At 36.1% G+C, this 72,089-nt stretch overlaps 1 protein-coding gene across 14 annotated transcripts; it reads left to right on the top strand.

Annotated features, from left to right (window-relative positions):
* Positions 1-17,014: 17,014 nt before the first annotated feature.
* LOC128913000 (sodium channel protein type 2 subunit alpha-like) lies at positions 17,015-67,702 on the top strand. Of its 14 annotated transcripts, none has more exons than XM_054209889.1 (26): positions 17,015-17,293; positions 22,965-23,083; positions 23,466-23,555; positions 24,159-24,287; positions 24,921-25,012; positions 25,890-26,126; positions 27,621-27,684; positions 29,748-29,889; positions 30,739-30,945; positions 31,813-32,103; positions 32,758-33,105; positions 34,720-34,852; positions 35,669-35,907; positions 37,703-37,876; positions 39,037-39,393; positions 41,314-41,766; positions 50,039-50,156; positions 52,096-52,250; positions 53,508-53,681; positions 58,860-58,982; positions 59,255-59,536; positions 61,794-61,851; positions 62,655-62,788; positions 65,371-65,475; positions 65,899-66,169; positions 66,519-67,702. In XM_054209889.1, the coding sequence occupies exons 1-26, from the start codon at positions 17,021-17,023 to the stop codon at positions 67,700-67,702; spliced, it is 5,952 nt and encodes a 1,983-aa protein (XP_054065864.1). In that variant the 5' UTR covers positions 17,015-17,020. The 14 variants fall into 14 exon arrangements, with proteins under 14 accessions (XP_054065864.1, XP_054065863.1, XP_054065859.1 ...); XM_054209888.1 differs by having other exon boundaries at positions 17,021-17,293; positions 32,758-32,967; XM_054209884.1 differs by having other exon boundaries at positions 17,021-17,293; positions 32,758-33,054.
* The last annotated feature ends 4,387 nt before the right edge of the window (positions 67,703-72,089 follow it).

Genomic DNA, 72,089 nt, shown 5'->3' with positions numbered 1-72,089 from the left:
TCATTAATTACTATCAATATTTCAATATTTTTCAGCAATCCAATGTGGTATAGTGTTTTACTGCTGCCTCTGATTCATATATCAGCTGGCAATCGATACCAGCCAGTGCAACCTTGATTTTGAAACTAAATTTAAACGTGGAGGGCAAAACATAGTGGAAAGAAAATAATTATGAAATTAAATTACTACTTCAAATTTGCATTTCCTTTTTCATTCAGCATATTTTGTTTTCTTTTAGAGGATACTGTCATATCTGTTTATTTGTTCATCATTTCCCCTGCAGGTGCAAGGGTAGCACTAATTTCAGGGGTTTGTTTTAGAATAATTTACCCTAATCCAGTTAGTTTTTTGCTGTCCATAATTGTTGTTTACACAGTCTAGAACAGGAGTAATTTTTCAAAAGCAAGTAAATAAGAAAAGTAAATGAAAACATGAGACGTGTTTCCAGATGTCCTTTAGAGTCTTCAGTAGTGTGGGTTTTGTACGGTTTTGTGCAAGTGGAGAAAGGTTTCCTGTTGTATTCTTGCCAACTGGTTGGACTGTGAGATAAATTTTAATGCAGACCTGTCTCATAATATAGAGCCAAATAAAATAGAAAGCCAAGAAGAAAAAGGGATGAGGGAGGACAAATACTCCAGAAAATATAAGGACTTTGGGATTCAAGCTCCACAGAAAACGACTGCCAAAGCTGCCTTGAAGTTCCATTGTTCTGGCTTATGATCACATGAATGTCTGAAAATGACTGATAAAGCCTAAATGCATTAACATTGTTTACAGAAAAGACTTAGTGGTCATAGGGAAAAATTTTCTTTTAAGAAGAATTACATCCCTGAACAAAACTGAGCAAAACAGACAGAGTGTAACAAATGCTTATTTGATTGTGAAAGAGACCTGTGGTTATCATCCTGGTCTCACGATAGTGTTTTCTAAAGATTAAAATTCAAGCAATACGTTTTCCAAGTTTCTTTCACAATCTTTTTTCCCTTTGTCTTTTAATTGTGCCATAAAGCAATTCTGTAGTGAAATAAGTCTGACATGTAGAAAGCGTAAGAAAAGCAAAGGAAATGCTTCCTATATCGTTACTTCAGCCACTGGCGTAATACTGGAAATAGTTTAGTTAACATTGGGGTTAAAACAATGATGACGGGGGTGCCTATTTTTCTTTTTTTTGTGATAAATTTGGCTTGAGGAAGAGGGCCATCAATGCTTCCTCTCATTCCATTATGTCCCCTCTAACTGCTGTGCTGTTTGTAATGTGTTACCACGTGCAGGTTCCTACATTGCTCTTTAGCTGACATGTATGTATTTTCTGCTTCAGCTGAAGGAGTTTTTTGAATATCTTAACACATTTTGAATTGTCTATACCCTCCTGGCACCTTTGTCTGATGGGCATTCCTGTGGATATTCCATAGCTACAGTGTCACAGAGAAGGCGCAATCTTACATTAGTATTCATATTTATAAAAAGTAGTGCATTTTGTAAACTCATGGAAATGTATGTAAATGTAAGTGAATCTTTGCTATTACTGTGCTGTATTAATTGAATTGGTTGGGACAGAATATGCAGATGACAGGATTGATTCCCTTATATTTACATATTTTTGTTTGTAGATCATACTGCTTTTTGATGGTAAAGCTGGAGTTGAATGTAACCCTGATTTATTTTTTTTAATATGTATATCATCAATAATAGTAAAATACTGTAGAAAGAGGAGGAAATAATCTAGATCTGCGTTTGATCAACAGTTCCAGCTTGATAGAAAATTTTAGTAGAGTCAAAGGCTGTGTTCAATAGGTTTTGATTCAAAATACCGATTTAAATTCAAACTAAAAAAAAAAAAAGTGTTACAATGTATACAAATAGCTATTGCATTTATTCCATTGTGTCTTATATTTTGGACTTTTAAAAAAGTTAGTTGGGTTGTAGATCTGCTAATTCAGAGTTGGTGATTGGTTTCCAGGCTTGGTTTGCTGCAAATTTCTGCCTCTTGTATGTCAATTGGTGTTCCTATACATCTGTGAATATCTGTTTTCTTGTTCAACTATGTAAACGCTTTTATTTTCTGTTTCAAAAATTATATAATTGATTAATTACTAAATTATAAGTGAGGCGAGGTTGCAGTTTCTAGAGAAAAAGCTAGCTAACCTTTTTATCTTGGAATGAACTATCTAAAAGGATCACCCAGGACTAAATGTCAAATAACGTTCTTTTCTGATGTTACCAAAAATCTCAGAAACTTCAAAGCCTAGGCCATGTTAAGGCTTAAATGTGAACTCAAATATTTTATCTGCCAAAACAAGATCTTTTTACTAACAGATTAGCAAGCACTTCTGTGTTTGTCTAGTATTTGTACTATTTGGAGGAAAACCAGCATTATTGATAGAGTTCCGTCCGGCTCCTGTGTTCTGGCATTACTTAGGGGGGACAGCTATTCTTAGGGCACTCCTCTGTGAAGAACTGAATGTGAAACTCTTGAAGTATGCTAGTATTTTCTTGGTGCTGATTTATTAAAAAAGGGCATTAAAAACTGCATTTGTTCTGGAGTGTGTTGTTCGGGTTTTTTTTTTTAGTGCAGATTCAAATATTTAGAAAGTAAAGGTTTCTATGTACAGAGTGGCATTAGCATCATTCCAAAATGTCTCATTATTGTGGGCAGAACTTTTAGCTGGAAGTAGGTTAGCAAGGCTTTGTCATGAGAATGAAGTTTCTCTTACATGTCTGCTTTGGACTTTACCTCCTGTGATTTCCCATCATGGTGTCAAGATTTTTCTCTTTCCTTCTCCTCCTCCCATGTTCCTTGGGAAGCAGATAGTGAACTTTGCCAACGTGGTTGACAGCCTCAGAATCTCTTGTAGCAACACAGCACTGCATTTTATGCTGTTGAACTGAAAAGAATAATTGGTATTGAACTCTCATCTCAATTTTACAATCTTACTCTGTTTCTATGGCTTTTTAATGGATGTAATGAGTAAACAGTTTTTTTCTGATACTTATAAAAATTCAATAATGTACTGGAGGTGCTAAATTCTTTTCGTACCTAACAGCTGAACTTTTTCAAGAAGAATATCCTGCCTTACATCTCTGTGATGATGTATGCTGATGCAATTTTCCATTTTCAGTGTTTTGCACAAAGACATAGAATGTATTTGGGAATTTTGCTTCCGTACCACTAGAACCCGAGCCAGGTTTTACTGATCACCCCCAGTGTGTTTCCATTTGCAGAACAGCAGCTGAGCCTCACTAGGAAATTAGACAGGCACAAAAAGTAGACTCAGATTACACTAATGAGCCCATTAAGGGAGGTATAGGGAGCCTGTCTGGCCAGAATGAGAAACTGAAAGAGGTCTGGCTGTACTCCTTGCTTTATGTCTCTTACATTCTGTAGCCAGTTTTTACCTTCTGGGAGGGGGAGGTAATTGCTTTTTTCTCCCCTTCCTTCTCTCCTGTAGTCTCATATTTGCAAAAAGAAAATACTGTCTTACTCTTTTCCAACATTTGAGGGAGAAAATCTGACCCCATTGGTGTTTGCAGGCTATAAAGCTTTTGACAAAGCAATAACAAAGCACATCTACTGCCTGTAATCTTTCAAATTATATGTTCAGTTTTGCTCTCTGACCATTTTACAGAACTCCTCATTTACTACATAGAAAATCAAAGCACAAAAAAATTAGTAATTTTTAAAATAGTCATTAGAAACACCTAATAAAATCCCATCACATTTACTATGTGGTGACAATGTTATCCATAACAGCAAATAAACCTAAAGATTGCTTCAGAATTTTAGCAGTTTTCAGTTAATGGAAAAATGTATTTTGTATTATAGGTAGACATGTGCTTTTCCTAAAGGAAACAATAATGTTTTGAGCTTTGTGGTAGATAAAAACCAGGATCCCATTTTAAGAATTTGAGAATGTTATTTTTTACTGGTTTAAATCCAGTGAAATACAGGTTTGGGTTCTGCAGTATGTATCTTGTTAGTTTTTGTTACGTTTTCTCTATTTGTTTGTTTTTTTTTCATTATTATTATTATTCAAGAGGACTTTCCTAATATAAAACAGTCCTCTGTTTTTTAAACCTACACTTGGGGTAGCTTAACGAGTTCATTCTCTTTCAGTTCCTAATTTGTTTTCGTTGTTCATGAGGGGAGTTTTTTGGGAGCTGTTCTGGTTTGACATCATTTATTGCTGTTACTTTGCAGTGGTGACTTGTGTTACTGATGGCCCAATATTTAAGCAGAAAAACAGAAAGGAGAATTTGGTAACAGACCAGCAGAAACCTGCAGCAAATATTCCAGGGTTCCACCTGGTAGAACACAAGCTGGAAAGCTGGAGGGGCATTAGGTGATGAGCGCTTCTAGAGAGCTGGTGAAAGGAGCTGGGGCTTGCAGGAGGAGCAACTGGGAATATGGTGGGTGGAGGATTTACTGAGGCGCCTTGGGAGATCCTGGAGAGAGGCAGTGGAGGGGCATGGGGAAGCAACCTGGAACAGATCCCTTGAACCTACTGAGTCCTTAGTGTAAGCGATATAATGTAGGTAACCTTAGCCTCGTTTTCAGTTGAGTTTGGACTATCTGACTTCCAAAGGTGCCTCCCAAACTATTTTTTTTTTCTCTGATTTCTGTAATCTTATTTTACACAAGTGATTATAAATACAGTACCAAGAATTTTATCAGAAATTGACATATTCTTTTCTTCTCTAGCTGCAGTTGAAATAAACTAAATCTTCTACTTCAGACATGGCATACATGTTCCCTGTGTGGAAAAACCAAATCCAATGTTTTCTTCTAACATTCATGAAATCGGTCATAATTCACAATATTTCTTTCTGCATTGGTGAAAGTTTCATTGGTGTAAAGACATTGGTATAGTCAGTCAGAGCGATTCCAATACATTGACTTTAATCTGATAGAGGTAAGGCATTCCAGAGAATTTTATTTTTAAATCAATTTTGCAGTAAAGTTATCAGAATGATAATAAAACCTTGAACCATGTGACAGTCTAAAGTCTAGAAAATTTATAGCCGGTGCTGCACCTGCATGAGTGCATCACTTGGAGATGTTTCTGCAATGTCTGAATATCACGTACAAACTTTAAGTAATTTACATGGAGCATTCTGATGTACCTTGCTTAACAGATGACTTTTTGATTCCATGCTTATAAGAGCCAATCTAATGACAAATCCCATGTACGTGGATGTGTGCAGTTTCTTTGTTGTGCACAGTGCTTATGTACTTTGTAATATAGTGCGCATATCATTTATTTATTACTGTATTAATAATTCATTAGTACTAAATTATGAGGTTTGAATAAATTGTGGAGCAGTTCTGATTTGTTGCTGAGGCAGTCTCTCTGGATAGTAAATGAACTTTGAGATGATACATTTAAATGGATCAGCAATGGATTCACTGAAAATTCCAGCACGTAGCTATAAAAAGACAAAAGAAACTCAACTTCTTTCTTTCTTCCCACACCTAAATCCTTTAACTTGTAGTGAAATATCTTTAAAGGGAGGATTATCTGTTTATTCTTATGAGAGAGAGAACTGAATCTGAAATTGTTGTTGGGTTATCTAATTTTTTTCTATCATCAAAAGCTCAGCACAGCTTATTTCTCTAGTAAACGTTTTGTGTCCCTTGTAGCTATGACTGATTCTAAGAATTTTCTTCCTTCCTAAAAACTGATAAGTTTCACAAAATCCAGTGAGTTGCCCTCAAAAAACCCAGAGGTTCATCTTGTGTACCTTAGTCACTACTGACAGCGTTTCTGTTGGATGTGGGGGTTCCCACAGGCGCCAGTGCAGAGGCTCAGCCATATGCCTCCAAGAATTCTTTCTCAAATAGCACCCTTAATGGAATAACTAATTTATCTGAGGCATTTTCCTTCTATTTGTTATGTCCAGCTCCTCCTGTGTAATGTCTTTTTATCTAATGATTGATAAGAAGGACCAATAAGTAAATTTAGATTGTCTTTCAGGGTCACAGGCAGAGCTCTGTAGATATTAGTATGATGATAATACATTGCTAACAACGTGAGGAATATATGTCTTTTATAAACAAAACCAAGAAAAGCCATATTTTTGTTTTAGTCAGCTCTGTGGACCCCATTAAATTTTTGATGATTAATGGAAAAATATATTTGTTCATAAAAGGACATAGCCATTAGCAGTACCACTATATAACAAGGAAAAAAAATAGCTAATCAACAAAATAAGTTACTGAAAACTCATACTATGTTTGATGGTCTTGCCAGGCTTTAATTAGACTAGCGTATCATGTGTAGTAATATGAAATAATACCCTTTTGTTTAAGGAGTGAACGCAGATAGTTGAGATAGGCTCACGTCCTTTCAGTCACTGCAACGTGTTTGCTGGCATGGTGTGCGGTATGACCTAACTCCACCTCCTAAACTTACTTAATGTTGCGTTCTTCTCTCATGGGGGACACTCATTTAGAAGTTCAAGTCATTTAAAAATTTGGGTAGATCATATATTGTTTAGAAAGATAATTAATTGCTTGCTTGCTTGTGTTGTATAGATACGAAGTTCCAACTGCAGGAGGTAAGAAATTCTGTGTTTGTCTCTCTGAGGAAAAGCAGAATATGGGTAATTTAAGGCAGTGGCCTGTTTCAGGGGAAACAATATCCTGAAGTGGGAAGTCATAAACCTCTTCTGTAATAATAATTGTTTGGATGCAGGGATCATTAGATTTGTTATTTCAGATACGGCTGCTTTTTGCTCTGAGACCAGAAAATTCTTACCTGTCGAAAAGTAGAGAAACTTCTATATGCAAGAAGAAATGCATGTTCCTTATGTCTAAGCTGTTTAAAATAATCCAATTGCCATGGTTTGTAGATAGACTTGCCCAGAATTAAAGCTCTCAACAAAGTGGAGATGTTTCAGCACTTCTTTGGTTTGATCGGCTGATTGCCTTTGGTTGCAGTGTATCACCGACCTTCTCTGTGTGACTTTGTTAAAGGTGGTAATTTACTGTAAGGCTGACTGATGCCTCGAGATTTCTGATGCTCAGCTTTTTTTTCAGATAGTTTTTGGGAAGAGCATCTGACTTACTCAGTCATGTTCCATTCTTAAACAGGGTGTTTTCAGTCCATCACTTTTATTCACAGCCTTGATTTTTGGGAGATTTAACTGAAACTTTCTCCAATAATGTAGTGCTGGACATAGGACTGGTAGAGTAGCTGTGGTTTTGATTTCTTTTCTTTGGTTTTCATTTTACAAAACAAAAGTGACAAGGATTTCTGACAACACTACAGTTTACACACAAGCTTAAAACTGATTTTGAATGCAACATTAATATATTTAACATTCAGAAGTATCATGGCTGTGGTTTTGCTTTGAGGCCTTTCACAACAGAATGTAGATGTTAGGCCAAGTGTTATGCATCTTCTCTCTCTGTCCACTTTATTTTGCAGGAAGTTTGCATTTTATGCATGGAAAAATGCCTCTGCTTTTCATTTAACACGTCCTCCTCAAAGCACATCACTTAATACGTTAAAATATATTATTCTGGTTTTATATGCAACTGTAATACAAAGCAAATTCACCACTTCTGAAAGTTACCATTCTGCCATTAATTCAGAAGAGAAATGTTGCTTATTGTCTCTAAGTTTATAATTTCCAAATGTAGTTTCTTTGTAAATTTTCACTCTCGATAACAAAGACTATTTGAGAGACCTTAACCACTTTAAACATAATGGAGGGTTTTTTAAATCTTCATATGTTAATAGAAGTTGCAAGTGGCTTTGGATAAAACTAATTTAACATTAGTCATGTAACATAACTCTGTATGCAATTATGCTTACTCTTCTGCTGTGCAAGAAAGCACAGTAGCTGAGTGCCTTACAATAAATGGTCCATTACACAAGGAGGATCTGCATAATCAGTTTTAGACATTATGTTAAAAGCTTCGGTTCTCATATATGTGATAAATCAAATAAGAATTTTTGACTTAAGAACTTGGACCAAATTCTGAGTCTTAAGTTTGTTGTAATGTAGCATTTGACAGATAATAAATGAACTTGTGAACTTGAAAGAAACGTTTTTCCAATTTCTAATAGTGCAATTTCTGGATATCTTTGTACATGTATGTGAATATTAAGCTCTTATTCTGTGGATCAGAGTCCTGCTAAGGATCCCATTTGGAAAAAAAAAAACAAACCAAACCAAAACAAAAAACCCAAAAAAACCCACAACAAACTCACTTTTATTTACTTCTTTCTACTTCACAAAAAAGAAAGATTATTCCTGGAAAAGTATTCCTTTCAAGCAAAAAGATTATTTTTTTTTCTTTTACTCGTTTTAAAAATTGCATCATCCAAGAAAATGTGAACTGAGCAAATGTGTTGGTGAGGATGCCGTGACTGCAATCCATGAGAATTTCATAAATGTCTGGATTTTATGTAGGCAGAACATTTTAAAGAAATACTTCTGCCTATTGTGGCAGTTCTTCTCTTCAGTTTCATTTCAAGGAAACGTGCCTTTCTTTTTCAGCTGGCATACATTCAGTGAAGGTGAAATCTGAGCCAGAGAGCTTCTGAAAATTTAATCTAGAAGTACTGTAGTACTTTCATCTTTTCTGAAAGTGTCACTTATTGACTTCTTGGAATCACTGCAGCAAATCTGTAATGTAAGAGAAATCTAACTCTGAAAAGTAACTTGCAATGTTGTCATTGCCATTCTTGGTTTTCTTGTACCTTTGAGATCTTATGCTGTAAGTGAGGCCAGAGTTAAAAAATCTGAAAGATCTTTTTTCTTAATTGGAGTTTCATCTTTTTTCAAACGTTTTTATTCCTTCCTTTAAATTTGAATGCTTAAGGAAACAGATACCCTCCTGGAGAACTGTTTCCAATTTCCTTTTAAACATCCTGCTAAACCTCCCTTTTCTAAATGTCATTTTCTGTCTTGTACAAGAATACAAGTTCTTTTTCACTGTATTTTCACTCGCTTCTCTTGGTGCAAAAACTTACAGGATTTAAATGACACAAGATCAAGTCCATATGATTTCTGATGCCTTTTGGATTGTCGTTTGGGGAATCTCGCAGTTACATCCTAAAGAGTTCATATAGCTAAAGCAAGTTTAAGTGGTGTATTCAGTATTGCAACTGAACACAATTATTATGTAATAAGTACTCTGTGTGAAGAAAATAAATTTATTCTGTATGATGGTTGCCCTTCATTCATACTGTCTTTCAGCTAATGAATACAAGCAAACTAAACACTGTGCAAGTACCGTGATTATTTGAAAATACATATAGAATTGTTTCAGTATTGTTTCATAGCTTACTAATCTCTAAGCAGCTGTATTTTATTATGTAGTATCCATGGAGATATTTAATTTTTCTATTTGTCTTTTGAGCACCAAAACAAGGAGTTAGATGCATGCTCATTTAAATCCACAGATTGAAATATTATTTAAAAGCTTTGATGGTTGTCTTTGCTGTGAATTTATACAGAAAAATTATCCAAACTTGTAAGGGTAAAGTTCATAATGTAATTCACTTGATGTCATCATCTTTGGTGTCATAAAAGAGCAGTATGTTGGAGCAAAGGTCATGCAGCACACATTATCAGTGCTATTTGTTGGAAACTGCATAGAGTCTTATTTTGACATAAACTGGTTTAATGACATGTAAATACAGCACCAAATTGAAGGAGGAATCTGGAGAACTGAGGAGAAAAACAACCCCAACACATTGATAATGAAAGCCTGCAAGACCGAACACCAGGATGTACAAAAGCAAATCTATCCCACAAAGTAACATAAACACAAAAAATGTAAAAACAAGTTTCAGTGACTGGTATAATTTATTTGACTCAAAGAAAAGGTTCACTGAACTAATAACACCAGATGAAAATTTAAGAGATGGGAATTTTTACTGTAAATACTGACAGGATATTGAAGAATAGCCTTAGTGTTTGAGAAAATCTGATATAAATTTGTCTTTAGATTGTAAAAAGAATTAACAATTTGAGGAAGCTTTAAATTAGGAGTATTATCCAGAGACTTGGCTACATGGCTCATTCAGACCTAACTAGAAGCCGTGTCTTGAAATTTGAGAATTATTTCTATGGTCTGGAAAAATGTCACAGTAGTCACTCATAATCGATAAAATAAAAATATGTGCGTGTCACATTTCTGACAATGTAAATCATGTTTTTCATTGGTTTTAATTGCATTGCCAGCAATAAAACCTTCACAGTTTTGTATTTGCTCTGTGTTGGCTCTATTCCAGATTTTCTATTTGATACATCAGTGATTGGATTGCTTGTTTGTGAGGACTGAATTTCCTGGATGTGCACTTGATGAATACATTTTATGACATGAAGGAAAGAGGCAGATCAGTTTGCCTAAGTGGTTGCAGATTCTAAAAATGGACTTATATTAGAGAAATTTTTTTTTTAAACATTTTTCTTTCTTGCAATATTAATATTTTTCAGATATCTTCCGAGTATTACTATGAATTCATACATTGAAATCAGTGGTTATTGAATTGAAAATAGCTAGTTTGGAATAACTTTGGTTGTATAAGGTGAGATGGATATGAAAAATTCAATCCCTAGATCTGAACAGATATTCGGTCTGTATTCCGTTGGTGTTTGTTTTAGTCTTTTACAAGCTATAGAGAAAGAAACAACTTATTAATGAAGGATATGGCAAGTTTTCCCAGTGACTAACTGTTGTATTGCCACAGTTTCCTGCTGAGAAGTATCAGGGGTGAAACGTACCATAGGTCTAATTTATTCAGTCTCAGAGCTATTAATAATTCAGAAATGTTTCAGTTCTTATTGATGTTTAACATTGTAAATGGACAAATAGTGTATGTACTGTTAGTGTCTACACAGGAAATTACTTGAGAGGAGAAGGAATACTAGATTTTTAATTGTTGACTGGAGCAGATGCTTTCTAGATTAACCCATTTTCCTAAGAACTTTCTAGATTTGTATTATAGCCTGCTTCTTGTTTTGCAAACAATCAGAGAATAGTAATGTTGAAGTAGCAGGGATAAAACCTGCTTATTTTCTGTAGAAACTGTAACAGTATGAAGGCTGCATCATTGAATAATGACAATATTGTAGTTAATAATGTCAGTCTTAATTTATATAGTAAAATTCAATATTCCTAAAAAAAGACATATTCTTTTATATACACATGTGCACAAAAAAAGAACATAGCAAAGAAAATATTTGTAGATTTGCTTATGAGTCATCCAATTTGATCATTTGCCTAATTGAATTCACTGTACATCTTAAGCCAACTGTCATGGTAGTAACTTCTTATTTTTAATTTATTTTCATACATGTGAGACTTATATGGCTAGTCAGACTTCTTAGTAATTTCATCTGGCTTCTTTAGTATGCTGAAAACTTTTTATTTAAGTTATTCATATAGCATTATGAAATGTGCCATAGTACGGAGATCGTTGAAAACAATATTGTAAAAATTCATTTTTATGTTATGGAATATAGAGTAGTGAGAGCAGATGTGTTGTTTCTAACTCTAAAAAATATGAAGATAAATATGCTATGTCTGTGTGGGAGACATTTCCTCAGTATTGAGGGTTTGTTACTGTATGGCTTGCGTCTAAGCTTGACATCATTTTTTTAAAAGTTAAAATAAACATTTTATAGATTCCTATAGAAAATATAAATGTGTTCATGCTTTTCTTTTTAAGCCCAGTGGACTTAAGCTGAAATACTCAAACACGTACATGTAAAATAATGTAGGATTAGATTTACTACAACTTGGTGGAGAATGTATTGGAGCAGCAATCTGTTTACATGTCAAATGTAGAAAATGGAGTAATAAAAGAGATGTAGTGTTTCTAAAATGACGTAAATATGACCCTGAGGCTTTTCTTTGTATACATATTAAAAATATATTTTAAAAGATCATTTACAAAGTATTTTTGCTCATTCAACCATATTCCATAAGAATATGTTAACATTTACATTAGTATCATGTTGTTATTGGCTCATTCCTGGACCCAGGAGTTTCCTTCTAGTGCTGTGCTACTAGATAGTCAGTGGTATGCAGCAGTTGTCTGTCATCTTTCATTTATAACTTGCTTTTTCTGTCCTGCTTGATCGAAAGAGTCTCTATTCAGGCTTACATGCACAATATAGCCATGTTGGATTAGGAGCCTATTTCTTAATAGCAAGCTGAGAAACAGGGTTTTTTTTATGCGTTGTTTTTTACTGTTGGTTGTTTTTTTTGAGGGAAGCGCATGGGAGCATATAAAGACCTTTGTGGGGTGTTTTTTTGGGGGGAGGGGTGTCAGGTTTAGTTTCTTCAGGATTTATGTTCTTTCTTGTTTTCTGATTTTGATTTGTTATTACCTCTTAGTTCGTAATACAGAAGCCAACAAGATTGCAGAAAAGAGAGGGTGAACATTTAAGTCATTAAACCAAACCATCTGTCTTCGTAATTTTTTTTCACTCCACTTCTTTCTTGGATAAACTGATTTCCATGAGGTAATGATATAAGTGGTATCAGTTTGCTCCACAATACTACAGAGTTTATATATTTGCAGTACTTCTTAAAAGTCATGACAAGAAAATATAGTCACTGAACTGCAACTCAAGATTTGTTTAATAGGTGTGGGGTTTTTTCCAAGCATGTGTCGTGATTAGGCTGCTAGGGTAAATCATTAATAGGAGAGATTCCTGTTTTGATTGGAAGAGAACTTTTTTCTGTTTTATGTTAACACTGAAAGATGTGCTGCAGTCATTGGCTATGGTGTTTCTAGAGAGAAATACTGGAGTTCATCTTAGCCCTAAGGATGCCACTTAAGCCTTGCTGAATAAACCAGTGGAATATGAACATGCAAGCAGAAAGTTTGGTGTTCATTCTGATAGCATCGGTAACAACTCAGAAAAACTGCCATAAGGCCATAGTGGTATTTTGTAAAATGAACAGTCATGAACTTTTACATATTATAGACTTCTGAAGAGTAAATTTAGCCTAAATGCATAGACAGACACAACAGTTAGTGACATTTGTCAAGTACATGTTTGATAACAAGTAGTTTCTGCAGGCATTGTATTCATCACCTTCTGAGTCTACATTCATAAAGTTGACTAGAAAACTATTTTTCAAGTTTTCTAAAGTCTTTCTCTAAGTAATGAGAGCATCCTCCAAAAGACTAGCTGCCTTGTCTTATTCTCTGGGAGTGGCTCCTCTTTCTTTTTGTTGACATGTTTGTTTCTGCCTATTTTGTTTCTGAAGATAGTCATCAAACCATGAAGTTGCATGAGTATTTCTTAAACTGCCAGGTATGGCCCTACTTGTTCATAGGCGTGATGGACTGGTCAGTGTTGTGGAAATGTGCTTAAAAACCTGTATTGTATTTAGCCAATAAAAGGCAGCATGACTGTAACAGGGCAGCATCATGTGTACAGCTCCTGTTATATTTAATTTTAAGATAGATGTTGTTCTAATGGCTGTAGATCTTGCTCTCATCTCTTCAGACTCTAGAAGAGTTTGTGCAACTGTCTAACCATTTTAGATGATAACCGAGTGTGTGTAGCCTGACTACATATAGCTGCATATGTATTAACTGTTTGCATAACACAATACAGAAAAGGCAGATTTTATAGAAGTGCAGTCCTTAGACTCTGTTACAACACAGACAGTATTGGTTAATATACCATACAGAAATGGGTTCTTTGGGGGAAACCTACTGTGTAATTTAATACTGCTATCACCTTGGTGTAGGAAAAAGCCCCTGATAGTAAGAACTTTCCTTGACTTGGAAAAAAAACAGACATGACTGCTCACACTAAGGAAATCCTTGTGAATTTTCAACTTACAAATATAAAGAAGCAGATAATAATTTTTATTTCTGAAATAAAGAATTTATTTCAGAAAAAATTTCTCCCTCTGCCCCCCGCCTTTAATTTCTGAAAAACAGATGTGTAAGGTAAATAAATGACCTAAGGGTACCAAATAATACCTGCATTACTTTAGCTCTTAGGTAAAAATGTACCTTATGGAAAAGGATCCTGGTGTCCTTCCTTGTAAGACTGACCTCTCTCCCTTTTTGCTGGTGCATCTTCCCTGGGTATTTAGAGCCACAGATGCTGTCCAGCTTCTGAAGGAAAAGTACCTGTTGAGACACAGCGGGTTCTCAGTCCAAGCATGGCTGGGCAGATCCTCAGGGTCACTGGTGCTATGGATTTGAGAAGGATTTGCTGGAGAAGTCTAAACAACAATCATACCTTTCATTTGAGAATGGTGAATCGTTTTAAGGTGGCATGGGTGAAGTTATTCATTTTTTAATAAATAAAGGAAGACTTGGCATTCTCAGGCTTTCTATTCCAGAGAAACAAATTTTATGTTTTCCTAAAGTGCTTTGTGGCTGACAGGAAAAATGCCTGATTGCTATAGCTATTTATTAGGAAATTTCTCATCTGTTCACTAGCCTTTGCAAAGACCCCTTTTTTGTATCTTTTATCATAGTAAAGAGTATTTGTTAAGGACTCGGAAGCTGTTGAAGCTCAGCTGAAAAAGCAGGGATTTGAAGTCAGTGCATACCCTTGAGTAGCTAATTTTGAGGAAGAGATGGCTTGTGTAATGTTAGGTTGGATGTCCATGAGCATTTAGTTTCTGTTGGAAAATTGTTAAAAAATAGAAAATTTTCTCAACTAACATTAAGTTGATGTAAAAATTACCTAGAAGTTAACATAGAAGAGGTAGATTTCTGTGATTCATGGTGTCATGTGTTAATTCAAACTGACTTTGGAGCTGTTACACTTCATGAAAAAGTATGTCACCAATTTTTTTTCCCTCCCAGACAACCCCTGCTATTGAGCTCATACTGTCATCAGAAAAAAAGTTGTGTCTTTAGCCAGCTCTCACCTCCTGTGTAGAACAGGTGCAGTCTGTGACATTTTTGGTGACAGAAGCCTACAGCCAAATGGAGCACCTTATCTACATCTGCTTCAGTGTTTTTTCTCTTGGGAACTGGGACTCATGGCACCCTGACCAGTATTCACAATATTTCTGTACTGGCTGTCTGTGGCACCACCTGTTTTGGTCAGGGGGCTGCAGGGGTGACCTCTGTGAGGAGAGGCCGGGGCTGCCCCGTGCCGGACACAGCCGGTTCCGGCCGGCTCTGACGGACCCACCCCAGGGCACAGCTGGGCCCCGCAGCCAAAATGGCGGCACCTGTGGGAAAACATATGCACAAAAGAACAAAACACCACATGTCAGTGTGAGGAAAAAAGTGTGAGAAAAAGCCCTGTGAACATCAAGGTCAGTGAAGGAGGAGGGGCTCCAGGTGCTGGAGCAGGGATTCCCGTGAAGCCTGTGGGACAGGCCATGGTGAAGCAGGTGTTTCCCTGCAGCCCATGGAGGAACGTGCCAGAGCAGATGTGCACACTGCAGCCTGTGAAGGACACAGCGCTGGGTGGGTGGGTATTTCGTGAAGGAAATGTGGCATGTTGAGAGCCCATGTTGGAGCGGTCATCCTGAAGCCCTGCAGCCTGTGGGAAGGACCCATGCTGGAGCAGGGGAAAAATGTGAAGTGGAAGAAGCGGCAGAGAGGAACTTCAGTGGTCTGACCTCAGCCCCTCATTCCACATCTCCCTCATGCTCGGGGAGGGAAGAGGTATAGGAGTTGAGAAAGAATGAGTGAAGTTGAGCCTGGAAAAAAGGGGCAAGGGAGGGGGGAAGTTCTTTTAGATTTTGTCTTTGTTTCTCACCATCCAAATCTATTGTAATTGGCAATAAATAATTTTTCACTAAGCCGAGTCTTTTTTGCCCGTGACAGTAATTGGTAAGTGATCTCCCTGTATTTATCTTGACGCATGCGCTTTTTCACTTTATTCTCCCCTACCACATTTCCTTTGGAGGAGCAGGAGTGAGAGAGCAGCTGGCCAGACGTCTGCAGCTGGCCAAGGTCGACAACGACTCCAACACTTACCAGTGTCAGCAAGCAGGACTGGGTTCCATTTTGTCTCTGTTCATAAAATTGGTCTGTTTTGAAGATAACTGCGCCCATGGGTGTTAACTACACTCTCACTGTAGAAAATAGAAGCCTAAAAAGAAGTGATCTGTTGGAAACTTATTATTTGTTGTAATTTAGTCCGTTTATTATTTTTAGGTCTTTTGAAAATATATCTGGCCTCAGAGAGAGTACTGTAACTTTGGGGAGAGTATGCTGTGTTTCTTGTACAAATCTAAACCCCTTCATCCATTGTAACTGCCTTAATTTTGGAACGTAGCACCACCAAAGTTACAATTGAAAATCAGGAAGACGCAAGTCAGGAAAGCCAAAAAGGGAAAGACTAATCTTCAGTGCAGTTTCTTTCTGCTTGTGCATATGGCTTCAAATACAAAATTCATGTATGTAGTACCTGTCCAATAGTGTAATATAAACATGAGTTCAGCAAGCATAGTATAAACCACCAGATGGAGTAGTGTTGCCATCAGAAATGAAAAGAGTGATAGAAAGGGCATGTTTTTTCTTTCTACTTTTGTAAAATAAGTTGCAGGTTTTTTTAAGATTCTATGCCAACTTGATGTATAAATCCATATGTCAGAACTTGTAACCGTTGACTGCAGTACACAGCTGTGTTAACATGTTTCTTTTTCACAATACAGTGTGTTTAAATTTAAGGTTTAGGCTAGGGAAAGCGAGAATGTTATTCCTTTTTTCTTGTTGTGAGGTTTGTATTAACCTGAGTTCACAAACTGTATGCAAATTTGGTCTTTTTTTTCCCCTTTCATTTTTTTCTTTATCTCATAACTGGTATCTGTTTGCTATGTCATTACTTTAGGAAAGCTATGATATCTAATTTTCTATGAAGTATCTGACAATTAATTTAAATACTTCTTGCTACAGTGTTTTAGAATTAGAAGAGAGGCAGATGATGACTATGCCAAAAGCTTTTATTTGGATATTTTTGTTGCTGTTGCCTTCTATTTTCTGTTTCTTTTTTTCTTATGTTCTCCTAGGATCTTGCACAAGAGCATATCAACATTTAAAATTTGCAGAATGAAAAGATGGCACGGGCAATGCTGGTACCACCGGGATCTGACAGCTTCTTCTATTTCACCAAAGAATCTCTTGCAGCTATTGAAAAACGTATTGCTGATGAAAAATCTCATTGTGACAAAGATGAGCATAAAGATGATGATGGTCATGAAGACAATCACCCAAAGCCAAGTAATGACTTGGAGGCAGGAAAGACACTGCCATTTATATATGGTGATATTCCTCCAGGAATGGTGTCAGAGCCCCTGGAGGACCTGGATCCATATTATATCAATAAAAAAGTAAGTGTTTTACTCCTCTTGAACTATAAAGTGATAAATACTCTGTTGTGGAGATAGATAGAAGCCCTGGCTGAAAGTATTATGCAGTATGCGTTAACTAGTAATACGCTATGAATATCACTGTAACTCTTCTGCTTAATTCGCTTTTTTTTTTTTTTAAAAAGAACTTTTCTTTTAATGTCTAAGGATTCCTTATGATGATATTTTGAGTTGGTGGATTTTGCATTAGATGTCCTTTAATCTCTTCAAATCTGATTGAATGCTGAAGCATTGGAAAAATTCCTCTGTGTCTGGCTACTCTGTTCCTGAGGTTTCTAGGAAACATAGACAGTACCTGAGATCTAGTTTAGCAGGGTAGTCTTTGTACAAAGTGCTCGCTCAGTCATCTGCCAAAACAATCGAGTGTCAAATATTCCTTGAAATCTTATAGAAATGTATGTTTTACAAAAAGTTAAACGTTAAACTCTATTTGACTAGGGAGGAACATAAGTAAAAAAATAATAAATTATTATTATCACATATGGCTCCAAGTGATATGATTTCTGTGAACTGGTAGCAGCTTGTGTCACTTACAGATATGAATTTTTTATGCTAGAGTTTGCTTCAACATCACTGCAACTGTTCTGAGTCTCATGGGAAGGATTTGATTTTTCTGGCCAGTTACAGTTTTCCTGATATTTTAGTCATCAGGATGATTTTAATACCAATTCATAGAATCATAGAATGTGTTGGGTTGGAAGGGACCTTTAAAGGCCATCTAGTCCAACCCCCCTGCAGTAAGTAGGGACATCTTCAATGAGATCAGGTTGCTCAGAGCCTCATCCAGCCTGGCCTTGAATGTCTCCAGGGATGGGGCCTCCACCACCTCTCTGGACAACCTGTGCCAGTGTCTCACCAACCTCATCGTAAAGAACTTCATCCTAAGGCAAGCAAGGAGAGGCGGGGGTGTGGCCCTGTATGTTAAGGAGTGTTATGAATGCTTTGCACTAAATGATGGTGATAATGAGACTGAATGTTTATGGGTAAGAATCAGGGGCAGGGCTAACAAGGCGGATATCGTAGTAGGAGTCTGTTATAGACTGCCCAATCAGGATGAGGAGGCAGATGAAATAGTCTATAAACGGCTGGGAGAAGTCTCAAGATCGCGAGCTCTTGTCCTCGTGGGGGACTTCAATTTGCCGGACATCTGCTGCGAATACAATATAGCAGGGAGGGAACAGTCTAGAAGGTTCCTGGAACGTACTGGGGATAACTTCCTGACACAGCTAGTGAGAGAGCCAACTAGGGAAGGTGCCCTGCTGGATCTGTTGTTTGTGAACAGGGAAGGTCTTGTGGGGGATGTGAAGGTTGGAGGCTGTCTTGGGAACAGTGACCATGAAATGATACAGCTTTCGATTCTGCGAGAAGCAAGGAGAGGGGTCAGCAGAACTGCTACCTTGGACTTCCGGAGGGCGGACTTTGGGCTTTTCAGGAGCCTGGTTGACAAAGTCCCCTGGGAGGCAGTCCTCCAGGGCAAAGGAGCCCAGGAAGCCTGGGTGATTTTCAAGAAGGAAGTCTTAAAGGCGCAGGAGCAGGCTGTCCCCATGTGCCAGAAGACAAGCCGTCGGGGAAAAAGGCCGGCCTGGCTAAACAGGGAGCTAGTGTTGCAACTTAGGGAAAAAAAGAGGATCTATGGCCTCTGGAAGGAAGGGCAGGCCACTCAAGAGGACTACAAAGAGGTAGTGAAGCTATGTAGGGAAAAAATCAGGAGGGCCAAAGCCCAGCTGGAACTAAACCTGGCTTCTGTTGTCAAGGACAACAAAGAAAGTTTCTATAAATATATTAGCAATAAGAAGAGGACTAAGGATTATCTCTGTCCTCTAGTAGATGGGGCCGGCAACATAGTGACCAAGGATGAGGGAAAGGCTGAGGTACTTAATGAAGTCTTTGCCTCAGTCTTCAGCAGTAGGACCAGTTGTTCCCTGAGCACCCAGCCCCCTGCAGGGATGGGGAGCAGAATGAAGCCCCTGTAATCCAAAGGGAAACGGTGAGGGACCTGCTTCAGCACCTGGAGGTGCACAAATCTATGGGGCCGGACGGGACCCACCCAAGGGTATTAGAAGAGCTGGCGGAAGTGCTCGCCAGGCCACTTTGCATCATTTATGAGCAGTCCTGGACAACCGGGGAGGTCCCAGCTGACTGGAGGTTAGCAAATGTGACACCCATCCACAAGAAGGGCCGGAAGGAGGATCCGGGGAACTACAGGCCAGTCAGTCTGACCTCGGTGCCTGGGAAGGTCATGGAACAGATCCTCCTCAGTGCCGTTACACGGCACACGCAGGAGAACAGGGTGATCAGGCCCAGTCAGCATGGGTTTGTGAAGGGCAGGTCATGCCTATCAAACCTAATATCCTTCTGTGATAAGGTGACCCACTTAGTGGATGAGGGAAAAGCTGCGGATGTTATCTACTTGGATTTTTGCAAAGCTTTTGACACCGTTTCCCACAGCATTCTCCTGGAGAAACTGGCTGCTCATGGCCTGGACAGGTGTACTCTTCGCTGGATAAAAAACTGTCTGGATGGCCGTGCCCAGAGAGTGGTGGTAAATGGAGTTAAATCCAGTTGGTGTCCGGTCCCAAGTGGTGTCCCCCAGGGCTCGGTGCTGGGGCCGGTTCTCTTTAATATCTTTATCAATGATCTGGATGAAGGGATCGAATGCACCCTCAGTAAGTTCGCAGATGACACTAAGCTGGGCGGGTGTGTTGATCTGCTTGAGGGTAGGTTGGCTCTGCAGAGGGATCTGGACAGGCTGGACCGATGGGCTGAGACCAATGGTATGAGGTTCAACAAGGCCAAGTGCCGGGTCCTGCACCTGGGTCACAACAACCCCATGCAGCGCTACAGGATTGGGGCAGAGTGGCTCGAAAGCAGCCCGGCAGAAAAGGACCTGGGGGTGTTGGTTGACAGCCGGCTGAATATGAGCCAGCAGCTCATATTGGCTCTTGGCCAGGTGGCCAAGAAGGCCAACAGCATCCTAGCCTGTATCAGGAACAGTGTGGTGAGCCGGACTAGGGAAGTGATCATCCCCCTGTACTCGGCACTGGTGAGGCCCCACCTCGAGTACTGCGTTCAGTTTTGGGCCCCTCGCTACAAGAGGGACATTGAGGCGTTGGAGCGTGTCCAGAGAAGGGCTACAAAGCTGGTGAGGGGTCTGGAGGACAAACCTTATGAAGAACGACTGAGGGAGCTGGGGTTGTTTAGCTTGGAGAAGAGGAGGCTGAGGGGAGACCTTATCACCCTCTACAACTACCTGAAAGGAGGTTGTAGAGAGATGGGGGCTGACCTCTTCTCCCTGGTGACAAGTGATAGGATGAGAGGAAACGGGTTCAAGTTACGTCAGGGGAGGTTTAGATTGGATATTAGGAAACATTTTTTCACTGAAAGGGTTATTAAACATTGGAATAGGCTGCCCAGGGATGTGGTGGATTCACCATCCCTGGAGGTGTTTAAAAAAAGGGTAGATGGGGCACTTAGGGACATGGTTTAGAAGTGGCTTTTGTCAGGGTAGGTTAAAGGTTGGACTCGATGATCTTAAAGGTCCCTTCCAACCTCAGCAATTCTATGATTCTAATGTCTAACCTAAACCTACCCTGCTCCAGTTTAAAACCGTTGCCCCTTGTCCTATCGTTACATGCCCTTGCAAACAGCCCCTCCCCAGCTTTCCTGTAGGCCCCCTTCAGGTACTGGTAGGCCACCATAAGGTCTGCCTGGAGCCTTCTCTTCTCTAGGCTGAACAACCCCAACTCTCTCAGCCTGTCTTCATAGGAGAGGTGCTCCAGCCCTCTGATCGTCTTCATGGCCCTCCTCTGGAACTGTTCCAACAGGTCCATGTCCTTGTGCTGAGGACTCCACAACTGGACGCAGTACTCCAGGTGGGGTCTCACGAGAGCAGAGGGGCAGGATCACCTCCCTTGACCTGCTGGCCACAGTTCTTTTGATGCAGCCCAGGATGCGATTGGCCTTCTGGGCTGCAAGTGCACATTGTTGGCTCACGCCCAGCTTTTCATCCACCATCATCCCCGAGTTCTTTTCCGCAGGGCTGCTCTCTATCACATCATCCCTCAGCTTGTATTGATAACGAGGATTGTCCCGACTAATTCCCTAGCAAGCAGTCCCTACCTGCACTGCCCCATGAGGAATGTGAAGACAGTACACTGGTAGGACAATTTGAGGTCACATGCTCTCAATAATAGTATGTGACAGAGCAAGGAAGTTCTTGAAAGTTTCTGCATTGTTCCTCTCAGAATCACTTTAAATATGCATGGATGCAGAGTTTTCCCAGAAATCTTATATAAATGCTGTGGTTTTGGTTAATGTAAAAGAGGATTTGTGGCTCAGTATCAGTTCAACAAAACGGTATAAAAGTAACATTCGTGTGAGTAGCCCCACATTCAGTTCTCACATAGGACTAAGTGTAAAGACTAAAACTGTGTACTTTGTGTTTCAATATTGTGTCTCTGTTATAGGCCCAGTATAGACTTGAAGACAAAGCCTGAATTTATATATATGTACTGTAATGCGACTCAGTTTCTTTTGTAGATGTAAGGATAACAAAAGGAGAAAAGGGCAAGGATGATGACTTTGCCAAGTACAGACAAAGAAATGATGTTTTTATGTAGGCATGAGAAGTGGAATGATGTTCAGAATGAAGGCAAAATTGGGTTTACATTAAAAAGTCAGTACAAAATAAGCAGTGAGTTGTTATTTTATTGTGTAAATCAATAAAGTTCTTGTTGAATTAAAAACATAGAGCAGGTTCTTGAAATGAAGTACTGGATAATCAACAGATTAGTATCTTGCATGTAAGTGAGCGACCAAAGAGCTATATTATCTCTCTAAGAAGCAACTAAGTTGAAGCAGTGGGTTTCTTTAGTACAGAATGTGGAAGACTTCCAATCAGATGTAGTTTTTTCAGTTATTTTAGTTTTTGTTGTTTCAACTTCACAAACACTACTGTCAAATGATGTATTTCCTTTACAATAGAATATCATTAGGTAACAGAAAGACTCAATGTTAAAACTTGTTTATTTGCATATATTTCCAGATATTAGATATATTTTGGGAGATAATAAAAAAATAACAAAATGTAGATAGAATCAAGGTTTCATTAGATGACATTTTCATTGTGTGTTGTTCTAGTCAAAATCACAAATGATTGCAAAAATGGTGCTAGTCATAATTGTGCAGGCAATAAAGGCAGAAAGCCTTTAAAAGACAAGGATGACATAAATCAGAAGCAGTTTTAAAGAGCTGAAATGGTTAAATAGTTGCTTGTAAGTGTCCAAAAATGGTTAATTATGCGCTTCATTTTCCATTGCTGGGTTTGATCTGAAGTACAAGTAAGGTAGCTGGATTAATTTTTAATGTTAAAAATGACACATTTTTAATTATATTTTTAATGTAATTACATAATCCTGGCAAATGCTAACATGAAGATGTTTAAGAGCACAGAGACAAAGAAGGTATGGTGCTCGGTTTTCATTGCTCAGGTAAAAATTTAGAATCTGATATTTGCTTTTATAATTCTACTGAAAATAAATTTGGCTACTTACATCTGTGTAAGCGCAGCCTCCATTTATGGCATACATATCCTTAATTCCCTATTTCCTACCCCCCCCTTTTTTTTTTAAAGACATTTATAGTATTGAATAAAGGGAAGACAATCTTCAGGTTCAGTGCCACACCTGCCTTGTACCTTTTATCTCCTTTCAATATTATTAGAAGAATAGCTATTAAGATTTTGGTGCATTCATATCCTTTTCAAGTCATTTGTCAAAAATTATTACTGTTTTTTTAAAATATTTAATAGTACTGTGTTCTTTGGTTTAGTGTTTAAATGTGTTCCTGCCCTTAATTCTTTCTCTCAAAATGAATCAGAGCTAAGATTTGTCACTTTAGCCCTCTGTTTAAATTCAGAGGAAGAGATGCACAGCATGCATACCTAGATTACAGAGTTAGTGGTATAGCCATCGTTATTGTGAAACATCTTTGCATTATTTATGACGTTGCTAGTAATAGTAAACTGATTTGTATCATATATGTTGTCAGTATTCTATAGCCCGGTCAATGCCTCATGTTTTGTGTGATGCAATTTCAGCATTAAAAAAGAGTGTGTTCCTTAACTACAGTCAACATTGTTCAGCATGCTCATTATGCTCACTATTTTGACAAACTGTGTATTTATGACATGGAATAACCTTCCAGAGTGGACAAAGAATGTAGAGTAAGTATACTTAAATTAGCTAATAATTTTTTAATGGTTTAAAAATGAAAAGTAAATTAAGAGACAGACGTGTAGTTTTACTTACCCTTGTGGGTAATACCAGTATTCTCCTTTTTCTAGTCTGGAGTTTGATCCTAGCTGCAAATCAAAGCAGCGTAGACCTGCAAGCTCTAGGAAGGAGAGAAGTTGGGATACTGTTAACCTTTTTCTCTGAACAAAACTCTGATTAATACTCTTGTTCAGAATGTTTGTACAAGTAATGTTTTTATGCCTTCTCCCTGTTGAGCTGTTCCTTTAGCATTTAAAAAAGGGGGGGGGGGGAGAAAATAGGCATTGAACCCGAAACTACTGGTTTTCAGTGTGGAAGATGCTTTCTGTAGTCCTGATGAAGTACCTTCATTTTGTGTAACAAAATCTAAAAATGGGACACGGATCCTCTTTAAAGAAAATACCTCTGCTGAGGACTATTGTTTGATATTCTCAAGTCTACCTGGTCAAGTAACTTTAGTAAACACTAGGTTTCACTTACCCATGAATTTTATTTCTGACATGTTGTATCATGGAATGACAACCTTTCACTTTCGTTTGGATGTTTTCTCATAGGTACACTTTCACTGGAATTTATACTTTTGAATTTCTGGTAAAAATCCTTGCAAGAGGTTTCTGCATAAATGATTTTACTTGCCTTCGTGACCCCTGGAACTGGCTTGATTTTGTTGTCATTTCCTTTGCGTAAGTATATAATTTTTTTTAAAGTAAATAACAGAACATTTTTGAACCTGTAATGATTTGTTTGGGTTATCTTAGCTCATTTAAAATGAGTTGTAGTTGAATTATGTTTCAACTTTTTCCATTTTAATATTTTATATTAATGTAGCACACACCAGAATTGGTGGTCTGTCCCACAGTACAAAAGAGAAGTTACCACTGAACAGTCAATTTTAAATAGTATTTGAACATTAAAAGCAGGGGAATCCATTTCATTTTTAATTTGCATGCAACGGAAATACTTAAGGGTGTGTTTCTTAGGGAAAACTTAATTGAAACAGGAAAATATGAATGCAAGTCTTTCATTTAAATTTGCCCCTTCCAAAAAAAGTAGTCTGGATTACAGGTCCAGGTAAGTAGTATACACTATATGTTAATGCTGAATAACTGTGATTTAATTCTACAGGTATATAACAGAATTTGTAAACCTAGGCAATGTTTCAGCTCTTCGAACTTTCAGAGTATTGAGAGCTTTGAAAACTATTTCTGTAATCCCAGGTAAGAAGTAACTGTGTAAAATGGTAGGCCCTCTACATCACCTCTGTTTAATTTTGTGTGTGCTGTCATTGTGTTTGTGTGTGGAATCCCTCACTACAGATATGTGACAGAGTTTGTGGACCTGGGCAATGTCTCAGCGTTGAGAACATTCAGAGTTCTCCGAGCTTTGAAAACAATATCAGTCATTCCAGGTGAGAGCTAGGTTAAACACTGAGGCTGACTGAAATTCCACAGAAGCTGGACTCATATTTTTAACAGAACCATACAGGTTTTAGCCTTAACTTCAATTTGATTTCTTTTTCTAATTCTCTAAAGTGCTCAGCCTCAGAGTTTAATACATTCTTGCATGCGAAATTGAATTACATAGCCTGTGTATATTTCCATTTCATGATGCCAAATTTTCTCTCCCACATTAAGGATCAAAATTAATTATCTTTTCACTTTTCATGTACAAATGTGGATGTTACTATTTATTGAAGACATTTGGGATTGAAAATTTCAGTCTGTTTAAAAGTTGAATCCTTGACAAAAACAAAGGAACAAGATAATGAAGAGTAGCATGGGAATTGCATGGTGTATTTCTTACCTTAAGATGCCTATCTTCACCAAACCCCACCTCCAGTTGAATAGGATGCAATAGAATGCAATCATTAAAATTTCTACTACAATGCAATTGTGTTCTGTTTTTGTTTGCTGTTATAGAGACAATATATTGTGTATTGGAATAGAACACTGGCAAAGGTTTGGAGCAAGAGGCATCAAGAAGAAAATAAAACGAACAATTTTCTTTACATGTAGTTTACACGTATAGAGAGCATGAATAGAAAGTTACTTCTTCATTTGAAGAGCAGGTGCTTTGGAATGTGTACCATTCATTCCCATTCATATTTTCAAATTAATTTTTCAGGAACGATGAGACTTACTGGTACCTATTTCCTTTGGAAAATATTTTAAGACTATTTTTGTGAAGCTATGCATGATATTTAATAGTGTGTTGGAGTAGCTCACATTGCATTTTAGCTTAGGTAAATATTTAATATTATAATAAAAATCTGCCTCTGTTTGCAGGCTTGAAGACTATTGTTGGAGCCTTAATTCAGTCTGTGAAGAAGCTCTCAGATGTAATGATTTTGACTGTGTTTTGCCTGAGTGTATTTGCACTAATAGGATTGCAGCTGTTCATGGGCAGTTTGAAGAATAAATGCTTGTTTTGGCCATCAGAAAATTCAACATCTTTTGAAAAACACCTAACTCCGTACTTTAATGGTACAGCGTTTGATTGGACAGCATACATTGAGGATGAAAGTAAGAAATACTGTTGTTACTTGTTAAAATTTTTTGTATATAAACACACACGCACAGGATTACTATTTCATACTGTAGGCTGAAGATAAAAATCAATCAAATAGGATGACAAATAGTAGGGATTTTTATGTATTGCATCCCAAACTCACGCTGACATGATTGTTCTTTCCATTAACTGCACTTAAAAACATATTTATAGGGTTAGGTTGGTTTTAGAATCACAGAATCATGCAGGATGGACAGGTTCTCCCCAGCTGTCCAGACCAGCTGCTACTCAGCTGTAGGTCCAGTTAGAGCAGACTATTCAGTGCCATGTTCAGTCAAGTTTTTAGTATCTCCAAGGATTGAGATACCACAGCCTCTCTGGGCAGCCTGTTCCAGCATTTGATGTGTGTCACGGTAAATTTTTTTACTATCAGTTGAAAATTTCCCATGCTCAAGCTTTTACTAGTTGCCTGTCCTTCCAGTGTGCACCTCTGAGAAGAGGCTCCCTCTTCATTACAATCTGTTGCTTCCCTCGCTCTGCTAGCTGGGCTTCTGTTCATGCAGCCCAGGAGGCTGTTGCCCTTCTTGGCTGCCAGGGCACGCTGCTGGCTCACCTTCACCTTGCTGCCTGTCTGCCAAGACCCTCAGTGCCTTTTCTGCAGAGCTGCTCCCCAGCCGGTCAGCTCCCAACCTGTATCATTGCAAGGGGCTCTTCTGTTCCAGGTCCACAACTCTGCATGTGTATTTGCCAAATTTTATGTATCTCCTGTCAGCCCATTCCTCCAGCCTGTCTAGGTCCCTCTGAATGGGGTCTGCCCTCACTCATAGCGACTTCTTCCCCAATTTTTTATCATCTTTCTGTGTTCTTTTTTCTTTTTTTTTTTTCTTAAGGACAGCACAGTTATTAATCATTAATAACAAAATATATTGCTTTATTTCTGAAGGCTACCACCTTATAATTAAAAGAAAAATTTGTAAATTTGTTTGTAGCAAGCAGGTGTTGCAACATTGGCATTGGAACGTCCATCTTCCTTTTAGATGCTACCTTCATATTCTCAGTCACAGGATGTGCTAGTTAATCTTCCTCTAACTTCAAAACTGTTAGCCAATCATTGTAAATAGTTCCATTTTAAATAAGATAGGCTTAAATTGGTTGATTACGATCACCTGCTGAGTTTTAAGCTTTGTGCTTTCTTACTCTCATTTATTGAACATCAGATTTTGGAATGATACTCAGTGTTTGCTATGATTCAAGAACAGAATATGCAATTTATGTTTTTCTAATCATTGTTCTAGGATTTATTTTTACATTGTGTTTTTATTTTATTCTTTAATTTTGCAACTTTACTTACCAATATGGATATGCCAGTATTTGAATCCATTATTGGGAAAACATGAATGGGAGATTATGAACATTCGAACCATGATAACTTGAACATAGGTTCATCCTTACAAAAAAGCCCCAACTCCTCCCATTTATAATCATGTCACTTCCTATTTTTCCTTTAGGTCATTTCTATCGCATAGAAGGAGAAAAGGATTATCTGCTTTGTGGCAATAGCTCAGATGCAGGGTAAGCTACACTGAAAATTACATACTACCTGTCTAAACAAAATGTAAAAAATATCACTCTAAACTTAAAAAGCTAATTTACCTACCTAACTTCAGAGTCAATAAAATGTGGTCATGGTTCATAGTAAGTAAACACTTAAATAAGTAAAAATGTTAAATGAGAAAATACTTTGCTGTAATTTCTTTTAAAAACTCTAACGTAACTAGACAATTACATTTCAGCAGGTAGATATTGCATTATCAATGACTTAAGAACATACTTTTTTATCATGGGTTTCATGCCCTTTCTCATCTCTAAAAGAGGCATGGGGCACTGGGACTTAAGACCAGCTTTTGGGAAGACATCTGCAGGATTCTTCCCTCTGTGGACTGCATGCATGGCACGGTCTTGCTCTCTCTTTGTGATAATTCTTTGTACCAAAATCACATAATTCTATATTCTAATGATCTCTCAGTCCATCCCTTGTTTTTGGTTGGTTATGTCTTTAAAACGGGTATACTTAAATCTTTCTTTTGTAAACATTTAATGCGTATATGTAAGTAACTATCAGATAATTTTATGTATGTAAATATGCATCTAATATACACCACATATATGAAGAGAAATCTTTATAGTGTCTTTTTGTGGAGGTTTTGGAGGAAAGAACCTCTTCTACCTTTCAAGAACGGAATAATAACTGAAGCAGTGTGCCTACAATTGATACCAAGATACCTACTATCAAACTAATGTACAATTTTAGGAGATAGAATTATCACTATGATGGTTATTTGCTGTTGCGGAATTAGTAGAACTTGTTAATTTGACTTGAGTGAATCACAAACCAGAAGAAAATAAGAAATCTTGGTTTCTATGCCAACCCTGCTGACAGACAAAATTCAGCGTAAAATATGCATACTGACTTTCTTGTTCTTGCATGGAAGTATTCACCTTATGGAATCTCTTTGTTAAGTACTGTTTCCATTGAAAAGGTATCTGCAGCGGTAATAACAAAATGTTGGGACTAAGTTTTATTTTGTGTATAGTGGTGAAAGAAAGCAGGAAGAAATATTTTTCATTTACTCGTTTGCTGTTTTCTGACTTTTTTTAAAGGACATTCTTTTCATTTCCTCACTAATTTTTAAAATGTTGTAAGCCAGAAATCATAGAATCATACAATGGTTAGAGCTGGAAGGAACCTTAAAGATCATCTAGTTCTAACCCCCCTGCCATGGGCAGGGACACCTCCCACTAGACCAGGTTGCTCAAAGCCCCATCCAACCTGGCCTTGAACACTTCCATGGATGGGGCATCCACAGCTTCTCTGGGCAGCCCGTTCCCGTGTTTCACGACCTTCGCAGTAAATAATTTCTTCCTAGTAGCTAATCTAAATCTCCCCTCTTTCTGTTTAAAACCAGTACCCCTCGTCCTATTGCTATGCTCCCTGATAAAGAGTCCCTCCCCATCTTTCCTGTAGGCCCCCTTTAAGTACTGGAAGGCTGCTATAAGGTCTCCCCAGAGCCTTCTCTTCTCCAGGCTGAACAACCCCCGTTCTCTCAGCCTGTCTTCATAGGAGTGGTGCTCCAGCCCTCTGATCATCTTCGCGGCCCTCCTCTGGACTCGCTCCAACAAGTCCATGTCCTTCTTGTGCTGAGGACTCCAGATGGGCTCTCACAAGAGCAGATTAGAGGGGCAGAATCACCTCCCTTGACCTGCTGTCCCTCGACCTTATCCACCAATGCTGTAGCACCATCGTAGAAAGCCACCAAATTTGTCAGGCATGGTTTGCCCTTAATGAAGCCATGTTGGCTGTCACCAATCACCTCCTTATTTTCCATGTGCCTTAGCAGAGTTTCCAGGAGGATCTGCTCCATGATCTTGCCAGGCACAGAGGTGAGACTGACTGGCCTGCTGTTCGCTGGGTCTTCCTTTTTTCCCCTTAATAGCAGCCCTGTTCACAGATTATATCTAATGAACCTTCATTAGAAGCTCAAGGTACAATAATTTTAAAAGAATTTTAGTGTTATACTAAAATTTTTTACATACGTTTTTATGTGCATTGCTTTTTTTTTTTTTTTTTTTCCTAGTAAATGTCCAGAAGAGTTTATCTGTGTGAAAGCTGGTAGAAACCCCAACTATGGATATACTAGCTTTGACACGTTCAGTTGGGCTTTTTTGTCACTATTTCGACTGATGACACAGGACTACTGGGAAAATCTTTATCAGAAGGTAAGTATATTGTAAAAATTGTGGTTAGTGCCTTAATGTCCCCAAATCAAATGTGGAACAGCCATTCGTATTTATATTACAGACCATTGCTATTGTTAGCTATTGAATATTAACATTATTGATGAAAGGAATCAAATTCAGTTGCAGGATTAAGCAGACGTGGGCACTTACTATAGAATCTACTATGATTTCTGAAGAGGCACAGAAAGTTTTTTTGATCCTTTATTTTATTGTTACAGTGTATATTTCATTTTGTGCTTCATGATAAAAACTTATTTTCAAAATCTTTAATATTGAGTTTAAATTGTAAAAATACTCTGTGACAGCAAAATCTGAATCTTAATTTCTGTAATTTGTATCCTGTTTTTGATAACTAAGAATACCAGTCTTGATGTAAATTACTTTTCTTACCATAGGTTTTCATTATATGTTGTGTGAAAATCTGTTAATTATAATAAATACTGTCTTTTAATTATTTAATTGATTGTACCATCTTTAATTCTTTTGCTTATTTCAAGGGGAAGGCATGCTAATACATGGTGAGCATACTAAGTATCCAACCTGTGATGTGTGATTAACATTAATTACTCTGACCGCACATCCTTTTCAAGATTATTAGGCATTAAAAGAGGTTTGTCTCTTAGCAGCATGATCCTTAAACGTGTTTTTCACATACATGAATGCTCCCTTTATTTTGATTACTTTTTAATTAAGAAAGCTTGTATGATCTTATTACAGAAGGAAGAACAACTCAATAGTTTTGCACTTTTCAAATTTAGTAAATGCTTGTGAACTGCAGAACTGATGCGTGTCTTCACTGGATAGATCATTTCTCCTCTTTTCCTATAGACACTACGAGCTGCTGGCAAAACATACATGATATTTTTTGTTCTGGTCATTTTTCTGGGTTCCTTCTACTTGATTAACTTGATTTTGGCTGTGGTTGCCATGGCCTATGAAGAACAAAATCAAGCAACTATGGTTGAAGCAGAACAGAGGGAGGCAGACTTGCAGCAGATGCTTGAACAGCTGAGGAAGCAGCAAGAAGAAGCTCAGGTATTTTCTAAGTGTTAGAGCTTTAGTATATTCCCTTGCCTGCTATTCATTCAAAACAAAACCAATAATTAAGATAACATATTAAAAAGAAGCCATTCTTTTACATACCTCACAGGTATGTAAAAGTAGTAGTTTAGACTGCTTTCTCTATGACTTTTTATTGCCTTTTAAATGTATAAGGTCTAAAGCGTTAATGAATTTCTGAACTGAGAACAAAAAGTACTCCCCAAATCAGAAAAATAGTTTTTAAATAAATATTTCTTATCTAGGGTTAGTATCCAGTAACCTGTCATGATGATTTTCCAAATTCTCAGCTTATAAGTAATTGCAATACTTGTGAAATACTTTTGAAGCCTTTATTAGTGTTTAAAATATCTTTATCCATCAATTTCTGACTAATTTTTGCTACTCGTGTCACCACCAGCAAATCAAGGTCTGAAAGTAGTATCTCAAAGTTTTTTCCTTAGAGCAGCTTAAGGAAGCTGTTAATTACAATAACAGTTAAAATTAGTTTACTCAATTAATATAGACTGAAGTATGACACTGTTTAGCTCACGTTTGCAATTGCATTCACTCTAATTAATACATTTTTTAATTGTCAAGTATTTTCTAATTAATTTTGTGGCAGAATGCTGTGCACAACACAGGTCGACTCCATGATACAGATGCAAAGTAGAGCTCTGTTTGAACAGCAACTTTCATAACTACCCATTACAGAATTCCATTATGAAGTTTTGCAGAAGTCCATCTAGGCTTTTGTCACACATCTAGAAGTAATTTGATATAAATCTTAGAAACAAGGACTGTAGCTTTCTTTCAAAAATGGTGTGGTTTGTCAAGCATCACATAAAATAATTGCTGTGGCAGGCAATAGCAGCAGCTGCAGCTGAGATGACCGAGTACAGCGGTGAAAGTGGGATTGGTGGACCCTCAGATAGTTCTTCAGAAGCATCCAAGCTTAGCTCAAAAAGTGCCAAAGAAAGGAGAAATAGAAGGAAGAAAAGAAGGCAGAGGGAGCTCTCTGGAGAAGAAGATGACATGAAGGATGAAAAGCTTCCAAAATCTGAATCAGATGGCAGTATCAGAAGGAAAGGTTTCCGTTTTTCTTTTGATGGAAACAGACTTGCTTATGGGAAGCCATTCACATCACCCCACCAGGTACTGTGCATAGTGCAGTTGTTATTTTGGGGGTTTCTGAGATAACTGTAATATCCAACAAACTTCACTGCAACTTTGCAAAGTAATACAACCAAGGAAAAATAATGTTGCATTATTTTAAATGCCAACTTACTGTTGGTATTATTTTCTACAGTGTACCTCAACAAGTCTTTTGATCTCTCATTTTATTGTTTAGGATATGGTGGGTCTTAACATACAAAACAACATTGTATTTTCCTAGTTAATTTGAAATAGAAATCCCTTTTTAATTCATATAAGGAAAATTTAATTATAAGGTATCAATATAGAAGACTAAGGGTATTGATATCTTTTAACATAATGCATGATCTATGTGGATCATCAGAATTTCTATAAGTCTTGATTTTTCTCCTTAATACAGAGATGGAAACTACTGTGGCCTTATGCATATTAACTTTTTTCTCACCAGTAATTTCTTTAGGTATATTATAAGTTTACCCATTCAGATGACTGTGGTCTCTAGTGCAGACGTCTGAAATGTACCTAAGGCACTGTATTAAAAATAACACTGACAGATTCCTGGGGAATATAAATAATTATTTTTTTAATACATAGACATGCATTTTGTATATTTAAAATCTTCAGCCGGTCATTTTGTTTATGTTTCCTTTGCAGTCTTTACTGAGTGTTCGTGGCTCCCTGTTTTCTCCCAGACGTAGTAGCAGAACAAGTCTTTTCAGTTTTAGAGAATATGGAAGAGAGATAGGATCTGAAAATGATTTTGCTGATGATGAGCACAGCACATTTGAGGATAATGGCAGTAGAAGAGGTTCTCTCTTTTTGCCACGCAGACATGGTGAACGGCGCAGTAGTAACATTAGTCAGGCTAGTAGATCATCAAGAAGGCTGACAGCGTTTCCAGTGAATGGGAAGATGCACAGCACTGTGGATTGCAATGGGGTAGTTTCCTTAGTGGATGGACCACCAGGTCTGTTGTCACCTACTGGACAGCTTCTGCCAGAGGTGATAATAGATAAACCGACAACTGACGACAATGTAAGAAAGTTTTAAATTACTCCAGGTTTCATGATCTTTCTTTATTGCACCAGACAATGTTTTAGTGGAATGAAACGCTTAGAAAATGGTTAGGAAGGTGTGAATGCTTTTGCATATCTTGCTGTAATGAAATGTGTTTACGGTGATTCACTCAAAAGTGAGAGGCTGAAGCATGAAAATGAAAGAGAAAAAAGTAGCACATTTTTATATACCTGCAGAGCAAGGATACGCATGCACCTGCGTGGTGAATCGAATCAGTAATGTTTCATTGCTAAATCTGTTTTAAAACATAAAATAGGGTGCTCAGCTTTCTAAACATTCTGCATATTATTGTGTTGGTTAGACTTTTTCTTTATGGTTTTAGCCTCCCTTTAAATTTATTTCCTAATTGTCTATCAGTAGTCTACTGGTTCTACATCTTCGCCTTGTCCATATATTTGGCATTATGCAAATGTAGAATAGCCTATAAGATTATGTTGACATTTTAGAAGCTCTGAAAGTTTTTTTTTTCCTGGATCTCAGAGGCAATCTGAGTTTCTCACAGCCTAGGATCAGGGTATAATTTAAAAAAAAAAAAAAAGTACACACAAGTTCGTCCATTTCTCCCTCTGGTAATTTTTCCCTTTTCCCTCAGTCTGCTTTAGGAATGCAGCAGAGGGATCCATTGCATTTTTTTTCCTAGGAACCTTCTTTTATTGAAACAAAAATTTTTTACACAGGTCACAGCATCTGAAAGTTCATCAGCCAGATTCCTTACAGTTATCAGCCAGATTCCTTACAGTTACAATCTTGCAGTTTATTATACTTCCATTTTCATTCATTTATTTAATTTACTGAAAAAAATCTGCCCATGCTCATACATTCAAAACTTGATAGTTGAGGTGTATTCGATGATATAACTGTAACACAGCTTTGAAAAAAAAGAACTTCTTTTTTTGGTCAGTTAAGTCAGACTTCTTTTGTTTCTTCAGTTGAAATTCATAAAATAAATCAGAGATGATAGCTATTCAATGTAAAAGATATCCTTTAAATTAGTTTTGAATGGGTATATAGATCAAGACTGATCTATAAAAATTACTTTTAGAGAATAATTGTTATTGCAGAAGAATTCCTATCATAAATCATATATTATAAGTATCTTGTCATTGAACTAGTTTAGAATTGAAATACTGGTAGAGAAAGCATGGAACTGGGAACTGGAATTTTTTCCAATTCCAGTGCTGCAACAGTCTTGGCGATAGCCAAGGAAACAAACCTTCTTCAAAATTTCTTTGTGTCTAATGTGGAGTTAATAGTAGTTAATTATAATGCAATCGTAAACTGGAAGCTAAATATAATTTGTATTTCTTTTAGCATTTTCTAAGTATTGATGGTATTCAGAAGTATAACATGCAAATAGCCATTTAAAAAACATACTAGGCTTATGTTGTATGTATAATGTAAAAAAAATCTGATGTAACAGCACTTAAATACAAAGTTTTATATATTATGAATTCATTGAAGCTGAAGAGTCTTTCTGATGCCTGTTTTGCAGTATTTCTAAAGTTGCATTTAATTTACGCCCCTCTTTTTTTTTTATAGAGCACTACTACAGAAATAGAAATAAAAAAGAGGCGTACAAGTTCATATCAAATACCAGTGGAGTTGCTGGAGGATCCCAATTTAAGGCAAAGAGCCATGAGTATAGCTGGCATTATCACAAATACAATGGAAGGTGTGTTATAACTGCGGATGCGTGACCTTTCTTGACATAGTCATAGACTTGCTTGAAGGTGCAAATACAAAAGACAAAAAATATATAGCCATTGCAAAAACATAAACTGAATAATAGAACAAAAGTACACGTACGTAGCAGAAAAAAGAAACGAAGGAGTCTAATAAGCAGGCTAAACTAAGAAACACATTCTATTTAAAATAGATAACATGTATTTTGTAGTAGTTATTCGTGTTTAGCAGTACAGTTATTGGAAGAAATGCCTTGTGATAAATTTTCCACTAACTATACTGTAAAAATGTTACAGAAAATTAAAGATCAGGCCTTAGTTAATTAGGAGAAGGAAATCTGTAGTAGGATTATTTGGAACAGTGAAATTACTAGTGAAAGTCTTGAAAAAGCTTGAATAGTTTTCAAAAACGTATTCATGGTGAAATTAATCTTATTTTTCTGGAAAATAAATAATTAGACATTTGAGAGGACTGTGAAGTTGGAATTTTTACTGAGAAAACTATCTCTAAATGTAAGCAAAAAAGTTTGGGTTTTTTTGTTTTTTTTTTTTTTTTTAAACAAGATCATATGATACTAAAATAGACAACTTTTTCAATTACTAGCTCAAAACTCTTGAGGTTTTGCTTCTAGTCTTCTAGAACCTTTTCGGTCATCAACAATAGGTTAAGTTCCTGAAAATATGAGGAGGCTCCTCCAAACGTCCTTAATGGTTCCAGGGATAAAGATGAAAACCTGAAAAAGCAGATAAGGATGTGTCTTCTCTTTCTCCAAAACTTATTCACTATACATTTCTTTTTTTCCCAGAACTTGAAGAATCGAGGCAAAAATGTCCACCTTGCTGGTATAAGTTTGCCCACACTTTCTTAATTTGGAATTGTTGGGAGCCCTGGTTAAAAGTAAAGAATGTAGTTGAACTTATTGTAATGGATCCACTTGTTGATCTGGCTATCACTGTTTGCATAATTTTAAATACAGTGTTTATGGCCATGGAACATTATCCAATGACTCCCAATTTCAATAATGTACTTAAAATAGGAAATCAGGTAAGTCTATCAAACTATATAATTTGATACAGTTGGAACCTGGTTTCTCTCTGAAATAGAATTACTTTTATTATTTTTATTATCATCCCATAAAATAGACGTTAAAGTTTAATTATACTAAAAATAGTCTAAAAAGTACAATTTTAGATATGTTGTATTAAAGGTTGATTTCTGTATTAAAATGTCTCCAGATAGACTTTTCAACAACCAGAGTTTGAATGACACAAACCCAAAAGAAATCTGAATTGTTTTTGTTTAGTGTTAACAAAAACAGTAGGAGCCAAATTAGATCCTTTCTACTATAGCATTGATACAGGAAGAGTTGGATGCTATTTTGGGCTATTATTTTGCACTGGGTTTTTTTTGTGTTATTTTTGTATTTCCATGGAGAATGTTGCTTTGATTGTTCTGTAACAATTTGGAAGGCAAAGAATGTGTGACTTATTCCAAGAGTATCTGTTGATACAGCTGTGCTTTGTTCTCTAATGGACAGAGTCTGTAGGTCGGGTTTGGGGTGGTAGTTGTTTTTTTTCTTATAATGGCAATAGTACAGGTAATGTTTTAACCTATTCTTATTGTAAGTGGTAATTCTGTTGATTATGATGTAGCAAAATAATAAAACAGTTTGGTTATTAGAATATATGAAATTCTGGTACATGTTGGGAACATATTCATGTTTAAGTCCAGAGTTGTTAATGTGTCAACGTTGAAATAGTATGCTGATATTTTTAGCCAATACATAGTTCAATGTTTTCACCTTAGCCTGGAGTCAGCAATCATTGTCTGTGGAAGATAATAATGTCACATTGCTGTTTAAAATAGATTCAGGGTGTATTTGTGGAGAAAGACAGGTGAGACAAATAGGTGAGGATCTGCTGTTGCAGAGGCTTATCTTGTGATCATGCCTGCGTGCTTTACCCAGGAAACACCACCATTTTTTCCTTTCCTACTTAATGAAGTAGCTTAATATTAATGTGGTTTTGAACTGTGTGAGTATAAGTGTTCCTTCGTGCTGATAAGAATTTCTTTTTACTCCCAGTCAGCTAAAATGCCACTATAATACACGTGTAGGTTTGGCAGTTGATTTCTTGCTTTTTGAACTGTGTAGCACTATCTTTTAAAGACTCAAATGCTCCTGATGTTTTTAGAGGTTGTTCATCTTTCTAGTAAAATCTGTAGATACTGGTGTTCATACATCTACAGTAAATACAATGAGTTTTCTCCCTTTTCAGAGGCTTTGTTTGCCTTATGCTTCAGAAGGCATCAGAGGCCTTCAGAGGCAGAAAGGAGTTTTTACTTCTAGTGTGAGCCTTGGCATAATTCGCCTTTTTTTTGGCAGCTGGAGAGAGAAGATATGCCTACTGTACCTGTGAGTTCTCATGAAGACTTCATTTAATAGCACCTCTCTCTCCAATTTATGATCATTTCATATTTTTCCACACACCTTTGTTAAAGCAGCTTCTATTGTGGCAAGAGCAACTGTTATTATCTTGCAGAGGAAAGTTCCTTTAATTAGATGGACAGCAGATATGAGGAGCAAACAGGAAGCCTGTTAGGAATAGTTTATTCTTCACTAGTCACTAAATGTATCTCAGGTTTAACTAAAGTTAACAGAGTTATGCTACAGCTGATTCTGATGTTGTCTCTCATCTTTGTGAGGTTCAGCTTGTGATAATATTCCTTAATGACATCCTTCTCTAAGAGGGTTGTTACTTCTTTCTTATGTTGTTCTTTGTCTGCTGGTTCAACTTATTCATGTTCATCCATAAAGTAACAATAAATGTTCTTCCTTCAGGTTTTTACTGGAATTTTTGCAGCAGAAATGGTTCTTAAGATAATTGCCATGCATCCTTTTTATTATTTCCAATTTGGCTGGAATATTTTTGATAGTTTTATAGTTACCCTTAGTGTGGTGGAGCTTTTTCTGTCAAGTGTGGATGGATTATCCGTTCTCCGATCATTCAGATTGGTAAATAAATTACTGATAATAATATATTTGCATTAAGTAGCGCATTATGTTTGTATTTTAACTGTATTCATATAAATAAGACACATTTTAATAATATTATGTATATTTTTTGCAAAGTGTCACAAAGATATTTCTGCAAGCATGTTTTACAAAGTTATGTTATCACTGAATAGTGCATGCCTTTTTAAGGTTCAGAAGCAACTAAGTATTTCTTCAAGGGAAGGAGCTGTAATTTTATTGTAATTGTTTTAACAGAGATGGGTAAAGCAGAGTGAAGTGTACAATTTATTTAGTGCATATTGAGAGAGATAAATAAATAAAATATTTGTAGTCTTCTGTCTACTTCCATATCTGGAAATATTTGCAAAAAGACTAGATATGTTCTTTTAAAATGTAGGAAGAATGAATTTCATATGTTTTAAAATTTAAAATAGATTGATTTTTCCTTTCCCCCTTGGCAAAAAATAAATGCTTTATTTTATTAGAAAAACATTTTTATTTTAAAAATGAGAAATGAACTATGAGACAGTCTTTCTGTGTCGTCTCTTTCCATTTGGTATTTCCATGTTTGTTGTATCTGAAAACAAAAAATATTTAATATCTTTTCATTTTGGGTGAGTTATGGGTAAGAAAGAGTACGAATTGTACATTTCCCTTTCATAAGTTGAAATGTTTGACTTAAGGCTTCTGTTTGGCTTTTATTTCCACACTGTGGGTCTACCTGATCCATTTTAAATTTGTTGGAGGCAATATTCTTTTGGAAGGTCCCATTCTTTAAGGATTTCATAATCCTTTATTTTCCTTCAGTAGAATCCTGCTGAGCTTTATTGGGATTTTAATTTGTTTCTGCACATAATGGTTGAGATGTATGCCATGTTCAGAATTCACTATTCAAACAAATTCAACTAGTGTACTGTTTGTTTCATGTAGAAAAGAATACGGATATGCTACGCACACAAAAAAAGAGCAAAGTCTAAAATTTACTAAGCTTTAAAACTGTGGATTTTATGCAACTTCTGTTTCTGTGTCAGTTATGGTTGTTGGAATCATGTTGGAGTTTCTTTTTTATTGCTGAGAGTCACTAGTTCATAATCTGTTGTTTATTTCTGTAGCATTTTTGTAACTACTGCAAATAATGTCTCTGTATTTTTGTTTTTCAGTTGCGAGTTTTCAAACTGGCAAAATCTTGGCCAACTCTAAATATGCTGATAAAAATTATTGGCAACTCAGTGGGGGCTTTGGGGAACCTGACCCTGGTGCTGGCCATCATTGTCTTCATTTTCGCTGTGGTTGGGATGCAGCTGTTTGGGAAAAGCTACAAGGAATGTGTCTGCAAGATCTCTAAGAACTGTCAACTTCCACGCTGGCACATGCATGATTTTTTCCACTCTTTCTTGATTGTATTTCGAGTGCTGTGTGGAGAATGGATAGAAACGATGTGGGACTGCATGGAGGTTGCAGGCCAACCCATGTGCCTTACAGTCTTCATGATGGTCATGGTGATTGGAAACCTAGTGGTATGTAGACAAAATAATTTGAGAATTGATTTAGAGATAGAATGGTAACAGAACCAGCTAATGAAGCTTTTAATCATTATTGAATGTGTTATTTAAATATCTTTTTTATGATTTTGAATTTGTTATGTGTTCTGAAATAGAGTTTTCTGTTTGTTAGATTTGTGATCCTATCTTGGAGAATGAGCCCCTTCAGGGGTCTGGAGTGCAATTCAGGGTGAGAAAGAGAAGCGTCCTGTGTTCAGGTTTTTGTGGACTATTCCTGGTTACCTAGAGAGAGAGAAAAGAGCAAAGGTGCCCCAGGTTTTATGCGCCCAGGATGGGAGTTCGCTCTTTGCAGAAGAGGATGTAGCAGGGCCTTTTCTCCCTAACTGATTGAGGCATCACTTCCAATCACCCGTAGCCAGGTTGTTTTTTGGTTTGTTTCTTTTTTTTTTTTAACGTTTTCAGCTCTCTCCTGTCTAAAAGACTGCTCTAACATTCTTAGAGTCTGAAATTTAAGCCATTTTGAGCCCTGCTTTCTGCAGAGCCAACTTTTTACACAAATGGGGAAAGGAAACTTGAACTGGAAGGCTGCAGAAAAAACAGATTCAAATACTTCACGTTTTCTTTCACCTCTTCACCTTTTTGCTTCCAATTCCTTAAGTGCTTTTTAGAGAATTTCTAAAGCATTCTGTATTATATCTTTTTTTTTTCTTCTCTTTCAGAGAAAAGCATCAGATCTGTACCAGTTTGTACATTACCATGTATATATTTGTCTTCTAAAATATGTTTTATATTTATTAACTCACCAATATTTGAGGCCGTGATTGCTCTGGCTTTTGCTCTGCTTTTCTCATTGCCTATTGAGTCTTCCTCTGTTATTCTACATCTTTTCTTTAGGCAACTGTCAGTAGCAAAAGAGATTTAAAATTAGCCATCCTAAAGGCATTCTTTAGGAATGAAATTTCTAACACATGAATAAGCTAATTATCTTTAAATCAGTCATGCACAGCCTCTTGCTCCAAGATTTTCTAGAAATCTATTGTCTTATAATGAAGAGAACTGTGAAATTGTTTCACTAAACAAAGCATCCTCCTTAAATAGTTTTCTAAACCAAAAGATAGAACTTTGTGGAATGAAGTATCCATCTCTGTGAATTTTTCCCGTGGTATTTACTGTATTCTGATTTTATACCATACCTCTAGTAGAATTTCTTACATGAGTAGACAATCCCTGCTGTATATTCAGGGCTATGTTATCCAGTTCTCTTTCTGTATTCCCAACATACAGTTTTACCCTGTTGTCTTCAAAGTTGCATAGAAGAGCTGATATGAAGGCTTTAAGAGTTGATACTCTGCTTCTTTGGCTATCCTAGTACCATTTGAGCTCCTCGTAAACTGGGCTTGTATAACTGATATCTCTTCTATGTTCTGTCTTGCTCTGGAAAGAGGATGACTTGGGGGTTAGGAAATGGGGTGTGCTTCACGTTTTTTAAGTTATATACAGCAAAATATTTGTGTGAATTTGGACCAGCAGTAAGAAAGCTGTTTTCTGCACAGATCAGCTATGTCTCCTGTTGCAGAGTGCTTCCCTGTTCCAGAGAAGTAAGCATTTTGGATCTGTTTAGTCAGTACCAAAGAATCATTAATTTCTGACCTTCTATAAAAACAAGCAGAAGAAGAATTTCCAAGAGACTTCATAGTCACACAGCAATGCAAAACCACAAAAAAAACCCCAAAAACCTGCATTGGGGGATAGGGCAGGTGTTGTGCTTAAGTTGCATTTGCATTTCATTTACTGTGTAATTTCTGGAATTGTATGCTGCAAAGGAAAACATGAAGTCTAAGTTCGTAATGCATGATAGAAGAAGCATGTGAATGAAAAATTAAGTGAGAAGATTCAGCTATATTGTCCGGTTTTTGTTTGTTTTTTTTTTTTTAGGTATTGAATCTTTTCCTGGCCTTGCTGCTGAGTTCATTTAGTTCAGACAGCCTTTTTCCTACAGAGGATGATAATGAAATGAACAATTTACAAATTGCAGTTGGAAGAATTCAGAAGGGAATAGATTATGTGAAGAAAAAAGCAAGTGAATGTGTCCATAAGACTTGTTGGGGGAAACAAGTTGTTGTAAATCAAAGAACAGCAACCGATCAGTTGAAAGATGAGGGAGACCATTGCATTTCCAACTGTACCATTGCTGAAATAAGGATAGATACAAAATACCACAAAAATGAGAATGGAATGGCCACTGTTATAGGTGGCAGTGATTATACATCATTCATAAACAACCCAAGCCTTACTGTTACAGTACCAATAGCTGTTGGAGAATCTGATTTTGAACATCCGAATACAGAAGAGTTTAGCAGTGACTCGGATTTGGAGGAAAGCAAGGAGGTAAGATTTAAATATAAAATATTTTGTATGACTGAATCACACCAATTGTATTTTTCCATAGTATGGCTCTTACTGCTTAGATATAGGAAGTAATTGTGATTTGAGGTTGTTGGACTGTACTGAGAGTAAATAAACTGAAGCGGGAAAGTGGAGCTAAAGAGAGTAGGAAATCCAGGCAGAACTATACAAGCATATATGAACTCATTTATAAAAGGTATTTGGAAAAAAAAGCTTTTCCAAATTTTTAGTTGTCTAGAAAAACTAATATTTATGTGTAGAATGAACAGAAAAAGACATGGTTTTTTGCATATAATCATACTGTTTCCATGAAGTAAGGATAAAAGTGAACTGCTATTTAAAAAGACTAGAGGAGATATTAATAAGGAATATTAATACCCTTTGCATCTGATTTTTAAGGCTCGCTGAATTCTACAGAAATCAGCATTATTTGTCCTTAATAATCTAACAGAGGTGCTAACTCAGGCTAATGAGAGCAATAACAACAGTTTTCGAGTTCTGAGGTTAAAATGATGGGGGAAAGCCAAGGGAACAATGTCAGTATTACAAGTTAGTATGTCAAGTAAACATAATGAGAAAAAATAGAATTAATGAATGAAAAAATTTTGATTTCTTGCTTGCTTGTGAGTGTTTTGAACCAGTCACTTCAAAGACAACTGCCTGACCTTAAACTGGGTCAGCTTTAGGAAAGTAGTTATTTGTCAGCAGCTCCAGACTGAGGGGGGAAACAAAATCATGGATTTCATCAGGATCCTGAGAGACACTTTGAAAATTCAGATTGCCGTGGCTCCAGTGGAGACTGTATCTAGTATCAGCATCGCTGGCACCTGAAGACATGAGGACATTAATGGAGTGTCACTGCTTGTGCAGACCACTGTATTCCAGCCTGGATTGTTTTGTCTGGCTTGTGGTTTTTTGGAGCTTGGAAGGGTTTTTTTATTTAATTGGTTGTGGGCTTTTTAGGATTTTGGTTGTTTTGTTTTGAACTGGCAATGAATTTGCCCATGATCTTTCCAAATCTTAGAAAATAAGTTTGTTCTAGCAAAGTGTAGTTAAACTAAATTTGAATTTGAAAGATGTAATAAGGTGACTCTTTAGGTGTTTCTTTTATTGTAGAGCGCAGTATTCAGTAGTATTACACTCATTTGTTATTTCAGCAGCTCATTTCCTGACACTTGATTTGTTCCATCTACTTTTTGGAGATTCTGTAACTCCATATATTATATTCACCTGTCAGTAGAGAAGACCTTAGGTTACTAAGAGGCCTCTTAAAAGCAAAGCAAACAATATTTATAACTTGTTTTAAAGTATTAACTGCTCTTCCTGAGGAAGCTATAATATCTGCTGAACAGCTGTTATATCTTTTTGCATATTATCAGTCTGAGTAAAGGATACTGGCTTTCTTAGTGTGTTTTAATAAAACTTGGTTTTGTGGAAGGAATATCTGATGAATCCAGGTAATTTACTCTTGCTCTGATAACTGTTAAATCTAATCCTTACCTGGAAATTATCCAGCAATTGAAGACACCTGGTTCTTCACTATTTTGTATTTAACAATTGGGTAACAAAATCCATGCCTTCTCACCTGTGATACTCAAGATTAAACATCAGCTTTTACTGTTTATAAGATACTATTATCTAGTATTAATTTTAACCCACTCAGGTTTGGAAAAGTGAGTAAGGATTGGCATAGTTGAAAGACAACCATAGGAGATAAGTAAATTAACAAGAAAAAAAAAAAAAGTCATGTATACCAGTTCATAGTCAGTAACGAAATTGTCTTTCATTTTGTAGATTATCTCAGCTCTTTCTTTCAGACTTTTCCTTTAAATGGGAGCAGTTTATCTTAGAGTTGTTAGATAGCTGCATTATTTGATAAGCCTTTGAGAAGTCATTGGTGAGAAATGAGATTACATTTATTCCAGAAGATTTATAAAAGATAGAGGTGAGGTACTTGAGGTTTATTGCTAGGCATGGGTTTTCATTTTTAAATTACTATATATCTGTTAAAATCCATAATGAGATATATTTCTGTTATTTTAAAGATCTATTTACTACCATTTAGAGGATGCTTAAAGCTGTAATACACATAATGTGGGTGTATCTGTCTGTCTGTCTTTTTGGTTTGGGGATGGAGGCGTTTGGAGGGGCGCTTGTTTGTTTGTGGTGTTTTTTTTAGGTTGAGGCCCTCATCCAATATACATCTATGAGCTTCAGATATTCTGCTAATTTTACCTCTTTCAGTATGTCTTTGGATATGCTTAAAACTCTAATCAACAGCTATAAATGTTATGTTTTGCAAATGTGTGACATCTCTAGAAAACACATTTTTACATAAGTAGGAATCCATACTTCTGCTGTTTCCAGAACTCAAACAAACTAAAGGGTACCATGTTTTAACTTCATCGCGTACCATTCTTACTTCTCACAGGAGTAAAATCAAGCTGGATCAGTCAAGAATGCAGATCTGGTGCTTTTTAACCAGGCAGAGCAACGTGTCAGCACATTTACACAGGTTACCTGAACAAATCATACATATATGATCACTTTTGAGATTGATTGGCCTGCATGCTACTCAGCTACAATATATTTTTCCCCATCCATTGCAATGTAGTGGAAACATGCACAGGCACTCTGTAAACTTGAGTCCCATGACTAATGTCACAGCATGGTTGTGGGCAACCCCAACATGTTCCTCTCTCCTTGTTACATCTTTGGTATTTTCTGTACTACTTCTGTGGCCTAACTTGCATGCTTTGTAGGTTTTTATTATTGTTAACTGAATTATTAAGCACCAAGACTGTTCAAGTTTAAAAGATCTTAACAGCCTGTAATTTTATGAAAATGGAAAGGTAATCTTCACTTGACTTTTTCTGTTCATGTGTTGAACCATGCTTTTAGCTGTCATGTAATTGTGAACATTTTCTGATCACGTTCATTTGACCAATGCCTTTGTAATATTACATGTATACAATTACTTTTATGCTAAAATATTTATATCTTTTGATATAAATTGTTTCATGTTTGTTTAAAATGTTTTTATAATTTACATTGCAGTTTTCTCATATAGGAAAAGCTAAAACAAAGGATGAAAGATACACTCCTGGAAACAAACATATCTTTTTTTGTAAATATGCATAGTCTTTTTGAGTATGGATGTAATAATGTAGTTATATTCTACTTATGAAGTTTGTGTATGTCTGTAAGATTGGAAGTTAGGGAATCATTTATATCAGTTTTGCTCTTCATCATCAATAATTGTTTCTTTATGAACTTAATCCATTTGCTTTATTTTTAGAAAGACAAACATAAAACAATTTCAGGCTAAAATTCTATGTAGGATTCTATGTAGGTGTCTAAATAAATCTGTGTGTTTTAAAACACTATAAATAACGAAGTTCAAGCAAGAAAGGAATATAAAAATTAGGAAAATCCAGGATAAGTCTAAAATTCAGGCAATTGTTAAAGAGACAAAATAGGAACTAGTATCCTCCCAAACCTCTAAACTCAGGAACTCAAGAACTGTAAAATAGACCTTAATTGTACCAATCCATGTGGTTTTTATTCCTGGTCGTCCTTCTTAATAGCTGGGCAGTTCTGCTCCTTGCCATATAGGGATCATTAAGGTATTCCTTTTTCAAATACAAATTTTGTTCATGTGGTTTTGTTGTGGAATCCTGCATTGTCTTTCATGTATTCTTTTGCACTGTATTATATATTAGAAATATTTCAGGTCTCACTTTTGTGCCCAGGGGGCCTGTAAGCTATTCAGAAAGGTGGAATGGAAAAATATCTTTCCAAGCATCTTTCCAAAGCATTTTAGAAAACGCACTTGAGTAGAATGTGGTAGCATCCTGTCCTACTGGTCCTGAGTATGGGAGTATGTTTCTGAGTTGGTGAATATTGTTTGTATGACACTGCTCCTGCCTCAAACTTCTGCTGTCATGAATCTGGACAGGTGTAGAACGACATGCGAAATAGTAAACCAGGGGCTTGTAATCATTTGACTGAAAAATACTTGAATCTTTTTAATTTGGATGTCACATTGACTTACTCTGACCTTCCTTGCATAATAAGATGATGCTTTTTTTTTTAATGGATATGCATGCCTTTTTTTTTTTTCCTAAGCTATGTAGAGTAGGAGAGGTAGGTTTTAGTTTAGCTTGTTGAAAAAAGCCTAAGTTTTTTCTATGCACAATACTTTTGCTTTCTTTAAAAGGTAAATAATTTGCAAGCCTTATTTATGGACATACTTATTTTTATTCTTTCAGAAAGATAAACAGAAAAGATAAATAAGATAAAGTCACTTTTATTGGGATTTTTTTATTTATCTTTACCAACTGTACTTACACCAAAGAGTACCATACTCAGTGTTATGTTAAGCTGGTGTAGTAAAGATGATGATTACAAAAAATGTGCTTTGCGTCCTTTTTGTTGTTTAATTAATAGTTGAGACTAAATGAAAAAATGAGATTGTTTTTATTGAAAAAGTATTTCCTGCTGAAAATAGATGTGATTAAGCAGGAAAATATTAAACTGCTGGAATATAAGCGGCGTAACACAGGTGTGCTGAGGTTTTCTGTTGCCTTCCTACATAGTAATATTTTTGGATGCTCTTTTCCTGAACGTACTCTCTGAAGTGCTGTTATCAGCAATTATCTTTCACATTTTTCTGCAGTTTTTTTTTTACATCCTTCTCCAGCAAAACCAGACTCAGTCTACTTAAATTAAAAAGGAAAAAAAGAGAGAGAGAGATCGATCCTTAATATATGAGAAGATGAGAATATGCAGCACAGTCTTCCTCTGGGTTTGTTTTCGTTGTTTTTTTTTTTAATTACACAAGACGTTTCCCTCTTATTCTTTGTACGAACAGCTGTATTGCTGGTCCATTTGTTAGTTGCGTTGGAGGTTGGGAAACATCAGATTTTCCTTTACTATTTGAATATCGAAATGTGAGTGACCTGTAAGTTGAATGCACAGTAGGTTGCAGCATGTGGCCTACTTCTTATTAGCTCTTATTATGGAGTTTTCTTTGAAGTCATTATCTGCAATTTTGTGTACACTTTCATTTATCGTTTTTAAGATGATGCTTACTAAAGATTGACTCTTTACTAATTACCTCAAGTAATCCTAAGTGCCTTCAGTGGGACAATAATTATAGTATCATTATTCTTGCAAGTATTTGTGCTATCATACCTTGATTTCTTCAGGAAAAAGAAAGATCATGACCTCCAAATGTTGACCTTATAACAGTACAATATATATTTGTATTGAAAAACTTAATGTATTCAAAATCTGAATAGCATTTCATTGCCAACAGTGTGAAAAAGAAAAAAGGTATTACACTGAGCAAATTTTCTCTAACAAAAATGTTTTAGCTGCCGATTTGCTAATGTCAAGGCAGCTAATCAAATTTTGAGTACATGAGTTGACCCATTCAATACAATGAGGCCTTCCTACCCTAGTTTGGTAAACTTTGAACAGCAGCTAAGTGCCCTGGAAGGTGAAGGATGAACATTTCTGTCTTTTCCTAGAAGTTCTGTTCCTAGAGTGATTCACAAAATCATTTAGATCTCTGTGAATGTCATACATAGCAAAGAAAATAACTGAATTTTTAATTAGAACAGGAAACTGTTCTATGCATATTGCTTTGTACCATTGTATTGCCACACCATCATATTGCTTGATACCTTCATCTTAGTGAAAAATATGAGCACCCCACTCATCGGTTCTTAACCAAGAACTGATGCTTAATTAAATCCGTAACTCTTCAAGCACAGGATTATATCCTACACTGTCATTAGAAGAAAGAGGGAACCAGACTACCTGTCCTTTATATAAAAATAGGTCACTGAGCCTCTAATTTGGTTTCTACAGTCAAGGAAATTGCCTTTATTAACTAAAATTAAAAAAAATTCTCTAATCTCTGATTCTTCTACCATATATTAAATGAGATATATAACTTCATGTTCTAAACGCACTGATTCTTTTCAGTTTCTTTTCCGTTTATGGTTGTTCATCTTGTAATGTTGTTAATTCGTAGAAACCTGTATTCTTTCAGTTGAATTCATGTCATCTGCTCAAACAGTGTACTAAGTAGCTTACAGTTCAAATGACCCAGAGTACTTCATGTTGTTTTTATTTTTTATTGACAATATGACTTAAAATTTCCTTACTCTTAAAAAATACATATTTCTAAAATTATTAATTTGATTTAGAATTCAGTTCATTATTTCAGTTTACCCACCACTGCTGCAACATTTTGCAATATATGTGCTATGTCATGGAATGATGAAAGCAGCATATTAATAAAATGATGGCGGTATATAGTGCTATCCTTAGGTTCAGTAGAATTAGTGATAGGAAAAAATGTTTGCTGTGAATATTGGTATTTTAAAATTAATGCTACTAAAAATGAAAAGAGGTGTTTACATTAAGTATGAGTAATCTGGAGGTTCTGTTCCAGATAATCAGCTTCTAAAGTAGTAGCAAAGTAGGCAATATCATTGAGCCATTTTTAATGAAAGTTAATGCAGAACACTGGGTTACTTTTTCTTATTAAATTGTCTCTGTATTCTTTCACAAACACAAACAAAAAAAATTTGTTTAGTACTTAAAATAATTTTGTCCTTTCACATTTTGCAATTGAGGTGTAAGTATGGCTTTATAGGATAGTGCTTCTAACTTGTTTGCTTTTATATCTTAAATGTCTCTTAATCATGCAAATCTAGCTAAATTAATGAAAATTATGTTAATTCTAAAAAACCGAGGATGTTTTACAAAGTGTGCTTACATCATTCCCTAAAGACATTTAGTTGTGTGAATTCATTACTGATGTTATACACTTCTTGATAGTAACATTGTAAAATGTCAGAGAATGCTGTGACCAAAACTGCTTTGAATTAGTTTGGTACTCATACTCAGATTAAGTGTACAGGACACCACATCTTCCTTTAAAATCTCCAGACTATGGATTTTTGCAACACATATTCAGATTACAAAATCAAAAAGAAATAAAGGCTTATTCTTTCAGTAGTATTTTTTTTGTATTAATGTGAGTTATGTAATTTTAATTATTAAAACAAAACAAAAAAGGTTCGTTCTGGGTGTTAACTGTACAGGTATGTGTACCAGAGTAATGGGTAGTTTCAGGATGCACAATGTAATGCATATGTGCATTGGCAAAAAAGAATGCAAATTAATGCCAGTTGAAATGTATTTATCATACTTTTTCCTTTTTGCAATTTATCAGTATATATGAAAAAGCATAAAAAATGTTCATATGGTACTGATAATTATAGGTTAAGATAGAACAGGCTTAATTTGTTTTATGTATGTGTTGAGAGTAATGATCAAATTCACATCTGAAACAAGGTTTCTTATTAATCCTGATTTTACTTTAGCATTTTCCAATCCAGATCGTAAGAATGATCTTAAAATGAAAAAACCCACTAAATTATCCTATTCTAGTGGAAGGTGTCCCTGCCTGTGGCAGGGAGGCTAGAGATAGATGATCTTTAAGGTTCCTTCCAACTCTAACCATTCTATGATTCTATCTGTGGTCAAATGTCACCAAATTTTATTATAAATTGGCATATATGCCAGAAGTGGTTAGCTTGCATCATACTGATATTTAAGATGCAGGTGAAAAAGAACTGGTAATTAATTTCCTTTATTGTTATACTATGAATAATTGGCACTGAATTAAAATCAGTCCTTAAAAATCTGCTACATTTTCTCCTTTGGACAGTTTAACCCTGACAGTTCACAAGTTAAAGTTTTTTTGCTGTCAGGATTTACTGTCTTCAGGTTGAGGAGACTGCTCTAGTGAAAGTAGCTACCAGCATACATCAATTTAAAGCATACAGGATAACTAGTGTTGGTTTAAAATGTAGCAAGAGAAATTATTGTAAGAAAATAACAGTAGAAACCAAAATAAATAGAACATGTGTCAGAAACTCTACCTGGTAGTAGTATACTTTGATGAATGATAACATTGTACTATATTTAGACCAGAAATTCTGAAATTCCATGAAAGATTACGTGATGCACCTAGCAATCTCTAGGTAGAAAGTGGATGATTTATGCACATTTCAACAGCATTGACTGTTATGTGTGGATGTTTGTGTGTATTTCTGGTGACAAATGGTGTTCTTATTATTACTTGCACACAGTGCTGCATGCTTAAAGTTAATTACAGTTCTAAAAATGTAAATATTAGTAAAGTATAAATGTTGCCAAATTTTACTTTCAGAAGCTAAATTTTTCCAGCTCATCTGAAGGAAGTACAGTTAATTTAGCTCTCTTTGGAGAAGAAAAAGCTGAAACTGAACCAGAAAAAGCATCAGAGCTACAGGCATGCTTTACAGAAGGTATGTTTTACAGAAGGTATGGAAATAAAATTTGGGGTTAGCAGTTACATTTTGGTTGTTTGCAACAAGCAAACGGTTCAAGGAAACAGTTCAAGGAAGCAGTTCAAGGAAGCTATCTGTTACAGCAGTCCCAGATCCTAGTTTGTCAAGTCTTGTGATATAATTAATTTTGCCTGTTGTAGATAGTTGTACTGAAGTCTATGAAGCCATTTGTGTGATGGAAAGTTAAATATGTGTGTATGTGATCATTTATAGTATTTTTAAATAAACACTAGGTATAATTCTATAAAGTGATTCTCAGCAATCAGTGATCCTCTTGGTTTAAATGATGTTCTCAGTAGTGAAATCTGCAAAACCAAACCCTACACCGGGTTCACTCCACTGAGAAATTTAAACCGGAATCATGTGATTACCTGCGGTCCCTTCATAGTGCTAGAAAGCAATCAGTGGATGATTCAGCTCTTGGACAGTTTGACTCTAACAATGGAGTTGTTATCTTGATATTACACTATTAATGGGGGTAGGGGGCGTGTAAATACAATGGGGGATGCAACAGGTGAATGAGATCCTATGTTTTTATTCAAGTAAACAAGTCTTAACACCATACTTGCACGTCCTCAGAAGTTTCCATTTATTTACTTCTGTATAGCTGTATCCTTTAGGGGACTACTGAAATTTACTGTATAGGAATGTATTTCCCAGTCTCGTGATATTACAGATTTTACTTTCTTTTAAAGTCATTATTAAAATCATTCAAACCAAAATACGTACCAGGATTAACTGTCCTATCCTATCCATGCTTTTTGATGTACTGTTATGAAGACACCTTTGACTTAGGCTAGGACTCTTGTCCTTTGAAATATCATTTCACTCTTTAAAAAAATAAAATTATTTTGGAATGTGGGGCTATATTGAATAGGTCTTGATTAAAAAAAAAAAAAGTACTCTTTTCAAATAATTTCACATTGTATTACAATTCTTCCTTATCCTTACATTATGTGATGTCTGTCAATCCTTTGGCCTGAGATTAATTTTTCCATAAAGTAGGCATTTTGAGTAGTGGAAGTTAAGGAAATCATGCTCTTCACAGCGGTAGCTGTTTTATCTGAGCAGATGAAATATAGTGTACCTTACTTGTAACATACGAACTTAATAACACTCACAGGAAAACTAGAATACTGATTTTGGAACCCATTAAAATAATTTAAACTTGATTATGTTTCTATGTGATTATTCGTTTTTAAAGAAATAAGGAGACAACTATTAGCCAGGCAGGTACTGAGGTTCATTGAAAACTATGCCTTGAGGCCACATGATATGGTAGGGAGCTCTCCAAGGTGAGGCAGGATTCTGTGGATGGTTGACATAAATCTGTACCACACAGAGAAGCTCTCACAATCTCCAGTTAAATGAGTTGTTTATGTCATGAAAGAGCTATCCTTAGTCAGCTTTTAAAGCAGAGGTCATTCCTCAGTATAATAAAATAAAGGGTGTTTACACCTGTGTAATTTATTTGAACCTTAACTGAGAGACAAAAGTACTTTTACAAGAAACTGCAGTACTCTCAAACTAATTCATGTGGAAGTTGCTATGTGTTTATACTCTTTGTTTCTACTCCCTGGCAATTCTCATATGTTCTCTGATTATATAAATGAAAAATAATTTTTAAAAATGTGTTTATAAATGAAAATTAGCTCAGTTAGATGACTTCTTTTGATTCTAACCTTGATGTAGCATCAGGGTAGTAGAAAAATTGTGCACATACAAGTTTTCCTAGATCTGAATTATCAAATCAAGAAGGTAAAGATGCTTTGAGTAGCACAGAGTAATATGAAGCGCAGACTACCTCAAGAAACAAGAGCTAGTTAAAAGTGATTTTGCTTTTTCAGAGTAATGAAAAAACTACTGTATAACAATTTGTCATTGTTTGTATTATTAGGCTGTATACAGAAGTTTAAATGCTGTAGAGGCAGTATGGAAAGCACAAAAGGAAGAATCTGGTGGAATCTTCGAAAAACCTGCTACAAGATAGTAGAGCACAACTGGTTTGAAACATTCATTGTCTTCATGATTCTTCTCAGTAGTGGTGCTCTGGTAAGTAGAGCATACACCCATAGAAACAGTAGCTATAAAAATATTTTATCAAAGATAGTATTAAAACACATCTGTGTTCTTTAAAAAAAAATACAAGGTTAGCTTGAAAGAGAGCTTGGAACTAAATTCCCAGAATATTTGGGTAGTGCATATAGAATAAGTACTTAAATTTCTTCTGTTAAATAACATTCTGCGGGTGAATTTTTGATGAATACAAGGTGATATGTGTGTGCTTATGAAAAGAATTACACTAAAAATCTTATTGAAGAAATTATAAAAATCATACAAAATGAATTGTATGCAATAACTGAAACAATTATTTTACTTTAAAATTGTCCACAAAAGCAGTACAGATACTGAATTAATCGTGTTCTGTTAATTTTTTGCTTTAGTTTTAGTTTCGGTATTTCTACGCTGTTACATAGAAATCCTTTAATTCCTTTATACTATTCTTAGTGACATTTAGTCCTTCACACAGCTACTGAGTATTGGGTTCTTTTTGGTTGTTGATTGACATATGATTTGGTTTATACTGTCATTATCTCTGCTCCAGCACCTGAAGCACCATGTCCCTTCCTCCTTCTCTGTTTGCAGGGTAGTGTCTCTCACTTTTTTCTTCAGTCCTTACACTGCCACGTGGTGGTTTCCCAGAGGCACCACCAGCTTCACTGATGGGCTCAGCTGCTTTCGGTGGTGGGTCCGTTGTGGAGCTGGCAAAGGGCAGCCCCTGGCCTTTTCGTACAGTAGACATCCCTGCAGCCTCCTGCTACCAAAACCTTACCACCAACACCCAATATTGGAATTCAGCAAAGATCAGCAGCAACATAATATTTGGTCACTGTAGCTCATTATTCACTTTTGTTATAGAATCGTTGAATTGTTTAGGTTGGAAAAGACCTTTAAGATCATCGAGTCCAACTGATGACTTTATTATAACCGGAAATTTGCCTTCTGACTGAGCCTGACTGGGCTTTTCAGGGTGACAAATTGTAATTCTGTGTTAACTATTACTGAAATTTCTGAAAAGCTTTTTGGCAACTTCAGTCATTATATTGTAATTCCATTATCAGGCAATGATAAAATCTGAAACTCAGAAAGAACGTATTTGTAATCTCTGCTCATGCTGGCTTTTCAAGGTAAAACATCTAAAATTGAAAGTGATTTTACTTTGCCATTTTTCATTCAATTCTTCTGGCTTAATTTGTAGTTTGCGAAGACCTATGAATATCTAACTTACATGCAACCTGTTTTTTACAGGCTTTTGAAGATATACGTAGTGAACAGCGCAAGACTATAAAAATCATACTGGAATATGCTGATAAAATCTTCACTTACATCTTTATACTGGAAATGGTGCTAAAATGGGTGGCCTATGGTTTTCAAACTTATTTCACTAATGCTTGGTGCTGGCTGGACTTCCTGATTGTTGATGTAGGTACCATAGTTTCTAAGTAGCCTATTTCTGTTGTTTAGGCAGGTCCTTTTATGTAACTCCAATCTAATACGTATACATAGAGTGAAGAATATAAATTGGGTTTAAAAGAACAGGGAATGACATACCAGTGAATTTGATTCCATTGTAGTTATTCAGTGAGTAACTAATTATGCCTTTATATTTATGCTATCATTGATTCCATGTGTTCTTTCTGTGGTTTACTGTGCTGGGTCCCAACCAGTGAGTGAGGACTATCAGCTGATTAGACTTCAATCTTCTGGATTTGGTGACAGAGAACAAGGAGCAAGCAGACATGGAATGGAAAGGGCAATTTAAGTGAGCACATGGGGTTGAGGTAGGACAGTGGATCCTGGACTTATGAATCACTAACAAAGAAGTGCAGGGGAGAATGGTGTCAGGAAATCAAAACTACAGCAAAAGTGGAGGGGTGGGGGCAAGGCGGCAGTAATAGGAATAACGGGAAGTATTGAGGGAAACGAAAAGTGATGGCCTATGGGTCAGTACAAAAAGGTGGAGATCGTTCATTTGCAATCCTCATTTTGATTGTTATGGGGCTCACTGTATACTAGGCTGCAAGGCTAATTTCAGTGCAACTCTTCCACTTTTCATTGACACATGCCTTTCTAAAGATTCTTTTTTGGAAGGTGAAATTATTTTGGTTTTGTGGCTCTGTCTCTGATCATAGAGAATGCTTCTTGTTGCCTTATAACAGAAAAAAAGCCAGGTTTTAGATGACTGAAATTAATGTTTTTCAACAATTACAATAAAAAGTAGTGCTGAAATTGCAAAGAAATCAGTGAAATTGATGCCATTGCATGTTATGTTCTCATGAAGGAGTTCTAGCTCTTTGCATAGACATATGAGTGGAAATGCAACAGATGGACAGGGGAAAACTCTAGTAATCAAATGGGATCTGAAATCTAGCACAGAAATTTTGTCCCCTACCAATGGAACTGAAACCTACCTTATGCTCTTTTTTCAATAATTTTTTTGAGGGAAATGCAGAAATAGTGTTTGTTATATGTGTTCCTCATTCAACATTGCTTCTCTTTTTAGCATCAGTTATGGAGCAGGGGCGCAGAATCCCTATTCTGAAAACTGGCCTAACTCAGTGAAATGAGATATAACATATTTTTTCTCTGCGGCATGCAATTTGTAGCTTTCTCCTTTCGTGTCCTCTCCATTCCTTCTGTTGTGAACACCCAATATATACTTATACATAACTACAAAGTCAACATGTATTCCCAGAACAGATGTATTGATCTCGAAGAAACTTTGTAAGTATGAGAAGTTCTCCCCTTTCCTTAAAATTAAATTCTGCAAAGCAAGATACCCTCAACAAGGCAAAGGAAACAAAACTAAGACTGTCTTTGAGTGAGCCTGGGTAATATTATTATATTGGCTTTCTTTATTGATGCTTAGACTTTTAGGTTTTTTTTTTTGTTTGGTGGTTGTTTTTTTTTTATTGTAGCTAAAATGTTAGATGAAAAAGTATGAAAAATTCATAATTAATGGGAAATCTGCAGCAACCATCCAGATGGATTTTGTCATCTTTGCATAGAATTGTTGATGCTGTGCTCTAGTCTCATTTTCTGTTAGGATTCCAAGACAGTATATTTCCAGAATCTTGTGATACTTAAATTTGAATTTCTATGTGTCCATTAGAGTTGTCATTTGTGGAAATGAAAGAAAATAATAAATAAATGAATAAATGTATAACTATTTAAGAAGTATGCAGAATTAGTATCTTTGTACAAGCTTGTATTGTGAAAAGTTGATCTTGAATTGTGTTTAAGATAAATTCTTCTTAATAAAGCGTACCGTATCTTCATATGGATAGGTTTGAACTATTCCTTTTTGTAGTGATTTCAGTGCTTTCATGTAGCCATCTTCATCTCTTGCTTGGAATGCCTACATCTTATGACCCTATAGCAACAGATCATAGAATAATTTAGGTTGGAAGGCACCTGTGGGGTTTTTCTGGTCTAGCTCCTTGCTGAAAGCAGGGCCAGCTTAGAAATTAGCTCTAACTTTAAGGTTAGATTAGGTTGCTCAGGGTGATACTCAGTTTTGAATGGAGATTCTGCTGCCTTACTTGGCAATCTGTTTCCGGTGTTTGACCACCTGTATTGTAAACCCACTCCTACCCCCTGCACCTGCCCATCCTCCTGAAAAAGTCAATGGCGCTCTGCTTAGCTTTTTTCTGATTTTATTGCCAGATTTACTTGTTATTGTTTTCAGCTAGTAGCAAGCAACTTTAACTCTTTCTCTTACTGCTGGCATTTTACCCATTAGTTTAGGTAACAGGAAGTGTGCTGCCCTCAACTGTTTGAATCTATCTTTGCTTTATCTTCCTGTCCTGTGCCTTTATCCAGCTAACGTTGAACAAATCTGCCATACCACTACCAGTCTTAAGTGTTTCAGAGCGAGGCAACATTTTACAGGATCTTCTTAGGCAAACTGTTCTATACCCATTGGTGTAAACTCTGTTGGGGAAAGAACTTACAGCACACAAACAGAAATTCTTCCTGATTGTGATGTTCACAGTGTTTCCAGAAACAGATAATTAGCATCAAAACAAGTACAAATGCTGGTTTTGTTCAGCCTTCCATGTGTAAGTTCAAAGGATATAATGAAAAAGAACAAACATGTGATTGTATAGTGTTTAACAGCTTGCTTGAACTACCCTTAGAGGAAAGAAGTCTGTGTAAGGGTTCCTCATGTGTAAATGCAACAGGAGACAGCCATCTGGAGTAGAAGATTCAGTGAGGACACAAGTCATTGACTCTCACCAGAAACAGCAGGACAATCAGGTTTTGAGCTGTTAATCCAGCTGTTCTGAAGGTTCCAAAAATTCTTGTGGATTCCTGATGTTAAAAGAGGAAATAAATCTCAAGGTACATTGATTTTCCAAAACACAATCAGTTTAACAAATCCAAAGTAAGATGTTTCGGCTTTACATTAACAATGTGCTTTTCTGCAAATGCCCTATTTGGTAGTTACAAGAACAGAAAGCTGAAATGAAGCTCAGGGTGGATTCTGCCTCACATGTATTGTTACAGCTTGTTTTTTACATATCCCCTTCTTTTTGTTACAAGACACCTTTTGAATTTATTGTATTGGAGAAAGTATGTAATGTTATTTTCTAATATTACATCACAGAAATGTTACAGTTAGCACTTCTATATGTGGAAGAAAGTTCAGAGCTGGTATCGGGAGTTGTCCAAACCATGATCATACATAAGGAAGAGGGGGAAATTATTTATTAAAAAAAACCAACAACAACAACAAAAAACCAAAGAAAAAAGAAAAAGTACTTGTATGCACATGCACACACGTCCACAAATGGTAACAAAAAAATTAAGCTTTAATTGCCATCAGCACCATGTGGTGAGATGAACTATCCTCCCTCTCCTTTTTCCCCTCCAAAAAAGAAAGCAGAAAAAAGCAATGTATTAAATTGTATTTTAGTTTCCTAAGAAAGATAAAATTATGGCATCGTTAAGTAGAGATGTGCTAATCTTGCAGGAAGAGGATTTCTTGAAAATGCAAATATGCAGATATAACAACTGCATTATTTAAGAAAATACTGTTATCTGACAGGAATACTTGAAACAGATTTTCTCCATATCTTCTCTAGAATTATAGAAGTAAGGCATAATGATCTTAAGGTCTTGATGGATTCATATGGATTAATGCTTTCTGTGATAAATGTTTGTCTAGCATTTGAATTTAAAGAGGGAACAGTCTTCCGAAACTAAGTATGATAGTTGAGTTTGTATAGGAAATCAGATTGGTGGCATAAACGAAGGTCATTCCACTCAGTGAATGTGTTCTTTTTCTGGATCTTCTCCTAGTTTTCTTTTTCCCTTTTTTCAATGAAATTTTCTTCTCTTGAACTATGTGGTCTAATTATAGTTACTTCAGCAGCTGAATTATCTAAAGTTTTAGATGGATTATTTAATAAATACAGGTATATAGTCATCCATGATAAGGCACTGTAGTGATCACTGACTCATATTGCATATATTGCACAGATATTGGATTCCCTGAGTTAATTTGGTTTTATCTAGTTTGTGTGACTTATAAAAAAAAAAAAAGTCTTGATTTTTTTTAAAATCACCCCTGATTTTATTAAAACTTTGCATGCTATGTTTAAATGACATAAGAAGTTAGCCATTTTCTCCACATTGTCTATGTATTTTATAATGTGCCATTGTTCAACCCATTTCGATACTCTGAGGCAGATAACTCTAAAACACATCTGCCACTTCTTGTTCGTTCTTGGACTTAGAATTTTTAACTTCAGTTATGAACTTCAAACACCAGAAACAGGGCTCTTTGCCAAATGGAGGTTAAATATAGATTTTCATCTGGTACTTGATAAATGTTTGTCTAGCAAACATTTTTAAATACCCAGTATTCTGAAGAGACAACAAGCCATAGCTTGCAACTAAATTATTAACTCTGGCATAACTCCGCTTCCCAGGAAAGTGCTGTCTGCTGTTCCATGCATTTGAGTGCATTGCTTTTAGGTAATTGTATTGACATTGGTATTTCTTTCTGTCTGTCATACAGTTAGGAGTCACTGCTGTCTGACTGAGTATATACCACTTCCAAGATTGTCATCATCTGCAGGCAATACAAATTACTAGTTATTCATGTATCTGCTAATATGTGAATTATTTTAAGTGCAAATTAGCAGAAGCAAATGCTGCTAGCTCACTTTTTGTCATGGCTATAACAATGCATCTGTAGTAGAGCACAGTTTAGTATTGTAACATGTCATGTAGAACAGGTTTAGGTTTTCAGTACATTTCTGGCTTTGGAATTTATTGAGAAGACAAGCTTTTATTGAAATTCATTTTATCCAAATTGTCCTTCATTTTGCACAGGTATGGTGTGCGTTCTTCTAACTAGGACTCTCTCTGTGATGAAAATTCCAGAGATTAAGGTCTCCTGTTGTTTAAATTGTTCTGAAATTTACACGTGGTGTTCTGTTGATTTTTTTTTTTAAATTTTTTTGTTCTTTTTTATTTGTTCCTGTTAGAAACTTAGGGTCCTTATGAACTTTTTTCCTCTAGGAATTACATTTGTATTGTGAGGCTATTAAAAAAAAAAAAAGTTACTTTGTTTTGTTTTGTTTCCTCTAGGTCTCCTTGGTTAGCTTAGTAGCTCATGCCCTTGGTTTGTCAGAACTCAGTGCAATTAAATCCCTACGAACATTAAGAGCTTTGAGACCTCTAAGAGCTTTGTCACGCTTTGAAGGCATGAGGGTAAGAAAAAAGAAATAGCATGTAGAACAAATCCATAAAAATATGCCTAATTATAAAATCCTGGAGGATAGCTGAACTGCATGTCTTTTCAAGGCCAACAGTAACATGTTTGATTGCATTACATGTGTTATTCCTTTTCTATTGGCTTTGATTCAATGTATTTTACTATTTTACCTTAAATCTTTTGCTGTATTTGGAAAAAAAAAGGTAATCTTTTTACTGCTCTATATATTGTTTTTTAAAAGTTTCTTTTTCCTGTGTTTATTTACTAGGTGGTTGTGAATGCTCTTACTGGAGCAATCCCATCCATTATGAATGTACTTCTGGTTTGTCTTACATTCTGGCTAGTTTTCAGCATTATGGGAGTAAATTTGTTTGCTGGCAAGTTCTATCACTGTGTTAACACCACAACTGGTGAGCAATTCACACCAGAGGAAGTCAGTAATGTAACTGTGTGTAAAAACCTTGCGATCACTCCTGGGAAAGTTCGGTGGAAAAATGTGAAAGTAAACTTTGATAATGTTGGAGCTGGTTATCTTTCTCTGCTTCAAGTAGTAAGTGTATAAATTTTGATAAATTAATTTTCCATTATTAAGTTTTGTAGCAGTAACTCTTAGTTCCATAATTTTCAGTGTTATTTTAAAATATATAAATAGATATGAGATTTGATTTTATAATTGTGTTCTATGAAGCTAATTAATATTGCTTATGGTAAAAATCTGATACATTCTACAACCATCTGATACATTCTATAGCCGTCTTGGAATACTTAAAGCACCTAGGATTAATTTTCTTTTATTTGCTTGATCTACTACGGTGGTAGTCCAGTAGATACCGGGGCTCATCTGATCTACAAACAAAAAGAGAGCCAACTGTTGATTTAGAAAAAAGTTTTAAATTCACTTTTTCTTTCTGTTTTTATTATTCTTATGAGTCCCACTCCAGTCATTGTCTATTATTGTCAAGTGGGTTTTTTGGAGATAGTTTTTAGCTTGTTTTAAAACTCTAGATGAACACTTGTAGAATTTACTAGTTGGGTTTGCTTGACAACCTGCTTCTGGGAAAATATTTATAGTCATAAGCACTTGGTAATTATTCTCGACTTTAAAAGTCTTTAACTGGTAGTATTTAGTAGTTAGTATTGTGCTAGCAGGCTACCAGCTCATTGCTCCAGGAGGTAACAGCTATTGCTAAATAGCACTAGGCAATCGCATAGATTACCAGTGGAGAGGACAGCAGTGCTTTTAGTTTTTGTAACATGTCTTGCACAGAATAGTTCAGCTGTGTAATGTTTCCAGTAAACATACCATTCTTACATTGTTTTTACATAATATCATAGTTCACAGGAGTAGGTTTGATGGAAGGTCCACTAGATGGCTAAGGAATTGGCTGGATGGCTGTGTCCAAAGACTTACAGTCAGCAGCTTAATGTCCAAGTGGGAGCCAGTAACAAATGGTGTCTCTCAAGGGTCTGCGATGGGACCAATACTATTTAATAGCTTCATCAATGACATAGTGGGATTGAGTGGACCCTCAGCAGTTTGCAGATGACAGACACCAAGCTGAGCAGTGCAGGTGATATGCTTTAGAGGAATGGGATGCCATCCTGAGGGACCTTGGCAGGCTTGAGGAGTGAGTGAGCCCACATGAACCTCATGAAGTTCAACAAGGCCATGTGCAAGGTCCTGTACCTGGGTGAGGGCAATCCCCAGTATCAGTACAGACTGGAGGATGAATGCATTGAGAGTGGCCCTGCAGAGGAGGACTTGGGGATTCTGGGGGACAAAAAATTGGACATGAGCCAGCAATGTGTGCCTGCAGCCTAGAAAACCAATCATATCCTGCACTGCATAACAAGAAGCATGGCCGACAGATCGAGGGAGGTGATTCTCCCCCTCCACTCCACTCTCATGACATCCCACCAGTAAAAGAAAGAAATGGACCTCTTAGTAGAGCAGGTCCAAGGAGGGCTAAGAAAAAGATCAGAGGCCTGGAACATCTCTCATGTGAGGAAAGGCTTAGACAGTTGACGTTGTTCATCCTGGAGAAGAGAAGGCTCCAGGGGGATCTTATTGTGGCTTTTCAATATATAAAGGGGGCTTATAACAAAGAAGGAGAAAAAAAATGTTTACCAAAGTCTGAAGTGACAGGACAAGGTGCAACAATTTTAAACTGAAAGAGGGTAGATTTTTATTAGATGTAAGGAAGAATTATTTTTTTTTTTTAATGGTAAGGTGGTGAGACACTAGAATAGGTTGCCCAGAGAAGCCATAGATGCGTCATCATTGGAAGCGTGTGATGAAGCGAAAGATGCCCTTATCCATGGCAGAGGGGTTGGACTAGATAATCTCTAAAGGTCCCTTCCAAGCCAAACCATTTTATGATTCTATTATTTTCTTAAGATTTCTTGGGACTACTTACCTTTTGGAGTTTCTTCTAGAACTACTTGCATATTCTGTCTGGAAAATGCCAACCCATGGTGGTTGATTTTGGAGTCATCCTCCAGGTTTTGGTAGTCAGTTAGAGTTGAGAGCCTTGTTATAAATTGCAGTCTTTCTGTTATGCTCAGATATTGGTTGCTACTCATCCCACATAGAGTTTATATGAATTTGCATGAAGGTTAGAGTTTATTCATTGTTTAAGTATTAGGGAGAAGTAAAATTACTTCCTGTGAATACCTCACTTGTACCAAACTTTTAATATTCCTCATTATTTTCGTGGGTGCAAATACATTGCAGAGGACAGTGTTCTATTTAGAATGTTTACAAAATTGGAGCTTTGATAGAAAATATTAACAAACTTTGTTTTTAGGCAACGTTTAAAGGATGGACGGATATCATGTACGCTGCAGTTGATTCTAGAGAAGTGAGTGCAATATAAAATTTACTGAGTGAAAAAAATATGATTGATGTAATGCTTCTTGAATGTCAGTTGAGATAAAGTAAAATGGAAATAATAAAAATGTAAAACCTTGATAAATTTTCTATATAGATCTGTACACTATAAAGTAGTTAAGTGCATATAGTTTTAACAGGTAAAAAAATTATAGCAGTAGATCTACATAAAGTATTCCTAGTTTACTAAGTCATCTGTAAATAAAAAAACTAATGAAATCTGTTTTCCTATTAGTTTATGTTACTGAGATCATACAGATTAGGAAAGAAGTTTTTTCTGTGTGTCCAAAAATAACCCCAATAAACAAGTGACAGCACCTGCAATAGCTAATCCAGAGCCTGCAGACTCTGGCGATCTCAAAAAATAAAATGGCTGAAGTTTGCCTGTTTTTCTGTTAATGCCAGTATTTGTTTGCACCTCTCCTCTATCCAGCTCCTGATTTGCATAAAGTCCATAAGAATTTAATTGAGTTGAGGAGCACTTCTGTCAAATTTACTAGGAATTATATGAAACATCAAATGTCATTAGAGAGGAACTGTCAGACAGAAAGGGGAGGAATGGCTGGTCTGTGTGTGCAGTTACAGTCACTACTATTAAGCAGATTTTCAAGTTCAAAGATAAGGCAAGTCTAGGATATGCTCCAAAATGGCTGTTTTGCCCTGCTTGTCAAGGAGTTGCTGTCCAGCCAGATGCAACTTCTGTTTCTGCTCAGTATTCTATAATTTGTCTTAGCTGTTATTTTTGATGTATTGCTGTTTTTTTATGTTATGTAGACAGACCAACAGCCCAAGTATGAGGACAACCTCTACATGTATCTTTACTTTGTTGCCTTTATCATCTTTGGATCGTTTTTCACCTTAAACTTATTCATTGGTGTCATCATAGATAACTTCAACCAACAAAAAAAGAAGATAAGTATCACATGTTTCATTTTCACAACACCTCGTTGTTACTGAGCATTCAGCAAATGTATGCAAGGTTAAATATGAGTGTCTGAAATTTCTCATAGTAATAGAAAGAAAAAAAAGAAATCAGCTATTCAGATTTCCTTTTATTCTATTCAAAATAATGAAATAATAGTCTTTGCTTTTTAAGGCATTTGAAGTAATTTAAACTTACACCGAGAGTCTGAGTGTTCTCCACATCACTGTACGGCCCAATGATGTGTTGTACATCAGAAAGTTGTGCATTATTTTTCACTTACCCTTACAGTGCTGTGGCAAAGCTGTGTGAAAATGCAGATGACTTAATTCAAGCAGATGACAGGGAAGAAGAGAATATGCAAAAGTACAAATATCAAAATTGATAAACAGATAATGTATAGTGATATTGTGAAGGCCTTCTCAATTACAAAGAGACTAATACAGACAAGTTAAATACTGGAACTACTGCTCCGTATTGTAAGATTAGAGAGGACTGGGAAACTCATGAATTAGTAGTGAATTTGCAAGAGAAAGAAAATTGTTGATGTTTGAAAATGTGTGGTTTTTCTTTTAAATTTAAATTGTTTCTGTGATTCAAATGAACACAGGATTGTGTCAAGAATGGCAAATTATGATGGCAAATTAAATTCTACTTGCTATTTAAACTATAAATGCTGTCTAAGGTCTACAGTAGTCTTATTTTTCTGTACACGTTTGGAGCAGAATCATACCGGAATATTGATTTTTTTTTTTTTTTTTTTTTTTTAAAGTGAGCTAAATAAGAGCAAGGCAGTACATAATTTCTTCATTTTTGATTCTAGATGGTTTGTCAAGTTTGATTCATTGTACTGAAAAAAGATAATGCTAGACTTACTGCAGTGGAAACTTCCAGTAAATCTTTCCACTTGAGATTGGAACATGCAGTTTCATACGTTGCTGCTTCAGATCTTTTGAGTCTCTTGTCTGCAGACCCACATAATAGAAAGGATGAGTTTGTGGTTCCAAACCTGACAATATCTTCAGTTTCATATGGCAAATAAACAAACATTAGTCACCTGTGTTTTGAAATTATAGATGCACCCATGCTCATAGAAATGTGCAGATCACACAGTGTGCGGCTACCCAGCAGTATTTTTCTTGTCTTTGTTCTGCCTTCACATTACTGAGATCTGTCCATTTTGGGCAATGTTGTTGGGATATGATTGGGAAAGACCTCATGCCATAATATACTGTCCCTGTGTAGTTAAACTATGCATTTCTTTCATCCTTGTGTGCATCCTACTTGCAATACATTAGTTCCCATGGTAAAAACAAATGTTCCACTGTCAAATTGCTAACCATTACGGTCCTCAAAGGCATATGAGGTGTATCTCATCTTGAGGCCACTATTATCCCTATGGACAGCACACTGAGACAAATATGACTTGTTCGCTCTTGATAGCCATTACATCAATGAGGCAGCAGAATAAATCCCCAGTTCAGTGCCAGTTTCTTTATAGCTTCCTTTTTTATTTCCCACTGGGTAGAATCAGCAAATTCATTTCTTGTTTTTCTTCTAAAACCATTGTTCTCTAAGAATGGAATTTTACTTGAATATTTGGCTTATGAGGAGAGCATGCTAAACAAGGTCTCTTTTGAATTCTAAATCTTCATGTCTAAATGTAGCAACAGCTGAGAGACTCAAACACATCTTCATACAGATTCATCACTACTTTCTCATTAACATTGACACTGCATTTGACATAGTCAGTGTGATAATGTCACAGAATCACCTATGACTCTGAAATTCATTTCCAAATGCTGCTGCTTTGGCATCATGCATACCTGGGATGTACTTACAAACAACTGCATGAAAGAAAGAAGAAGTTACTTGTCAACATAAATTGTATTTCTGACAAGTGTTTCTGTATATGTATTATAGATATCAGTTTAGGTACCCTTTTACTCAGACAACTATCCTTTTATTCAGGCAAGAAACCCCAGGGTAAGCCCATGCTTTTGATTATCTCTGCACGGTGTAGGGGGATGATCAAGCCACACGTACACTGTGGAAGTATTGCTGTGGCAAAAAACCATCTGAACCGAGATACCTGTACTCACATGATGAAACGTGCATCCTGAAAAGTAACATCAGTAACTTCTTTTTCCTCATATGGTTCCCCTGTAGGCGTATCAGCTCTCAGTGAATCTTTCTACACTTGAAGCTTTTTTATTTCTGGTTGATTGATTTGCAGTGTGGAGTTTATGATGTTAGATTTATAAGTATCTATGGAATATATATTTTGTAAGTGTTTTTTACGTATTTAATTGTATTAATCAGGTATGTATTTTTTTTTTAAATAACAAATAGATAAAAGTTCTGGGGTTTTTCTCCATTCCTTAATTTGTTTTATTTTTCCATCAAGACTTGTCAGAGATTTTAACAATCTTTGAAATAATTACTATATTTTTGTTTTAGTAACCATGTATAAGAATGAATACATAGTTCATAAAAAACATGTCCTGCAATACTGTGAATTAATGGATTTAAAGGCTTGGTTGTAATCCGTTCTATTTTTATTATTTTTTACCTCGGAGGTCAAGACATTTTCATGACAGAAGAACAAAAGAAATACTACAATGCAATGAAAAAGCTGGGATCCAAGAAACCACAAAAACCTATACCTAGACCAGCGGTAAGAAAGCGTGCTATTCTTTCATCATCTACATTTGGGAAGAAATTGCAACAGTTACATTAACTGTCAAAAAATTTCTCCCTTAGCTCTAAAATAGTTGAGGCCTAATTCAAGTTAGCCCTTCATTCAGAATGGAAACGTCTACGTATTTCTGCTCTGCAGGAAAAATCTCTCCCATTTGTTATGCCTGAGGAAGCAGTGAATCAAAGAATCTGAAGAAATAGAAGCCTATTGGGTTTTGAGGGGAAAACTTACAGCTGGCAAATAAAGAAGTTACTGGACAGTGCTTTTCTTAGATTTTTCAGCCTTTTGCTTGGTTGCATATTTGGCGGGGGGCGGGGGGGAAGAAGGAAATGGGAGGGAGGAAAAGGGGATGTTCATTACATACAAGATACTATCACCTTTTCTTTTTTCTCCCCTCAGAACAAATTGCAAGGTCTGGTGTTTGATATTGTAACAAAGCAAGCATTTGACATCACCATTATGGTTCTCATCTGTCTTAACATGGTTACCATGATGATAGAAACAGATGACCAGAGTGAACTGATGCAAAATATTTTATACTGGATTAACTTGGTCTTTGTTGTCCTTTTCACTGGAGAATGTGTCTTAAAAATGTTCTCGCTCCGTTATTATTACTTCACCATTGGCTGGAATATTTTTGATTTTGTGGTTGTTATTCTTTCAATAGTAGGTAAGAAATTCTTATATTCAATATGGAATATAGTAAGACGTATTAAATGCTTTATCTCTGTCAGGTTTTGCAGGTTAGAGGAAATACTTAATTTCTCCTGTTTATATATGAAATGAAAAGCATACTTTGTAGAGTAGTAACTTTCTTAATAATTCTGTGTCAATTTTAATACTCCTTTTCTCAACAGTCTTAGGAAAAAAAAAAAAGCTAAAATTACCTTTATCAGATAAAATTTAACTCCAGTTATACTTTCCACTAATTGCACAGTAAAGTTGTTCTTTATTCATATTTTGTTCTGCAAAATGTAATCTGTGATAAAATGTTACCATTTTATTTTTATCTTTCACAGGTATGTTTCTTGCTGAGGTGATTGAAAAGTACTTTGTGTCCCCCACACTATTCAGAGTTGTACGACTTGCCAGAATCGGTCGAATCCTGCGTCTCATTAAAGGCGCTAAGGGAATCCGCACTCTGCTTTTTGCTTTGATGATGTCTCTTCCTGCTTTGTTCAACATTGGTCTGCTGCTGTTCCTGGTCATGTTTATCTATGCGATATTTGGCATGTCCAACTTTGCCTATGTTAAGAAGGAAGCTGGGATTGATGACATGTTCAACTTTGAAACGTTTGGCAACAGCATGATCTGCCTCTTTCAAATTACCACATCTGCTGGCTGGGATGGTTTGCTCGCCCCAATTCTGAACAGTGGGGAGCCAGACTGTGACCCCCATAAAGATCATCCGGGGAGCTCTGTGAAAGGCGACTGCGGCAACCCTTCTGTTGGGATCTTCTTCTTTGTCAGCTACATCATCATCTCATTTCTGGTAGTGGTGAACATGTACATTGCTGTGATTTTGGAGAACTTCAGTGTTGCTACTGAAGAAAGCGCTGAACCCTTGAGTGAGGATGACTTTGAGATGTTCTATGAAGTTTGGGAAAAATATGATCCCGATGCAACACAATTCATAGAATATAGCAAATTGTCTGATTTTGCAGCTTCTCTGGATCCTCCTCTTAATATACCAAAACCAAACACTGTTCAGCTTATTGCAATGGATCTGCCCATGGTAAGCGGCGACAGAATTCACTGCCTTGACATCTTGTTTGCTTTCACAAAGCGTGTTTTGGGGGAAAGTGATGAGATGGATGCCCTCAGAATACAGATGGAAGATCGATTTATGGCAGCCAATCCTTCTAAAGTCTCCTATGAACCAATTACAACCACATTAAAACGAAAACAGGAGGAAGTGTCCGCTACTATAATTCAGCGTGCTTATAGACGTTATCTTTTAAGACAGTCAGTAAAGAAACTTTCATTTATGTATCGCAAAGATGGGGTTGATCTGCTTATTGAAAAAGACATGATTATTGGTAAGCTAAGTGAGAACTCACCTCCAGAAAAAATGGGTATGTCTGCATCTGCCGCATCTCCGCCTTCTTATGACAGTGTAACAAAACCAGAAAAAGAAAAATATAAGGATGACAAATCAGAAAAAGAAGACAAGGGGAAAGACAGAAAAGGAAATAAAAAGTAAAAGACATAAAGAGCTTTTCCATGATGAATGTTCACAAGCCTGAGAAGATGTCATTTTTATCAATAGCACTCTTATTGGAGGATTATGCCAAAATTACAAGTTTTTACATATTTACCCACTGCTACAGTCAGTGCCTGTACCAAGACAATGACCCTTCACTAGCAAACTCTCAGTCTGTAACAGGTAAACAACCTTGCCAGAAGAATAGCTTTTATTATCAGCTGGCACTAATGGAAGGGAGACACAAAATTTCTACTTGGACTGTAGGAACCCTTAATGGAGTGCAAAATTACCAGTCCTAATAAGTCTGTATTTTTGTGGAATAAGTGTATCCACTGTGTACATTTCATCTCCTGTGTATATTCTATGTGTGTCAATTTCTTTCATGATCTCATTTGCTTTAATTCACATACTGCTACTTACAATTCTGCTGTGCTGAGGAAATAACTGAATACTCTTGCAGAGAAACAAAAATGTCAGGAATATGTAATTACGGCACCATAACGTGAACATAGTTCTCTTCAAGCCACTTCTAAAAGCAGAAAACCAAGATTCCAGATTATTGAACCTCAGGATCTAGATCAAATGATAAAAATGATCAAATGATAAATGATCAAATGATAAAAAAGAGCAGAGCGTAGAAAGAGAATTTATCAGAAAACAAAACAAGGGAATCTTTTTCACAGAAAAGAGGTTAGTAGTTTAGTCTCTTGGTTTTAATAAACTTATGTTTAATACTTTTTAGTAATTATTAATTTATTATAAAGTTAATTTCAGGTACAGTGATTTAAATAAATGATGCTACACACGCAACTCCTGTTTGAAAAACATAGTACTTTCAGTGTCCAAAATATCTCGTAATTCCTGAGAGATTTAAACAGTTCTTTTCGTGGAAAAGCTATGAGTGTCAAATTGTGCCTACAGGGAATTACTGAAATAAAAAAGTGGTAGCCTTTTTCTAGCTGTAGACCCTGTAATTTCATGAGTAGCTTCCATACTTCATTCCAAATTCTGTTTACACACTTCTTATTTACATGAATATATCCCACTTAAGACAATCATCGAAGCTACGCGTATAAACTGATAGCAGAGTACCTTCTGGGACAAACACTACCTTAATGTATACCTCAGGCTTAAATTTCTGTACTTTGGAAGGATGGGTCATGTCAGAGACACAAAATACGTACATCAGAGGTGGTTTTGACCACCCATGGCACTTCAGTCAGGTTTCCACTGTATGAAATGCAATCTTCCATAGAAAGCTCCGATGACCAGAAGGATGTACTTAAATCAGCTTTGTCCTGCATTGTGATTCAGATGACTTATTTTTATCATCAAGACTGACACTATATATGTAAGTTAAATATCCTGTGTTATTTAATCAATTGTTTTACACAGTGGTGTCTGTTTGAACAAACAGACAATGACTTAAGTACTGTATTTATTGCATCAAATATATACCCTAGTAAGTGTAGCTTATAACATTTCAATAGATAATATGATATATTCTGTAATACTCCAAATAATTTGGAAGCTTTAACTAATGCATGCTTGCTGCTATTATCCCACAGCTATTAAAGTCTAAGATGGGAAGACATGTGAGTGGTAAAAAGAAAAAAACTGTTCGATGAGACCATCATTCCTCATACCAGTAAGCAATAGTTTGCTGCTATTACAGATTTTATTTTGTTTGAGTTTTGTATTCAGCAAATATGCAGTAAAGAACCAGAACACATGGGATAATATATTTGCTTAAAATGTGGGGCTAGAAAAAACTTTTATAATATCTATTAATCTATTCCTGTTATTTTAAAATTATTTTATTTTATAACATTTTATACTTATTATAAAAAAACCTACATGTTGTTAGTAATTCTTATTACTGTCTATCTGTGACACTTCACTATTGGGAAATCTAAGATACAATGTGAATTCGTAGTCAGTTTCTGCTAATTATATTAGACATATTTTAATATGGAATAATTTTAAAAGAAATGGACAGTACAGTTCCTTTTCTGATCAGTAGGTAGGTCCTTGTATGTGAAACAAGGTAGAAGGGTTTCTTTTGAAATTATAATCCTGTCTGACAATTTTCAGGTTATTCTTAGTCATAGAAACATTGCTTTTCCCAGTTGTTAGTCACACACTGCTTTTCTTGTTGATTCATACTGCAGTAGAAGCACTTTAAATATAATTTGTTATTCATAATCTTTCTTCATGAGAATGAATAGTGAATTTGTGCAATGGACAGTGGAATACCTTGCATTTCTTACAAAAGAACTAAAGTATGGATGGGCTCCTGCTTTTATAGAAAATACTGGCTCATAGTGTACTGATGAACTGCATGCAGGAAGTTGTTTTACCAAAAATAACTACATTGCTAACAACCCAAAAGAATAAAGATAACCTTTTTATGTACTTGTTTTAGTCTTTGTGTTTTTATTGTATTAAGTTTGTACAGATTAGCAAGTAGTTGTTGGTAAAATTAAGGGGGAACACTCTTGCAATGAGGCAATGTGTTTTAGACATCTAGATCACATGTTGCTTTATGACTTTGATCAATATCAACTTGTCACCATCTAGTTGAAATGGAATGCTTATGTTGTCCTGACCAGAGAGGTTTTTCTAGAATTCAGAAAAGAATCCCATTCCAACTATGTGATTTTTTTGTTAGAATTTTATGATTTGCCCAGGAAGAGCTCCAGCGGTGTTCAATGGAGGATGCCTCCACCACCATCTTGCTGAGTAGTGGATCCATCAGACATTGCTCACCCTGGGATGGGTGGTCTGGGATCTGTCACTGAAACAGCCCCACAGGGGGATAACAGAGTCACTTCAGTCGCATTCCTCCTCTAAAAACTCATGCTTGCCAAGAGAAGGGAAAAGGACCTGTTAGAGGTGTTAATGGCCACCCCGCAGCTGTCTTCAGGAACCAGTGCCTTTACAGAGTCCCACAGGCATGGTCCCTGGCAAGACATTACTACATACAGGTAACAGGATGTGGGAGAGGGTGTGGACAGGTGGACCTGTGCATGGAGTAATTAATGCATTTTATTCTGTTCTCATTTCTATTGTGAAGGGTAGCTGCTGTATACTTGAGACAATATAGCTAAGAGGAAAAAACCCTCAAATGCTTTGAAGGACAATGTGTATGTTTTTAGTAACTGTATCTAATTTGAATTAAAACTATTTTTTTAATACAGAATAGTTATTGTTTTAATATCTTAATTGCTAGCAATAATTATACAAAGCAATATTGTAAATGCTTAAAAAATTCTTGGGAACTCTGTTGCATTGCTGTTTAAAGAACAAAATTGTTTCAAGTCAGTGCTGGGTAGGTACATAGTTAACTTAAAAATTCTATGTGGACTAAGCATGAAACGTGTAAGTAAGAGTTTTTCTACAAATTTGGTAGTGTGCAGAAGTATATGAGGTCATTTATAAGATCATTTTACCCTATAAAATTTCTAGCATCGTTGAAGTTATGTTTATTGAAACCATAATCAAACTGAAGTCACTGTACATTTTTGTTGACTCAAATTCTAAACCTTTTGGTTCTTTGCAAAAAGAGGAAATGTTTGCAAAGAAAAATATTTGCAGATTTCAAATGTATATAATTGAATAGACATGTATCCTTTTATATTTCTTTGAAATTATTCCGATATACGTGGAAGTTATTTGCATTTATGGAAGACACGGTTGACTTCCAGTCTTCCTCCTTAACATGCAGGTATAAAATATATTTAGGTATTAATGTTGATATAATACAGATGTTTCAGTGTAATGGGTCAGTTATGTATCAGTATGCAAAACACTAAGTAAAATTCGCAGAACAGGAGGACACTGCACTCTGTTACTGTCCTGGTTCACAGAGAATGAAAAATTAATGAGAAAGGCTCCCTTAAAATTTTCTCAGAAAAGAGCTTTTTTTACTCTCTCACACCCACCCAGGAAGGTAAGTATATTTTATTTTATTTAATCTAGCAATTTTTGGAGAGTGAAGGTGCCATAAACCCTCCCCCCCAAAACCAAAACAAAACCACCACCACCCCCACCACCCCCAAAACTATATTAGGAAATAGAAGGGGGAAAATTCTGGGTTTTTTCTGTTTGTTTTTTGTTTGTTTGTTTTTGTTGTTGTTTGTGTTTTTTTTGTTTTGTTTTTTTTTAAATCTTGGCCTTACTCAACTGCATAATAAAAATGTAAAAATAGAAAAGGGAAAGATGGCAGGGGGAAGAGACAGGATATGGCGGGTTTTTTGTTTTTTTTTGTTTTTTTGTAAAGAGGCCAGAAATACAGTCTGGGGGTTGTTTGTATTATTCTTAAGCAGAAATGCGTGTTGCTGAGTACCATATATACATCAGATTAGTAGAAGAACGTCTCTGC

This window comes from Rissa tridactyla, chromosome 7 (genome assembly GCF_028500815.1).
Source record: "Rissa tridactyla isolate bRisTri1 chromosome 7, bRisTri1.patW.cur.20221130, whole genome shotgun sequence".
In the NCBI taxonomy this organism is placed as follows: Eukaryota; Metazoa; Chordata; class Aves; order Charadriiformes; family Laridae; genus Rissa; species Rissa tridactyla.
Note: the sequence above shows the minus strand (reverse complement) of the source record. Positions and strands in the feature narration are given on the sequence as shown.

Bases quoted from the DNA above. Each gene is read 5' to 3' on its own strand.
- LOC128913000 (XM_054209876.1), top strand. From the start codon at position 17,021: ATGGCACGGGCAATGCTGGTACCACCGGGATCTGACAGCTTCTTCTAT. The intron at 26,139-27,620 runs GTTGTTACTTGT...TTTTTCCTTTAG, and splicing joins GGATGAAAGTAAGAAATACT to GTCATTTCTATCGCATAGAA. The intron at 61,848-62,650 runs GTGAGTGCAATA...TATGTTATGTAG, and splicing joins CTGCAGTTGATTCTAGAGAA to ACAGACCAACAGCCCAAGTA.